Source organism: Oncorhynchus mykiss, chromosome 12 (assembly GCF_057628025.1).
Source record: "Oncorhynchus mykiss isolate SJ-2025 chromosome 12, ASM5762802v1, whole genome shotgun sequence".
Classification (NCBI taxonomy): domain Eukaryota; kingdom Metazoa; phylum Chordata; class Actinopteri; order Salmoniformes; family Salmonidae; genus Oncorhynchus; species Oncorhynchus mykiss.
In genome coordinates, this window is record NC_143033.1 from 37,481,939 (window position 1) to 37,554,027 (window position 72,089).

At 45.1% G+C, this 72,089-nt stretch overlaps 2 protein-coding genes across 4 annotated transcripts; both read right to left on the bottom strand.

Moving 5' to 3' along the window:
• Positions 1–3,238: 3,238 nt before the first annotated feature.
• On the bottom strand, positions 3,239–53,998 carry fgfr4 (fibroblast growth factor receptor 4). 3 transcript variants are annotated; one of them, XM_090192393.1, is made up of 17 exons: positions 53,688–53,998; positions 53,258–53,319; positions 19,364–19,590; positions 14,246–14,581; positions 13,976–14,029; positions 13,172–13,435; positions 12,739–12,995; positions 12,283–12,406; positions 10,796–11,125; positions 9,860–10,199; positions 9,575–9,696; positions 8,395–8,505; positions 8,035–8,225; positions 6,973–7,095; positions 5,998–6,206; positions 5,655–5,760; positions 3,239–5,320 (listed from the first exon to the last, which is right to left on the bottom strand). In XM_090192393.1, the coding sequence occupies exons 3-17, from the start codon at positions 19,455–19,457 to the stop codon at positions 5,144–5,146; spliced, it is 2,838 nt and encodes a 945-aa protein (XP_090048519.1). In that variant the 5' UTR covers positions 19,458–19,590; positions 53,258–53,319; positions 53,688–53,998; the 3' UTR covers positions 3,239–5,143. The 3 variants fall into 3 exon arrangements, with proteins under 3 accessions (XP_090048519.1, XP_090048518.1, XP_021479309.1); XM_090192392.1 differs by lacking the exons at positions 53,258–53,319; positions 53,688–53,998 and adding an exon at positions 39,270–39,414; XM_021623634.3 differs by lacking the exons at positions 53,258–53,319; positions 53,688–53,998 and adding an exon at positions 22,099–23,908.
• LOC149979161 (uncharacterized) lies at positions 31,040–38,828 on the bottom strand. The gene has a single exon (XM_090192394.1). It carries the CDS (start codon positions 32,813–32,815, stop codon positions 31,409–31,411), a length of 1,407 nt encoding a protein of 468 aa, XP_090048520.1. The 5' UTR covers positions 32,816–38,828; the 3' UTR covers positions 31,040–31,408.
• Positions 53,999–72,089: the final 18,091 nt, after the last annotated feature.

A 72,089-nucleotide genomic window follows, 5' to 3' on the forward strand; every position in this document is an offset into this window, starting at 1 on the left:
TGGTTCCCAATCAGAGGCAGCTGTCTATCGTTGTCTCTGATTGGGGATCATATTTAGGCAGCCTTTTCCCACTGGGATTTTGTGGGATCTTGTTTGTTTGTAGTTGCCTGTGAGCACTCCATGACTTCGTTTGTTCTGCATTGTTTTGGTGAGTTTCATTAATTAAACACATGGAACTCTACGCACGCTGCACCTTGGTCTGTTTATTCTACAAATGATCGTGACAGAAGATCCCACCACAACAGGACCAAGCAGCGTGCCCAAGTGGAGAAAGTATCATGGACTTGGGAAGAGATTTTGGATAGGAAGGGATCCTGGACTTCATGGCAGGACAGTATTGCCTTGCCTTCCTTGGCGGGAGACGCAAGAAGATAGGGGAGGACAGCGACGACGCCGGGGTTCGCGGCCAGGTAGAAAGCCCAAAAAGCAGCCCAAATTTTTTTTTTTTTGGGGGGGGGGGGCACACGGGGTGGTCGGCGGAGCAGAGGAATGAGCCAGAGACCGCCAGGGAGTCGAAGGAGGAACTCGACGAAAGATTCCGAAGAGAGGTGGTGGTGAGAGTGCTGCAGAGCGGGCGTGCTGAGGAGCGTGACAACAGTCCGGTGTCATCTGCACCAGTTTCACGCATCTGGCCTCCAGGGTGCCTCCCTAGTCCGGTGCGTCCTATGTCTCCTCTACGCACTCGCCCTGAAGTGTGTGCCACCGTTCCGGTAGAATTTGTGCCGGTGCTACGCACCAGGTCTCCAGTGCGCCTGTGCCAGCTCCCCGCACTCATACTGGCCTGTATGAGTGCGGGGCCTGTGCCAGCTCCCCGCACTCGCCCTGAAGGGCGTGTCACCAGTCCGGTGCCACCTGTGCCGGCCCCACGCATCAGGCCTCCAGTGCACCTCCCCAGTCCAGAGCTTCCGGCGATGGTCCCCAGTCCAGAGCCTCCTACTAGGGTTCCTAGTCCAGAGCGTCCTGCGAGGGTTCCCAGTCCAGAGCCTCCTGCGAGGGTTCCCAGTACAAGCCTCCAGCGAGGGTTCCTAGTCCAGAGCCTTCTGCGAAGGTTCCCAGTCCAGAGCCTCCAATGATGGTCCACGGTCCGGAGTCCCCAGTGATGGTCCACAGCCCGGTTCCTCCGGCGACGATCCACGGTCCGGTTCCTCCGGCGACAATCCACGTTCCAGGGTCCCCAGCGACGACCCACGGTCCGGAGCTTCGGGCGACGATCTACGGTCCGGTCCCTCCGGCAACGAACTACGGTCCAGTTCCTCCGGCAACAATCCACGTTCCGGTTCCTCCGGCGACGATCCACGGTCCAGAGCTTCTGGCGACGATCCCCGCACCAGAGCCGCCACCGAAGCTTACGGATCCGCGAGCGGAGCGGGGTCTACGTCCCGTACCGGAGCCGCCACAGAGGCTAGATGCCCACCAGGGCCCTCCCCTATGTAGTCAGGTTTTGCGGCCGGAGTCCGCACCTTTGGGAGGGGTACTGTCACGCCTTGACCTTAGAGAGCCTTTTATTCTCTAATTTGGTTAGGTCGGGGTGTGACTAGGGTGGGTACTCTAGTTTTTGTATTTCTATGTTGGCCTGTTATGGTTCCCAATCAGAGGCAACTGTCTATTGTTGTCTCTGATTGGGGATCATATTTAGGCAGCCTTTTCCCACTGGGTTTTTATGGGATCTTGTTTTTGTATTGTTGCCTTTGAGCAGCACAAAGCTGCACGTTCGTTGCTTTGCTCTTTATCGTTTTTGTGCCAGTTCTCATAATAAAAGATGATGAACCCAAACCACGCTGCATTTTGGTCCGATTCTTACAACAACGTTCGTGACAGTAGCGCACCAAACAATACGTGCACAAGCACTTACAAATAAACAATCCCACACAAACACATGGGGGGAACAGAGGGTTAAAAACACAACAAACGATTGAGGGAATTGAAACGAGGTGTGAGAAACAAGACAAAACACATGGAAAATGAAAAGAGGATCGATGATGGCTAGAAGACTGGCGACGCCGAGCGCCACCTGACCAAGGCCGCTGTGGAATGGGTAAGGGGTGTAGCTTCCCTCTGGGCAGGTATCTAGGAGTCTTACACTGGGCGCACACCGAGCAGGAGGAAACATAAACCCTCACGTCCTTGGCCAAGGTATGCCACCAGTACTTCCCAACCAAACAGCGCACCACCCGACCGATCCCAGGATGACCAGAGGAGGGTGACGTGTGGGCCCAATAGATCAACCGGTCACGGACAGCAGACGGAATGTACAGATGCCCAGTGGGACACTGGAGGGGAGCGGGCTCTGCACGTAACACTTGCTCTCAATATCCGCATCCAGCTCCCACACTACCGGCACCACCAGGCAGGATGCCGGGAGTATGGGAGTGGGATCCATGGGCCGCTCCTCTGCATCATACAGTCGTGACAGTGAGTCTGCTTTCACGTTTTGGGAACCTGGTCAGTAGGAAAGGGAAAAAACTAAACGGGTGAAAAACATGGCCCACCTTGCCTGGCGAGGGTTCAGTCCTCGCTGCCCGGATGTACTCCAGATTGCGGTGGTCAGTCCAGATGAGAAAAGGGTGTTTAGACCCCTCAAGCCAATGTCTCCACGACTTCAGAGCCTTGACAACAGCCAACAGCTCCCGGTCCCCGACATCATATTTTCGCTCCGCCGGGCTGAGCTTCTTCGAGAAGAAGGCACAGGGGCAGAGCTTCGGTGGCGTAACCGAGCGCTGGGAGAGCACGGCTCCTATCCCAGCCTCGGATGCATCCACCTCCAAAGAGGGTTCCGGATGGGCCAGCACGGGAGCCGAGGTAACAGAGCCCTCAGGTGATCCTATCAACTAAAATGGCCAATTTCGGTGCAATTAATTAGCTTAATTTCAGATCAAATTATATTTCAACAAAATAATGTTTCAGTTATGCTAATGTTATCTGGTCTAACTACACAAACAATTTCAGAACAATCTGAGATTGTGGGTGTTGAAATCCTTTTTCTTGTGCTGTTTGAGGTGGATTGACTCACATGAGAGATAAGCCAGCCAGCCAGAACTGGGTCTCTGTGATCACTAGTGCACTCTACCCCCTACCCCTTAACCCCTAACCCTCATCTTTTTCTCTTGTCTCCCTCTCTCATTTTCTCTCTTTCCCTTTCTCTGTCTTCAGCTGCTGTCTTTCTTTCTCTTTCTGTGCCTCCTGTCTCTTCATTTCTCTTGCTTTCTAAAAGAATGACATATGGCAAAGGACAAAGTGGATCTTTTAAATTATACTTTATTTCATACAAAAACAAAACAATAAACAAATAAATTACATATTTCTAAAATAATGATCTTGATGAATTTTTATTAAAGAACATTGTGATTGTTACAATTGTATTGGGCGTACATAAATGGAATGTCATGCAGTTGACCCTGACGTTCTGTAGTACGGGAATCAAAACAACAACACTGAGGATCATTGTGATACAACTCTCGATGTTGAAGGGCTAAGTTAAATTCATATAGGCTGTTCTGTAGCTCATGGTTTGGTTTTCAGTTGGAGGTCATGCTGCTTTCGAGTAGAAAAAAACGATTTTTGAGCTAAATTGCTAAATGTTTCGTTTTCCAAAAATGATGACCCACCAAATAAATGTACACAAAAAGGTAGCCAGTCCCACTGCCCTGGTACCTGAATTGCTTGTTTCTGTATGTGCATTATGCTTTGCTTTCAACCCACAACACCACCATTTTTATACAAATGCTTGTGAGTATTCTGAATGAAAAACAGTCGGGGCAGTTCGATTCTGAAGCGTTGTTGAAACAACAACATTGGAGGCTTATCTATATGATTCGAGGTGAACCATTTGCATTCCCTGGAGGACATTTAGAGTATTCTCCCCAATTGTAACAAAGCATAAGAATTAGCATATGTATATTAAAAGATGGTAGCAGAATAAAGATTGGTATCACTGGGAGCCAAGCATTATCATAATAAGGGAGTCTTCATTTGCACACAGGCCCAGGCTGAGGTGCTGACGGGCTGAAGCTACCGGATCCCCCCACCATCCCTGTCCCCACAGTCACACTCATCAGGACTGCCAAAGACCCTATTGTCCAGGCCCAGCCTCAGCCTCAGCCTGTACCTCTACAAACACACTGGGCCTGGTTAAAGGGGAAACAAAAGAGGAGGATTCAAAATCAATCACACTGGGCTTTTCACATTCAGACCTTCAGGTCCAGGCCTTTTCTTTTCATACAGCATTGACAGTGGAAGCTGGGCTGCTCCCCCTGTCCCCCCACAGTGTCCTGTGTTTAATTGTATTCTTCTCTTTCAGGGCCCAAACCCCCAGACCATACTGTTCTTATAGTTAGTTTATGTTTGCAACAATTGAAAGCATAAGGGATTGGGGGTTCTGAGGGCTTTGGCGATTGGCCTGGATGCAATACAAAGGCCAGAGCAGCGTACAAACAGAGGACTGAAGGGATTTTGATGAAATGGAAGGTGAATTGCGAGGACATTTTGGCCGTTAAAACGCTTGAATACATTATTTCTTTCTTCACCTCAGTTGAACACCTTCATTTTTGTATCATTTAGAATAATTTATAAAAGGTAATTGTATTTTTTATGATATGTACATAAAACATTTTTCTATTTTAATATATTCACAGGAAGAAAAAAAATCAGGCACTTTGCTGCCTCTACAGCAACTTTTTAACACAAGAGATCCTGAGATTTAAGACAATTTTAAATAGCAAAATGTAAAATAATCTTATATATAGAGAGATTTATATTTAACAATCAGCTTCTCTGTTTTTTTCCCATATCAAAATAAATATTTTATGTTAAAACTTCTTTTTCTGTTTTAAAAGCTCAGTTTGGATACTGTTCAGATGCTAGCTCAGATGAGTTTGAGTACAAGATGACCATTGTCCATCCTCTCTGTAGAGACCCAAACAAAAGAGAGTCCTTTTACTGTAAAAACCCAAACCTGATAAGAGGCAGCCATTTTAGATGACCAGGGTTCTGTAGTGCCAAGTGCCAAGGTTTGAGATACTGTTGTTGGGCACAGTGCCAGAGCAGACAGTCCAAGTACCACTTTTCATGCAACATGATCGTTTCCCAAAGTAAACCTCTCCATGTAATGCCCTTTGAGACAGAGGACTCGCATTGGAGCCGCTGTCTACCGCAGTGCCGGTTTCAGGTCAATCCGAGAATTCACGTCGTGGTAACCCAACAGACAGGGGTCGGTGGACAGGGCATCGTGGGTAAAGACAGAGTCATTGTCCGAGGAGCAAGAGCTGGAAGTGTCCTCGCACGATGGGGAGTACTGTTCGAAAGGTGTTGACAGGTCCAGGTACTAAGAAAAAGAAGCAGGAGAGAAACTGTTCAGTTTGGTAATGCTTTGCATTTGTGTAATTTATTACATTGTATTTTTAAGCTAGACGTTTGTGTTGTGTGATGCATAGTGAGGTTGACATTTTATCTGAGACTGTGTGCTGTGTACAAACTACAGGGTGTCTTAAAGTAATAAGCTAAACTATAGCTGGAACAGTATGTTGGAACATGACATCTGGCGAGCAGATTGTGTATGTGTGTGTGTGTGTGTGTGTGTGTGTGTGTGTGTGTGTGTGTGTGTGTGTGTGTGTGTATGCGCTCGTGTGTGTGTGTGAGCAGGGGTCCCAGACACCCACCTCGTCAGAGATAGACAGCAGCACTCTGTCCAGCTCCTCCACCAGCTGTTTGAAGGTGGGTCGTTGTGTGGGCACGGCATGCCAGCACTCCCTCATCTTCATGTAGCTGTACACAGAGACAGAGAGGGCTAGTTAGTACCAGGGTATTTACACACATCCACAGCATTTTCACATTTACAAACATGCAAATGTAGCACAGGAGAGGGACAAAAAAAAAGCTTCTGAAACACACTGTAATAAATGTCAATGTCCAACTTAAATGTTGTGAGCTTAGGTGAGAAGGCTGTGGCGTTGCTTGTGGTGTTTGATCAGTTTAGGTGTGTACTTGCGTGTGTCTACTCACAGCTCGTGTGTGCAGTTGGAGGGTTTGTCCATGCGGTGGCCTTCTTTCAGCAGCTTGAAGAGCTCCTCCACAGGGATACCGGGGTAGGGCGAGCCCCCCAAGGTAAAGATCTCCCACATCAGTACCCCAAACGACCACACGTCACTCTGGTGTGTGTAGACTCGGTCGAACAAGGCCTCTGGTGCCATCCACTTCACTGGCAGACGTCCCTGCAAAACAGAACAACAACGTTAGTGAGCGGTGGACAGTCAGTGAGTCAGTCGGTTTCCACGATGCCAGAGCCCTTCATCCAGTCGTCTATACATCATTCCCCGACTCATTCCCCGACTCCCTTCCTCGTCAGCCTTTTCAAATGATCTCCCATTAAGCTGGCTGCCAATCAGTGAGCACACATCAAACATCTGTCTATAGCCCTTTTCTGCTGTCAATGACCAAAAACACCCTCTTTGGCCTCATGGGTGGAATGTTATTCATATTTTTCAAAACCCTGAAGGAAATCCGGTGTTTCTTTGTCAACCGTTTTGTTATATTTCAGTCTTCTGTGATGTATGTAAAGAGTAATATATTGGGATGCTAACTCAAAATGTAATACATTTCAACTCTATATCTGACATGGTACAGGTGTCTTCTTTTTTTGAGCCCATAACCATGTGTGTGAGGTGTATACTTTTGCTTCAAAGCAGATTTGTTTAAGACTGTCGAGAATCACTCTGTGTGACGCTGATTTAGCCCACTGCAGTAAAAGGTTAAGAGCATTAAAGCTGAAACAGGCACAAGCCGACTGGGGGACACTAGACAGAGAGCAGACAGTCTGCTGTGTCTCCATGTACCAACAGGGGCTGTTCTGAAAGCTGGCCAACAAGATGACACACAACAGCACAGCCCTGGAACGGGCACTGGAACGGGCACTGGATTTAGGAGAGGAACAAGGTGCCACAGAGCCAGTCAGGGGTATAGCAGGATAGGATAACTCACGTTGGTGGTTTTCTTGTAGTAGTCAATCTGGTGCACTCCTCTAGCAAGGCCAAAGTCTGCGATTTTCATGACGTTGTCTTCCGTAACGAGGACGTTTCTGGCAGCAAGGTCTCTATGGATGCACTGTAGAGACAGAGAGAGGAGAAACCAGGGTTAAGTCAGGGAACACAAAGATATACGCAGTTTTGAGTTTTATGTTAAATGTTTATGAAATGTTACTCTACAATTTAGAATATTGTAATTACATGACCATGTCTACATTGTGGTTTTCTGTTTTTGCAGTCATGTAAAACCAGATAGTATTGACATAGAAATGATTCGCTGTGAGTTTCTAAAATGAAAAGACCTGGTCTTAAGTCAACACGCAGCGTCCAATTTTAACCAAACGCACCAAATTAAATCAACTTTATATAGATCTCGAGGTTTTGTTGAAAAACAACCACTGTTTGCTGGACTTGAATGGATGTCATTAAGTTTATTTTGGTTTTAATTTCAAATAGACGTGGTATTTGGGGATTCGTGGAAATGAGAAAGCCCTGGTTTTCCGGGGGCTCCATAATGGTGGGGTGGTTTCAGACTACTGCATTCTTAGCAAGCCACAGAGACAGAAACCCGATGCCGGGGCACAGACGCAGCTCTGCGCCTGTTTGCTAACAGATTTATGGCTGTGCTAAAAAAGACAAAGCCCACTGCGGCAGGCAGGCAGGACAGAGGGATGGGGGGCTGGAGGGGTAAACAGGGCTCAACCACCACTCCACTGTGGAATTCCAGGATGGTGTGTCATACAAAGGGATGTGTTGATAAGAGAGATCAGGCTAGTGAATGAGGAATGGTGTGTTGGGGGGTAGGTGGGAAGGAAGGAAGGAAGGAAGGAAGGAAGGAAGGAAGGAAGGAAGGAAGGAAGGAAGGAAGGAAGGGGGTTATCACTTGCTCTTGCTTGTTGTCTAAACCCCTTCAGGCCAAAGTCATTCTATAGAAGGCCACATACAGATTGTAAACCTAATAATCCATATTGAGATGGACATATAAGCTAACCAAACCCCTTTAAGACATAGCACTCACCCTTTTGGATGCCAGGTACTCCATGCCACGTGCCACCTGGTAGGCACAGGACAGCAGGTCTTTGAAGGTGAGCTGCTCCTCGGGCACTTTGGTCACATCAAAGGTGTAGTCCATGCCAGGTGGCCGGCGGGCCCGCAGGTACTCCCTGAGGCTACCTTTAGACGCATACTCTACCAGCACGTACAGAGGACCTGATAGGGGAGGGGAGAAAGTTACTGATCAACTCCATCCTCCCTATGGACACCTGGAGGCATGGGACCACCATTAATGACAAGGTCACTGAGCAGGGCTAGAGTCGAATGAGTGAGGAGCAACAGGTAGCTTTTGACCTTTGGTTGTGAACTTGTGTCTTGAACTCACCATCTTCTGTGCACACCCCCAGGAGGTTAATGATGTTCTTGTGCTTGTCCATCACCTTCATCAGCTCCATCTCAGATATGAGGTCTGACAGGTCTTTGTCTGTGGCATCATCTGGGGAATGAGACGGACACACATTTGAAGTCTTAGGAACATATACTATATATACAAAATGATGTGGACACCCCCTCAAATGAGTGGATTTGGCTATTTCAGCCACACCTGTTGCTGACAGGTGTATAAAATCGAGCACAGAGGCATGCAATCTCCATAGACAAAGGAGCGAAAATTGCTCAGCTGCAAAGTGGTAAGCCACACAAGCTCACAGAATGAGACCGCCAAAGTGCTCATTACCAAGTTCCAAACAGCCTCTGGAAACAATGTCAGCACAAGATTCATGAAATGGGTTTCCATGGCCGAGCAGCCACACACAAGCCTAAGATCACCATGCGCAATGCCAAGCATTGGCCGGAGTGGTATAAAGGTTGTCGCCATTGGACTCTGGAGCAGTGGAAATGCGTTCTCTGGAGTGATGAATCACGCTTCACCATCTGGCAGTCCGATGGACGAATCTGGGTTTTGCGGATGCCAGGAGAACACTACCTGCCCCAATGCATAGTGCTAACTGTAAAGTTTGGTGGAGGAGGAATAATGGTATGGGACTGTTTTTCGTGGTTTGGGCTCGGCCCCTTAGTTCCAGTGAAGGTAAATCTTAACGCTACAGCATACAATGACATTCTAGACGATTATGTACTTCCAACTTTGAGGCAACAGTTTGGGGAAGGCCCTTTCCTGTTTCAGCATGACAATGCCCCCGTGCACAAAGCGAGGTCCATACAAAAATGGTTTGTCGAGATTGGTGTGGAATAACTTGACTGGCCTGCACAGAGCCCTGACCTCAACCCCATCATACACCTTTGGGGTGAATTGGAACGCTAACTGAGAGCTAGGACTACATCAGTGGCCGACCTCTCTAATGCTTGTGGCTGAGCAAGCAATGTTCCAACATCTAGTGGAAAGCCTTCCCAGAAGAGGGGGACCAACTCCATATTAATGCCCATCGTTTTAGAATCATATGTTCGACGAGCATACTTTTGGTCATGTTGTGGATCTGGAAATAGAGTCAACAATAAATACTAGTCATTGTCCAGTCTTTCCTAAGAAGATGGTTCCTAGTTCGTACCTTTCAGCATTTTGACAGCCACAGTGGAGATGTTCTCCTGATGGTCCTTGTTGAGCCCATAGGCCTCAGCTCTGACCACTTGGCCGAAACAACCCTCACCCAGTGGCTTCCCTAACGTCAGACTGGAGAAAGAAAGGACAATGATGGTCAGTACAGGGAAGATACATGGAACTCAACAGAAACCAAAACACATATTCAAGATGGAGGAACTTAATGACTGACTCAATAACCAGTAAGTACCTAAACCAAAACCCCTAACAAACCAGAAAGTCAAACAGGACTTACTTCTCCCTGGGAAACTCCCAGTCGGGGTCGTAGGGCAGTTCAAACTCCATGACTCCGGCCAGCATAGGGGAGCAGCTGGAAGACAGGCGGGCCACTCTCATCAGAGACGCACTGGACTTTCCTGATGAGTTAGACTCCACAGAGTACTGTCTGCGGAGGGGGAACTTGGAGAGTTTCTGGACAGGGAGGACATCGAAGGGTTCTCTGCTGGGGTTTACCTGCATGCGACACAGCACCACGATAACGATGGCCATAACCAGAGCCAGGAAGCCAGACGCGTAGATGATGATGTCAGTGTACTTGGTCTCCATTAGGTCCACCTCGTCAGCCACGTCCTCCTCTATGAGAAGACAATGAAAAGGAAATAAAAGGATGGGTTTGAGACTGACTCAAGTGACCATTTCTTCTGAACTCGATACAAAAAGACTAGGGCTGTCAAACAATGTATTATTTTTTTTGTTAATTGCAGTATTGGCTGTGATTAATCACGATTAATCGTAAATTCAGAATTTTCTCTAATTGAGCTGTAATTTAAGATATTTGTTCAAAAAGCATTACAAGATTATTGACATCTTGATTTTGTCCAAAGTAACGGGTAGCAAAATCTGGTCAATAAAGCACACTTTTTAAAATCTCAACGTCAACTTGTTTTGACATCAAATAGTTGTTTTTAGCTGTATATATTATGTATTTACTATGTTTTCAGTGTATTTTGAACGCTTTCCGACAATGCAATTAATCACAATAAAAAAAAATGTGCGCTAAAATTACAAAAAGTTAACTTGAGTTAACTGATTAACTCTAACAGCCCTAAAAATACCTTTGGTAAGTTGACTATACTTGGCCCAAAGCACAAGTGACAATTTATTCTGAATTCTTCTAAACTCCTTACTTTGACCATATGTTGCCATACTGTAGTTTGAAGGATAAATATACCCAAGAGGACGGTGAGCCAGGCAGACTGGTGGGAGAAGCCAATGGAGTTTCCAGCCAGACAGGTGTACTCTCCAGCATCCTCCATGGTCACCTTAGTCAGGTAGAGAACTTCCACCTCCGACATGTTGAGGCTGCCTGTCTTCAGTATCTGAACGTAGGGAGTCCCATCGGGGCCGTAGCGGCTGCCGTTCCTCTCAATGTGTTTCAGCCACTGGATGTGGGGCTGGGCATCGCTGTAGACCTTACAGAAGAACTGGACATCAGTGCCCACCACCGCTGTAGTGTTGGCTGGCAGACCAGCCTGCAGGATAGGCCTGTGTGGGGAGCGCTCTGAAAACAGACAGAGAGGGGGGGAGAAATAGAGAGAGTGTTAGACTCCAGAGGGCCATGAGGATTCCCCTTGCCCGAGGGAAGAGTTCGAAGTTCAGCCGTGGGGGACAGCGAGAGAGAGATTCCTCTGTTCAACGGAGCACATCGCTGTCTCTAAGCTACAAGAAGTACTCTGGAATGCCTGGAATAACCTAACCATTGAAGTAAATACTCATCTAAAATAACAGTATAATTTAGATTCAGATGAAACAAGGTTATCTCCAGATCGGTCTTATGTGTTTCGCAGGCATGGAGAGAAAGGCCAGTGGTAACGACCAGTGTTCATTTGACTGACCGCAGCACAGCAGTGCCAAAAGGGAAGGGACAGATAAGCAGGCATTGTTTCTCACAACCAACACCAGCCAGACGCAGTCAGTCTCACTAATTGGTTTCATTAGCAACTTTATTTTCTAGCCAGGCCAGCTTGGAAGTCGCTGCGTTGCTTCCCTCTCTCCGTTCTGTGTGTGCAAGCTCTTTTCCCCCTTGCATGCTTCTGGAGACAGCAGTTGACCCCACACTGGACTGCCGAGCCGCAGAAACTGGCCAGTCACAGGTCAGGGGGAAAATTGGTTCGGGAGCCTGGCCGTCCGCTCTCTCTCTCTCCTCTCTCCACCGGCTGTCCTCCCTCTGTCTGAGGTGAGCTGTGGAGCCTCTGTGTTTCTCTGTCTAGTGAGACGCCACTGAGGTAGAGTGGGGAGAGCAACGGGACGGGACGGTAATCAGGCCTGACATGCTAAGTATCATGGGCCGGCAGTGGCTCCGCGGGGAGACGGCCTGTGTCTACATGTCTAGAGTCGGGTGGTGGTGTGCGTAGGACAGGGGAAACAATACCTTACAGTACTGCACACACCCTGGAGCTTTGACTAGATGTACAGACTTTATAATGAGTTCATGCCAACTTTACTTCCAGTCATTATGGAGAGAGACGGAAAGGGCTGGTGTTACAAGTTTGACGGAATGTGGTTGAATTAGAGAATGGTGGAGGGAATTACTTTTTCTCATTACCCATACTATCCCTCCCAGCTTTGGGAGTTGAATGTCAGATGAGCAAACAGCAGACTGTGTTGGGTAGGTAAAGTGAGGTTTTTGTTGCGAGGTGGATGAGTGAGTGTTCTTACCCAGCACGTCCAGAAGGTAGCTGTGTGTGATGGAGCCGTATTTGTTCTCCACCAGACAGGTGTAGTTCCCACGGTCTGAAGGCACCACACTCTCCATCACCAGGCTCCAGTGCTGGTGTCTCAACTATAAACGGACAAAACAGACACGTTAGAAATGGGTTGTCTGTACGTTGTGTGTTGGATCATTCCTACGGATACAAGTTATACTGGCTTGTGCTTTGGAAGTGCTTGTCTTTCTCTATGGTAATGTGTCTTTGATGGATCACAGTGTGTCACTTCCCTATTGAGACCAGGGTTGAGAACAAAGTATGTGGCAGTTATATGCCAGTAAACAAAATAGCAACCACTGTTTTTCTCCCCCTCTCTCCTCTTTCTCTCCCTTTCTTCCCCTCCCTCCTCATCCCCACCCTACCCACTCTCCTACTGTCTTCGCTCCCAGGATGGTCACTGTCTCACCTTGATGCCTCCGATGCGGTGCTCTCCCCTGAACTCACGTCCGTTCCTCAGCCAGCGGATGGAGGGCAGAGGGCTGCCCATGGCCGGGCAGCGGAACTTGACCGTGTTCCCTGCCGGCACTGCGTACAGCTTCTTCTCCATGCGCTGGGTGTGGGTCCAGTAGGGACCTCTTGTGAAGTAGACCTGATCATTCTCAATCTCAGCCGACGTGTCTTCTAGACCGTTGTCCTCATCATCATCACCTGAGCCCAGTAAGTCTGAGAAGCATCAAGATATGGAAAGAGTTAATAACTTGTTTTTATAACTGATCATTCAGGAGGCCATAGAGACCAAGACAATAGAGATGCATACATATAACCTAGAACTTCATTGGACATATCACCCGGTACCTCTAAGGCTGAGACTTCTTCTGTCTTCTAAATCTAGATCTCACCTAATACAGTGATGGTGAAGTTCCTCAGGGGCTCCTTGGTCCCGCGGAGGACACATACGTACACCCCAGAATCCTCGTACGTCACGTCCGTGATCTCCATAACGCCCCCGCGGATCTGGATGCGGGCGGTGTGCATCACCCGGGTCCCCTCCCTGTACCAGTACACCCCCCCCGGCCGATTGGTGTCACAGCGCAGCTTGAGGACATCACCCGGTTCCAGGAGCAGGTGCTCAGTGGTGTCCTCACTAAGGTCCTCCAGGACATCTGCAGGGATAACAAAGAGACAAAAACAAACGTGTGAGTACTCGGGACACGGACACACACACACACACACCAAACGGTGGCCACATCTTGTTCTCAAGAGAGTGGCCATCCCTTCAACTATGAACTTTCAACTCTCGCCCCCATTATCCCCTGACCCGCCAGACACACACACAAAAAAGAGGTTGTCATGGCAACTGGGAGGCCTCTCTCCACCTCTCTCTGCTCCTTGTTTTGTTTAGCATGGATCACTGTGGGAGTGAGAGCAAGCTAGCTACAAGAACAAAGAAAAGAGAAAAGAGAAAAGAGAAAAAGAATGTAGCTAATGAACATGTTGTAGCGTGACAGCGGATTGGCCTTCAGAAACAAATCGATGGGGTGGCAATGGTTCAGTGGCGGTCTGAGAGGCAGGCTCGGAGAGAGAGCCCCATTCCAGCCCACCAAACAGCCTCTCAGTAACACAGATGGCCCCTGTCATCCTCACTCATACTCCTCTCTGTTCTCTTTACTCCACTGGGATAGAGGCAGTTCAATGGCAAGTACCTGCTGGGACTTCAATGGGCGTACTCTGGTCCAGGTAACGGGAGATCAGGGTCCCTACAGGGACAAGGTATGAGATTAATATACGTTGACTTCCAGCTAGTTACTGTTGTTAGTAATCAATTACTATCAAGACATAATTGACAAAAAAAACACACGGCTGTAGCGCATGGGAAGCTATAGAGATCCTATGAAATGTTATATTCTAATTCCTAATTCTATGTGGGAAGCATCCAATAGCCTGATGAACAAAGTCTAGCAAGAAATGTTTACCTGGTAGAACCTGTAGCCAGGCAGACTGCATGGACTGTAGCTGTAGTCCAGCGTGTGTAGTGGCCTCAGCCATACAGATGTACTCTCCAGCATCCTCCAGCGACACGTTGCTCAGAGACAGAATGTTCACATTGGAGATGTTGCTCTGTAGGGCCTCCAGAGTTCTGAGATGTGGCTGGCCCTCGGCTCCCAGGCGCTCTTCGTCTCTTTTTAGCCACTGGACCTTGGTGATGGCTGGCCTGTGGACCTTACACAGCAGCTTCACCTGTCCCCCCACAACCGCCGTAGCGTTCTCAGGGTAACCAGGCAAGATGAGTGGCCGAGACACTGTCAAATCTGTACCGAGAGAAGAAGAGAGGAGAAAGGGATTGTAAAAAAGAAAATGTAGAAAATGTCAACTCCAGCCTCAGTTTACATCTAAACACGTCGGTAAAAGTATGTGTTTCTCGCATTTCTCAGCGTGCCTGTGTTTGAATGTAGACTGGTTGGTTGGTGGGTGATAAGAGTGCACTGATAAACTGGGGGCTAACGTGTCACAATAAGGGCTCCACTGGCCTCAGCCATATGCAGGGTGCCCGCTCAGTCACACCAATTTTCTGTCTGATTGCTTCCTGTAGCCACCTCAGTAAGTAAAAGGCAATCCCTGCTTGATGAGCTGCTCGCTCTAACTGCTTCATGCGAGGCAGGCAGAGTAGGAATACACAGGTGAGAGCTAGGATCAAACTCAAATTAGCTAAACATTTTATTACAGCTGTATTACACTGCAATAAGTACCTTATATGCTCCCTGTCCAATGAAAAGCTCCCATTCATTTGACTATGTGATTGACCCATCTAGCCAATAGCTTACCATCCCATCCCACATTGTGACTTTACTTTGCAGTGCAGTGCAAAAAGCTGTGGCAACTTTAAAAGTGCTGCTTTCTGTTAAGCTTGGAAAGGCAACATTCCTCACCAAGCAAACAGAACCATGCTAATGAACTTGTGAGGACTCTGAGCTGCCCGTGGCCTTCATTTGAACTCACAGCTGAGTGTGAATATTCACCCCGTGTGAAAGGGGCAAACACAACAAAAAGCAGAACACAAAACATTTCACTGGTGTGACTCGACCGGCAGGGGAGCGTTTGACCATCAGATGCACTCTTCTCTTTCATGACTAGAGTTCCTTTAGGGGTGAATCCATGGTACGCTACGGTTTGTTTCTGTTCTGGGTGACACATTTTGCAACGTAAGTCTTCTACATCAGTATCCATTTACCACAAAGGATATGCTAAGAACAAACTGCCATAACGCAATATTGTCAATAATATACTGACTGTGTAGAAGAGTGAGCGATACTATTGTAGTCACATGGCTTACAACACATTAGGATAGCCCAGTGGTTAAAGAGCCAATGCAGCCATTTTTTAAATATCAATATCAAATCATTTCTGGGTAACAGTTAAGTACCTTACTGTGATTGTTTTCAATTAAAATGGTCAAAAAGAAACAAAAATTGCTTCTTAGCTAAGGGAAATTTCTCAAGCAAGAATTTTTATTGGAGTGTCTGGGAGTGGTTTTAAGAAAACTTAAAACTAGCTGTTATTGGCAGAGAGGATTGGAACTCTCTTTCTTATTGGTCTATTAGATAATTTACCGCATGTTGATGTCACCAGACAGGCCAAAACTTCATCCCACCAAAACAGGCTGAAATTGCAAGCAATCTTTTCAAACAGCTCTTACACTAAAAGGCCATTATTATCATTTTCACAATTTTACAGTATTATTCCTACCACATAGTGGAAATATATATAAAACATTGACTACTTAAAATGCAAAGCATCCTCGATGCCAATTCATTTGATCTACTGTATGTCATATCTGGAGGGGATGAATTCCTCACTAAATCACTGTCAGCTTGAGTGTGAGCAGCGCTGTTCTGCGTTAGCACACTGACGCCTGTGCTCCAGACCTATGTGTGTGGCATACATTTCACTCCTCTGAGAAAAAAATATCACCAACTTCATCCTGCAGCCAGAGTTCATAATGGCTACCTCTGTTCTCTCACTCTCTCGCTCTCTCTTTTTTATTTTCCTGGTTGGTAACTGGAACGTTCCTGGGTGGTGTTGCCATGCTGAATTATTACCAATGAGTCTAATGTCTTCTGGCAGGGACTTAGTGCTGCATTGTGGGCCCCGAGGCGGGGACCTGGGACCTTCACCACTTCTCCACTGCGGGAGTCAGCTTGTCCACGGAGTCATGGGTAGACCCTCTTAAGAAACAGGCACATTGAAAAACTACCTGGGTTCACCTTGCTAATGAGGCTGATTTTCAACTGTAACACCAGTGTTACACTAGTGAGTACACCCCTAGGTAAATTGTGTTTCCATAGCTAGGGATGATAGTGAGGACTTGTGAAGAGCAGAATCAACAACCTTTGCATAATCAAAACAGTTGCTTTGTGAGAAAGTGTTCAAGTTCACAGTTAGCCATTGTTATGTAAATTAAGGCTGAAAAGTACCAGTGGTCTGGCTTTGGCCCCAAGTGAGAGCAGGCCCTTTGATCAGATGGGGTAAATCCTGTATAAATCCTTGGAATTTATGGTGGAGATTGCGCTTCTAAACAGCTAGGATGTGTACTCAGAGTATGCGTGGACCAACTGGCAAGTGTCTTCACTGACATTTTCAATCTCTCCCTGACCAAGTCTTTAATACCTACATGTTTCAAGCTGATCACCCTAATCCCTGTGCCCAGGAACGCTAGAGTAACCAACCTAAATGACTACCACCCATAGCACTCACATCTGTAGCCATGAAGTGCTTTGAAACGCTGGTCATGGCTCACATCAACACCATCATTCTGGAAACCCTAGACCCACTCCAATTCGAATACCGCCCCACCAGATCCACAGATGCTGCTCAGTGTTCAACACCATAGTGCCCACAAAGCTCATCACTAAGCTTAGGACCCTGGGACTAAACACCTCCCTCTGCAACTGGATCCTGGATTTCCTGATGGGACGCCCCCCAGGTGATAAGGCTAGGCAAAAACACATCTGCCACGCTGATCCTCAACACGGGGGCCCCTCAGGGGTGGGTGCTTTGTCCCCTCCTGTACTCCCTGTTCACCCACGACTGCGTGGCCAAGCACGACTCCAACACCATCAATTAGTTTGCTGACGACACAACGGTGGTAGGCCTGATCTCCGACAATGATGAGACAGCCTATAGGGAGGAGGTCAGAGACCTGGCAGTGTGGTGCCAGGACAACAGCCTCTCCATCAACATGAGCAAGACAAAGGACCTGATCGTAGACTACATGAAAAGGAGGGCCGAACACACCCCATTCACATCGACAGGGCTGTAGTGGAGCGGGTCGAGAGCTTCAAGTTCCTTGGTGTCCATATCACCAACAAACTATCATGGTCCAAACACACCAAGACAGTCATGAAGAGGGCACGGCAACGCATATTACCCCTCAGGAGACTGAAAAGACTTGGCATGGGTCCCCAGATTCTCAAAACGTTCTACAGCTGCACTGTCTAGAGCATCCTGACCAGTTGCATCACCACCTGGTATGGAAACTGCTCGGCATCTGACCATAAGGAGCTACAGAGGGTAGTGCGTAGTACATTACTGGGGCCAAGTACATTACTGGGGCCAAGCTTCCTGCCATCTAGGACCTCTATACTAAGCGGTGACAGAGGAAGGCCCAAAAAATTGTCAAAGACTCCAGTCACCCAAGTCATAGACTGGTTTTCTCTGCTACTGCACGGCAAGCGGTACCGCAGCACCAAGTCTAGGTCTAAAAGGCTCCTTAACAGTGTCTACCCCCAAACCATAAGACTGCTGAACAATTAATCAAATGGCTAGCCAAAGTATTTGCTATGATCCCACCCACTCATTTGTTTTAAACTGCTGCTACTCACAGTTTATTATATATGCATGGTCACTTTACCTCTACCTACAAGTACTTATTACCTCAATTACCTTGCCTAACTTTTACACCCGCACATTGACTCGGTACAGGTACGCCCTGTATTTAGCCTCGTTATTGTTATTGTATTCTGTTACTTTTTTTTAACTTACGTTTAAAAAATATATTTTCTTAACTTGTACTTTCTTTAAACTGTATTGTTGATTAAGGGCTTGTCAGTAAGCATTTCACAGACACCTGTTGTATTCTGTGCATGTGACAAAGACAAATTGATTTGAATAATGTGTAATAAAAACATGGACTAAAGTGTTTGAAATTATCCCTAGACTAGAGCAGGGCTTCCTCCTTCCCTGATAGTGATCAGTATAGGGTCTTAAAAGAAACCCCAGCTCCTGTAAACCTGGAGGGCTGCAATTTGCCAAGCCTGTAGCCAATCTGCACACATCATAACAATACTTAGAGATGAATGGATGGCTGTGGCAGGTAATAAACAAAGACAGGCGTGTATTTGTAAAACATCAATGGAAGCCCCCCCCTATCCTCTCCTCCCTCCCTTCCTCCTCCTCTCCTTCCTCCCCTCCACCCTCGGCTCTCTTGGCTGGCGACGGGCCAGACAGATTTACACTTCCGAGCCTCAGGGTCTCGGAGGGATCGAGTAGCACGGTTTACAGCACCAAAAGCACTGGGAGATTTTTTTTTCTCCTCACCCCCGAAAAATGATTACAACCTTCCTCCTTCCTGTCACCTTGAATTTGACTGGATCTTACCTTCCCTGTGGCTCGCTGTTCTGCCTATAGAGAGACCATCCTGATGAATCAAAGGGTTACTGTACTCTGCAGCTACGGGCATTTTTCTCCTTCCTCAATGAGATCTTTCAGTGAATTAAATGGAACCTTGAGGGAAGGGTTCATTTCTTTATTTTTAAAGCTTTTGTTGGTGGTTTATTTTATTACTTGTCTAAGCAGAACTGAGCAACCTCACTTACAATTTGAAGCTGTGTACTATAGAGATACACTTGAGAGATGTATTTTAAGAAACTGCAACGGATAAAGTTGAGAAACCTCCCTCAGGGAGAATTCAATCAGTTATCCATCAGCAAATAATTCTCAAGAGGGTTTGGAATATTCATCAGTATAGGGGAAATTACACACAAGAACATATACCTGTAAGAACAACAAATCCTAGGCAATATTGAGCAACCTACCTTCTGTTTTTCCGTCTTCTGACCCGATGGCTTTGGCCAGGAGTCCAACAGTCAGACAGTGTATGACGATGCAAGCCGTGTAAACATTCACCATCTTGCAGATGTGTGTGTGTGTGTGTGTGTGTGTGCGTGTGTGTGTGTGTGTGTGAAGAATGAAGGGGGCAACCCTGGTCTCACACACCGATTCCGGGCATTGGCAAACTCAACACACACCCCAAAAACTGGACCTGGAAAGACAATACAATAGAGAATCAGTCAGTCATTATGTAAAATTGTAGCATGTGATTCCAGTAAGTAGCACTGAAATTGTTTGTGGTATATAGCCTTGTGAATAGGTAGAGATAGAAAGAGACTCTTTTAGACTGGCGTTGTATTCTTATTAAACAGGTGTCCTGACCATTCAGTCATTAGCCTACAGCACATTGTCCACTGTCCCCTGCGTCATGAATAACTAGAAGCTGTGAATATGTGGCTTTTCTAGCCTGTTGTTTGCGAATGGAAGGTGCACAGCCTGTCTGGATAATGGGCTGTTACTATGAAAACACTTGAGACTTGCCAGGAAGCTATCGGGGAGCAACAATAGCAAATTCACAGGCGCACTCAACACAACAGACAGGCCAAAACAGGTTAAAAAAAATAAGACTAGGCTTACGTGTGTCATTTTTCCTTGAGCCCACTAAATAATCTAGTGAGGACATATTCAAATAATTTTAGAGCAGACTGCTCTTATGAGAACAACAAATAATTTGTTATTTGATAGAAAGGGGTTGTTTATTTTTATTATCGCGTGACAGGGGACCACAGTTGGCAACAGGAACAAGACTGAGCTTCGTGATTTGTCCAGATGACGACAACTGAACCGAGTCGGGCCAACTGTGCACAGGCGCCAGTCCTGGAGTGTTCCATGCAGACCATGTGCGTGCAGCCATGGTCAGTGGCGGACTTACCATTAGGCAGGAGAACATCATCAAGGGGCCTCGTGAGTTGGGCATTATTCAAAAAAGGGGAAAAGGGGATACCTAGTCAGCTGAATGCCTTCAACTGAAATGTGTCTTCTGCATTTAACCCAACCCCTCTGAATCAGAGACGGGTGGGGGGTTGCCTTAATCGACATCCACAGTGCCCAGGGAACAGTGGGTTATCTGCCTTGCTCAGGGGCAGAATTACAGATTTTTACCATGTCAGCTCAGGGATTTGATCAAGCAACCTTTTGGTTTCTAGCCCAACACTCTCTCATTTCCATACTGCTCGCGTTCTCTCTCCTCCTCAAAACCCATTGGATGACAAAGCCAGAGGTCCCTCTCCTCTGACCTTCTCCAATGGGTTTTGTGAAGGAGATTAGGAGCGAGGTCGCCAGGAGTGGATCTGATGTTGACTGGCCAAAAGGAGTATGGCATGTCATACTCGTTTTGGCCAGACAGAAACAGATACATGGGCTACATGTCGTAAGACACAGGGGTGCTGTTTCGCTCGCTCGGATGCTTTCTCCAGTGAGAGTTTCAGCCACTTGCGAATTGAAGGAAAGTTGGCAGGTGCACAGTGCACTGTTTGGTTGCTGGAATTCGTTTGGCTGAAGGTGCAGCGAAGGTAACCTACTTTTTTAATAGATTTTTTTTTTTAAACAATCAAATGAAAACATCACTACTGGTTGTGTTCATGGCACATAAAAAGGTAATAGATTTCTACAGTTAAATGTACATGTCTACTATAAAACCCATTGAAAAGCACACACAGGTGGGGTGGGGGGGGCCTCAGACTGATCCCTGCCTTCAAATCACTAAGTCCGCCACTGGCCGTGGTACACACCGTTTAATAGCTATCCCATGAACGAACTCTACTATTTCTCCATTTAGCCTAACTGGAAAAAACGAATATTATTTGTATATGTTGAGTTATTTATGACGTGTTTAACTTCAGCGAGGTAAATGATAGGCGTATCTCGATGTGGCCCCATGTAGGCTAATATTGGCGTGAAATAAACTAGTGAAAGTGGTCCAGTGTTTAGTCTGTGTTTTTGTCAAAAGCACCAAGTGAAAGAAGGATTTACACTATCCGTAAAAAAAATGGTTGCGTTAATTTATTATCTTTAGACCGTTACGATGTTGTTGTCATAAATCAAACGATGTCTTCTGCTCAGTTACCTTACAACAACCAGCTAGTTCTGTTAAATTTTAACTAGATGATCATCGTGAGAAATTCCCTATAACTTCAACCATTTTCCCATGGCGCGTTACAAGTATTGCCAGCCTATCTTTGTAAAGATAAGCTTTTCCAATATATATATTGTACGGTTGGAAAAGCTTCTCACATTAGCTATTGGACGAAAAACTCAACAACATCACGTCATGTGTGCGCAAAGTCGATCAAATCGATATGACAGTGGAGATTATGTTAAAACTATGCTGCGCAGACACTGCCACATTCAGCAATCCCTCAATGTTCACAAGCTGAAACTGGTGGGGATACATTATTGCAACCGAAGTAGGCTATATAATCATGAATTTCATTCAAACTCATGCATTAGGCTAACATAATCACATTGTCTGAATTAATGTTTGTCGAAAAACCATAACCAGCCGTGGAACTCTTTGCAAGAAGGGTTCTACATAGGCTTCAATGTGTGGAGTTGAAATAAATTAGGAAATAAAGCAATTGTTTATTGGACTTGTCGACTGTAACCACTACATAAAGTAACATAAACCTACTAGCTCGCGGATTCAAGGAAATCATCTTACCTTTAATTTCGTTCTTTGCTCGCAATGATCAATCCTTGATAAAGTTCGATTAGGCACCAGAATATCCTAGTTCCATTTGATCGAGGTCAATATTGGAATCCTCATTTGGATTTCTGTCCAATCCTCTTTTTTTTGTCTTTGGTGATTTTCTTCAGTGTGCGCCCGGGTGGAACCCTCGGAGATGCACTTATAAATCCATCAAAACAACCAAAACATGAAGGACAGCAGGTCGGTGGTGAGCAAGCTGGGAAGGAGCTAGAGCTGATCCTTCCGACTGGGGCACAGAGTCCACTTCACCCTGAGCAGATTGTGTTCTCACGTCAGAATGAGGCTCGCGCGCCCGTCTCCTTCTTTCCAGGGGCTCACGCGACAGAAAGTGCTAAATCCATAGGGAGAGACTTCGGTCAAACTTGCTGATTAATTCTCTCTCCTCTTGAGATTAGACTGAACGAGATCTGTATTGGTTGTTGCAAATAGAAACAGACAGATCTCCAATGTAGGAGGCGTAGAGTCCCTTATACCACTCTTCTCAATGTGGATAATTATTCGGCTACAGCCCGGCAACAATGGAACAGATGTTGGTCAATCTTTGCGCACCGTGGTTCGCTCTTCACTCGCGCAGAGTCTGTTCGTGAATGAGTTGGTCCCAACAGAACACAGTACATTTAATAACTAGCTAAATCTCATTTAGGCTAGCTAGCCACTCTGTTAATGTTGTGGGTATAGGCTACTGCTGCGTCTCGTTGCTAACCCGATCCGCTGCACTCTGAGCGCAAGTCACAACAATGGACTAAAACGAGCGAGAAGGGGGAGTAGGGGGTAAGAGTCTGTAACCCCCACCCCCAAATAAAATCCCCTCAGGTTACCCCCTCGGTGACAAACATAAACCAAGATCTCTGCCGCCTCCACACCATTCACACATAAATCCAAGATCTGGATTGTTTCTCTATTAACAGGTCTTCTTGCTCTATTAAATCTTGACACCTATCCCTTTCAGGCAGATTTAGAACTTGACTATTGATAGGAAAAATACATATAGGCTTTTAGACTTAGGTTTAAAAATAAATAATATTTTGATAAATAAGTCAATAACATAACCAGAATATAAGTTAAATGTATATGCCTACAAATTATTTACCCATATTTGGCCAAAGTTAATTCTCCTCATTAATAATTTCATAAAACGTCAAACTCATTATGCAAATTAAGTTGTTTTTGCGACATCGCTTTATGATGTTCCTTCATTTATTACATGTTAAATTGCTACGTAAAAGAATAGGGTATAAAAGGATATGTGCAACGCATGTAATTATAAGGTACTTCCGTGGCCTATTCAATAAGTGAGAATTGCCCCCGTTTATTTGCATAATTGTATTAGAGAGCGAGGCAAAGTAATCTCTTTAGTTGCGGTTAGTCAGAACACAATACGGCTTAATTAATTTATGAATTAAACAAATCACACAATGTAAAACATGTGTAGTGTAGGATTTTATCAGCTAATAAAATGTAGTTTAGTTCGTCATAATCTTTATGCCTACATATGGTTGAGAACGTCGTATTTTGTTATAAATATGAAATTGTATTATGATTTTTTTTCGCATTTTGCAGGTGCAGGAAGAAACTAGAGAGGAGCTAGAGAGCGAGCGAGAGATAATGAATGCCAGTGCAAACTATCGGGAGAGACAGATCTAAGAGGTGAATTTAGTTTGAAATGAACGCCGTTTCTCTCATTCATCACAAGCTGCAGCGTAGCACACACAACCCGCGCGCCAGCCTCGGCCCGGCTACTCTCGCGGGCAATAGCTCTAACGTTCTGCCAACAATTTCCTGCTTGAGAGGAGAGGGAACACAGCACATCTTTCGTGTCAGACACAACGGTGTGAGAACGTGGCCCCCATCCAACGCATGCACGTACCCCCCCCCCCCCCCCCCCCCCCCCCCACACACACACACACACACACACACACGCGCGCACGCACACACAAATACAAATCCCTCAAGTTCATGCCATGCCAATAGAGAATGCTAAAGACGGAAACTATCCTGTTTAATCAAAGGCTGTTTTTCACTCCACTGTGTGCTCTGTGTGCTCTGTGTGCGCAGTGAGGCCCATGCAGGCTTCTGCCAAGCTACTGACTGAGGACTGGATATTGCCCCTCAATGTGGCACAGTGAGCAACCCCTGCTGCCGGACATCATGCTAGAAAGCATTGCAGAGAGAGAGAGAGAGTTTGCCCCTGGAGGTCCTTAAATAAAGCTGCATGCTACAAACCCCTCTCCCCATTTCACCTCTGTCCCTCCCTTTCTCTCTGCATCTCTTCTCTGTCTTCTGAGTGTTTCTGTCTCCCCGTCACCCTCTCGCTCTCCTCTCCCTCCTGCTCTCTCTTTACACTTCTCTCTTCCTGTCCTCTCTGACCTCCTTCAAAACTGCTGGCATTCCACTCAACAATGAGTCCTTCCCCACAATCAGCCAGAGCTTGGTTCTCCTTAAGCACACCAGCCCAACAATCAGCCCAACTCCCAAATCCCAATGCCACTCTTTTGTGCCGGCCAGCTGAATGTGAATGCCCCATTAAAGCCTATTATCTGCAGCTCCTCTGTTTCCCTCTCTGTTTCTTCCATCCCTCTCTGACTGTCTCTATCTCGTTTTCGCTCCCTCATTCTCGTTTCCTTCCCCTCTCTCCCTCCTCTCTCTCCTAGCAAGCAGGTCTTATCAGGTATATATTTGTCTGCACAAATTTGTGCTAAAAAACTACAACATACATTACAACTGCAACATAAAACCAGTCTCAGGTTATGATAAGCAGTCTGTGAATGTTATCAAAATTTATCTGAAGATTACAGGCAGACTGAGTCCCTGTAGGAACACCAGAAAATATAACATTATCATCATATGCATAATTAGAAGTTTGAACAAATCAGTCAATATAATTTACATAAATATTAAACATCATAGTACCCAAAACAGAACCTCATGGAACCCCTTTGGTGACGTCATGGTTATTGGACTGACAAGAGATTTACGTATTGTATTTGATCTTTGTCATATCAATTTGCATGTTGAATGTCGTATTCTTTAAGATTAGATTTCCAGATTAGATGTGTGGGCTTGCACCATGCATATCGCTCATCTCTCTCTCTGTTAGCTCACTTTTCTGTCCCGTTTTCTGAGATCTAGTTTTAACACGGGTCAGGTCAAGGCCATGGAATAGACACCCCAAGCCTCCGCAATTAATAATTTGACATCACCCTATACTATACCAGGAATCTATGGTCAATAAACAAGGACTTTAACAAGCGGAGATCGAGTTTCCCTCCCTTGTGAAAACGTAGCCAGCCACCAGTGCCTCTCTGGCAACAGGGAATCAGTGAGGAGGCTGTGTTGATGTTTATACAATGTTATTGTACCTGGTTGTTGTGTTACAGACGCAGATGGGGTCACACACACACACACACACACACACACACACAGATCTTCTCTTGTAGTGCTTGGACACTACAAGGGCAGGCTAAGCACAAGTGTGTGTTTGTGTGATGAGAGGAAGGCCTCGGGTTACAGTATTGAATTTACAAACCTTAGGAGAGGCTTAACCTTTTAAGTCGTTTCTTATTACACCTCCTCCTGATAGCTGGGAGTGAGACCCATGCCTAGGGATCCATTGTGTCCAGTGTAAGAGGATGTGTACATAGTAGCACCAGCTTAAAACACCAGCTAATGAAGAATTTAAGCTTAAATTCGTTGTCCCCCATTGAGTCTATTCTTTCCAGGTATTGAAAGCTTAAGTAGGCCTATGTGTGGAGGAAAGTTAATGAGTACTTTTATTCATTGTGAGGAACTTTGAAGATGTACAGTAAATGTTATATAACATTTAATGATTAAGTAGGCTTGCCTTTTCAGGTAGATTAATTAGGGACAAATAAGCTCTATATTTTGTTTTGAGAGACTGCCTTGCCATAGAAAACAAATGATAGTTTTTTTAAAGATACAGCAGTGGGCCTTATCTTTGTCTTTGTCATTTGTTAGGATCGAACTTTGAACTATTGCTCAATTTTACTAAGCCAACACATTCAATACAGACAACAGCAGATATCGATTATGACGCATTCCAGCGCATAAGATCAATCAAATCGAATAGCTCTTCTGATTTCTTTCTCTTTCTTTCAAATGGTAGCATGTGATTATTTTGCAAGGTGGTTCACAGCTAACCCCATTTAGCCTCATTCATCTGTCTTGTGGCCTGTCCCCCTAGCTCTCTTTTTCTGATTACATTAGTGATATGTTGGATGCCTCCCACACCTTCACCAGTCCTCAGAACCCTGGGGCCTTTTAAAGTTTCTGATAGTAGTGATAGTATGCATATTATGCTAACAAGACTAGCTCAGCTGATGCCCATGAACTGATAGTGGTATGGAGGGCCGATGAGGATGTTGGAGTGAATGATAATCACCAGGGTTAGTGCGAGTAGGAGGTGTGGGAGGTGGGGGAGGGGGAGGGGGAGAGTGTGACTGTGTGGTGGGGCTTGGTCGCTCATTAACTCCATGCTTGTTAGTGCTGGGCTATTGTTCTGTGGAAATCATTAACTGGTCTGGACCAAAGACAATAGACTGACTGAGAGTCCCCTACTTTGTAATGCAAGGAGGCTACTGATGCCACAACATGGTCAGAAAGAAAGGGAGAGAGAGAAAGAGTGGGAGGGGGTCCCCTTAGCCTCTCCCACACGCAGCTGTTTTCATAAAGATGGATATCATGACAGCCACTGTTTTTACTCGCTTCTCCCTTTCTTCTTTGATTTTCTTTCTCTCCACTCTCTCTTTCCATCCAGTACGGGAGTCCCCTGTCCCCCAGCTAGCAGCAGGCTGAACCTTCCCTGAACCCTTCTAATTAATCTCACTGACTTTGTTAATTATTTGTTTGGCTGAGGCCCTCCTTTTGCAGTCGGGAACACATGATCGCCTGATATATCTCGGCTGGTATTTGTTATCTCTAGTTACTGTTGTGATACAGACTTACAGTAAATCGTCCAGTTATAGTACTTCCTTCTAAACATAATATTTTATGTTTTCCCTCATCATTCTTCTTTCAGCTTTTTTTCCTCACTACAAAGGCCATTCTTAAGAAGTTTAAGTGACAATATTTAAAGCTTTACGATTGTATCTAATTTCTTGTGTTTTGATAACTCTGAACCTCCTTATTTTGTGTATGTGTGTGTGTCGGGGGGTGGGGAGTCCTCAGCTAATGATTCAGTGAGGTTTCAGCACGCTGGGAGGGAATTAGGTGAATGAAACATCTCATTAAGCCAACAACATACTGTCCCGGTGTTAGAACTCTTGTTATATGCCGTTTATCACCCATGGTAATGGCATGCAGGGGCATCATTCAACCATTATTTTAAAGGGGCATGAAGTACATGAGGATGGAGGGGGGATGGTCCGGAAAGGGGCAGTCCCCCATCGGGAATTCAGAGAATTTTGCACCTGAAACGGCTTTTTCCTGCAATCTAGAGCCATAATCATTATACCTAATTCTATGTAAAAAATGTGTCTATTTATACCACTTTACCTGTTCAATTGTATAAATATATATATATATATATATATATACACAGTATCAGTCAGAAGTTTGGACACACCTACTCATTCAAGGGTTTTGCTTTATTTGGACTATTTTCCACATTGTAGAATAATACTGAAAACATCAAAATTATGAAATAACACATATGGAATCATGTAGTAACCAAGAAAGTGTCAAACAAATCCAAATATATTTTATATGTACAGCTGATCTCATCCCACCCCTCCCATGAGGCGGTCATTCTCTAACCCCAGGTGGGAACAATGCCTTTAAATCCCTCTGATGTTACAAGTTCTTACTTTGTAAACATAGACTTTCAATGGTTCATTAAATCTAACTTCAACTACAAATATTGAACATTAGCTGGGAAACCGGCTGTCTGTCAGCCACAAAATCCCACTTAAACTGAGAATTTAACATGGACATACTCATGTGAGAATAAACTACTTTATATTTTACTGTACTTTATGATGATTTAAAGAGTAACCTTGTTTGATAAAATGCAATAACAGAAATCAGAATTATTCTGGATTAGTGATGAACTGGAACGCAATTCAGTTAATAAGGGTTCCTGGTTGCAGGTTTTATTTCCAAATCTTGGAAGATGTGTTAAGAGAAGTTGTTTTTTATATCACTAGGAATGCAAATGTACTGTTTATGTACGTATGTACAGTACCAGTCAAGAGTTTGGACGCAGCCACTCATTCAAGGGTTTTTCTTTATTTTTACTACTTTCGAAGTTGTAGAATAATAGTGAAAACAAGAAAGTGTCAAACAAATCAAAATATATTTTACATTTGAGATTCTTCAAAGTAGCCCCCCTTTGCCTTGTTGACAGCGTTGCACACTCATGGCATTCTCTCAATCAGCTTCACCTGGAATGCTTTTCCAACAGTCTTGAAGGAGTTCCCACATATACTGAGCACTTGTTGGCTGCTTTTCCTTCACTCTGCAGTCCAACTCATCCCAACTCATCTCAATTGGGTTGAGGTCGGGTGATTGTGGAGGCCAGGTTATCTGATGCAGCGCTCCATCACTCTCCTTCTTGGTCATATAGCCCTTACACAGCCTGGAGGTGTGCTGGGTCATTGTCCTGTTGAAAAACAAATGATAGTCCCACTAAGCGCAAACCAGATTGGATGACATATCGCTGCAGAATGCTGTGGTAGCCATGCTGGTTAAGTGTGCCTTGAATTCTAAATAACTCACTGACATTGTCACCAGAAAAGCACCTCCACACCATCACACCTCCTACTCCATGCTCCACGGTGGGAACCACACATGCGGAGATCATCCTTTCAGCTACTCTGCATCTCACAAAGACTCAAAAAGCACAAGGAATCAGAAAGCTCACATTTGGACTCATCAGACCAAAGAACAGATTTCCAGACTGACCTTTGGTCTGATGAGTCCAAATTTGAGCTTCTTGATTCCAACCGCCATGTAATGATGGATTGTTGTTTCTCTTTGCTTATTTGAGCTGTTCTTGCCATAATATGGACTTGGTCTTTTACCAAATTGGGCTATCTTCTGTATACCAACCCTACCTTGTCACAACACAACTGATTGGCTCAAAAGCATTAAGAAGGAAAGAAATTCCATAAATTAACTTTTAACAAGGCACACCTGTTAATTGAAATGCATTCCAGGTGACTACCTCATGAAGCTGGTTGAGAGAATGCCAAGAGTGTGCAAAGCTGTCATCAACGCAAAGGATGGCTACTTTGAAGAATCTCAAATATAAAATATATTTTGATTTGTTTAACACTTTTTTGGTTACTACATGATTCCATATGTGTAATTTCACCATTTTGATGTCTTCACTATTATACTACAATGTAGAAAATAGTAAAAATAAAATGTGGCAATCTTGCCAGCAGGCATTCCAGCTAAGCAGTGGTGGAAAAAGTATCCAATTGTAAAAGTAAACATACCTTAATAGAAAATGACTCAAGTAAAAGTGAAAGCCACCCAGTAAAATACTATTTGAGTAAAAGTCTAAAAATATTTGGTTTTAAATATACTTAAGTATCAAAAGTAAAAGTAAAAGCATAAATCATTTCAAATTGCTTATATTAAGCGAACCAGGTGGCACAATTTTCTTGCTTTTTATATATTTAACAATAGTCTGGGGCACACTAAAACACGCAGACATCATTTACAAATGAAGCATTTGTGTTTAGTGAGTCCGCCAGATCAGAGGCAGTAGGGACGAATTCTTGATAAGTGTGTGAATTTTCACAATTTTCCTGCTACTGTACTGTACTTTTGGATGTCAGGGAAAATGTATGGAGTAAAAAGTACATTATTTTATTTAGGAATGTAGTGAAGTAAAAGTTGTCAAAAATATAAATAGTAAAGTACAGATACACAAAAAACTAATTAAGTAGTACTTTAAAGTATTTTTACCTAAGTACTTTACACCACTGCAGCTAAGATATTTCGACAACCTCTCTAACTTGATTGATAGCCTGAAATGGCTTTGTAGCTAGTTATGAAGTTGGGAGATTGGGACCTATTTAACTGGCTAGCTAAAAGCCAACTTATAAAAATTGCTAGGTGGCTAGTGTGAATACTTTCTGAAGGCCCTGAATATGAATTGATCAGAGCTTGAAGCGTTAGTTCAAATCTTTGCAGCATTATTAATGTCTAATTATATGACAGTACCTGACAATGTTTCCACCGTCTCCTCACCATGCTACCCCACCAGGCCCTCCAGGCCGTCCAATGAAGACATCAAAGCCCTGGGTGAAGAACGTCACAGTAGCCTTTGTTAACGGAACCTATAACTAACTACTTCTGGAGTTGGGGAGGGAGTGTCAAAAGAAGCGTGATGCCCCCTGTTTTAAATTAAGGACTCCTCACTGGACCCTAACCCCCCCCCCCCCCCGTTAGCTCCCAACCCTCCCCTCTTAACCCCCCCCCCCCGGCATCTCCACCGGGGTGGATCTCCGGCAGTAATCCCCCAGATCAGGCCCAAGTCCCCCTGCTTATTAGATCAGGCCCCTGTGAAAGAGCAGGAATCCAGGGCCACATTGTTTGACCCCTGATTAAGAGCTTCTCACAGGAGTATCATGGCTTTAGGGAGAGAAAGAGAGAGGGAATTGAGCCTGTAGGCCTGTCCTTTCTTTCTTTTCTTATTTTTCAGGGGGGCATATCGGCTACATTGTTGCAGGACCTCAAAGAGCTTCTTTTAAAAGTGGTTGAGGTGAAAACAATAAGATGTGGTCAGGGTTTATCAACTGTCACAACAGAGAATTAAGAAACATCTCAATATACTCTAAATGAGTTTGAATCAAAACTCCTTGGCAAGCAGAAGTGTAACGCTCGTCGTCGGTGGAAGGAAGAGTGGACCAAAGCACAGTGTGGAAAGTGTTCATGATATTTATTTACAAGAAACACTCAAACAAAAAGAACAAATCCAAAAATGAAAGTGAACAGTTCAGTCAGGCACAGACACTAAATAGAAAATAACACCCCACAAAACCCAAACGGAAAATCACAACTTATGTATGATCCCCAATCAGAGACAACGATAGACAGCTAGCTGCCTCTGATTGGGAACCACACTCAAAAAAAAACAACAAAGAAATAGAAAACATAGATTTTCCCACCCGAATCACACCCTGACCTAACCAAACATAGAGAATAAATCAGGATCTCTAAGGTCAGGGCATGACAGTCCCCCCCCCCCCCCCCCCCTCCCCCTTAGGTGCGGACTCCGGCCGCAAACCTGAACCTAAAGGGAGGGGTCCGGGTGGGCATCTACTCTCGGTGGGGGCTCCGGTGCGGGACGCAGACCCTGCTCCGCTTTAGGCTCCCCCCACTTCGGTGGCGCCTCCGGTGCAGGGATCGTTGCCGGGACCTCCGGACCGTAGATCGTTGCTGCAAGCACTTGACTGGGGACCGTCGCTGCAGGCTCCGGACTGGGGACCGTCGCTGGAGGCCCTGGACTGGGGGCAGTCGTTGGAGGCTCCGGATAGGGAACCGTCGCTGCAGGCTCAATGCCATGGATCATCACTGGAGGCTTCGTGCCATGGATCATCACTGTAGGCTCCGTGCCATGGATCATCACTGCAGGTTCCGGGCCATGGATCATCACTGGAGGCTTCGTGCCATGGATCATCAATGGAGGCTTCGTGCCATGGATCATCACTGGAGGCTTCGTGCTATGGATCATCACTGGAGGCTTCGGGCCGTGGATCATCACTGGAGGCTTCGTGCCATGGATCATCACTGGAGGCTTCGGGCCATGGATCATCACTGGAGGCTTCGTGCCATGGATCATCACTGGAGGCTTCGGGCCATGGATCATCACTGGAGGCTTCGTGCCATGGATCATCACTGGAGGCTTCGTATGTGGAGCTGGAACAGTTCTCACCGGACTGAAGAGACGTACTGGAAGCCTGGTGCATGGAGCTGCCACAACACATCCTGGCTGGATATCCACTTTAGCTCGGTGAGTGTGGAGAGCTGGCACAGGAAGCACTGGGCTATGAAGGCACACTGAAGGCATAGTGCGTAGAGCCAGCGAAGGATATACTGGGCCGTGGAGGCGCACTGGAGGTTTGGAGCGTAGAGCTGGCACAACGCGTCCTGGCTGAATACCCCCTGTAGCACGGCAAGTGGGGGGAGCTGGCACAGGCCGCACTAGGTTGTGCTGCCGAACTGGGGATACCGTGCGTAGAGCTGGCGCAGGATATCCTGGGCCGAGGAGACGCACTGGAGACCAGGACGGCTGATCCGGCACAATCCGTCCTGGCTGGATGCCCACTCTAGCGCGGCAAATGCGGGGAGCTCGGACAGAGCGCACCGTGCGCATTACCTCATAACATGGTGCATGACCAGTCACACGCTCCCCACGGAAGCACGGGGAGTTGGCTGAGGTCAAAACCCTACCTCCGCCAATCTCCCCGTGTGCCCATTTTTTTGGGGCTGCCTCTCGTGCTTCCGTTGTTGAGCTAACTCTTCGTATAGACGTTGTTCTGCTCTCGCTGCCTCCATCTGGTCCTTCTCCCTCCAGGATTTCCGCCCATGTCCAGTCCTCCTGGCCATGCTGCTCTTTCCTTCTTTGGTGGGGTGTTCTGTAACGCTCGTCGTCGGTGGAAGTAAGAGTGGACCAAAGCGCAGTGTGGAAAGTGTTCATGATATTTATTTACAAGAAACACTCAAACAAAAATAACAAATCCAAAAACGAAAGCGAATAGTTCCGTCAGGCACAGACACTAAATAGAAAATAACACCCCACAAAACCCAAACAGAAAATCACAATTTATATATGATCCCCAATCAGAGACGCCTCTGATTGAGAACCACACTCGAAAAAAACTACAAAGAAATAGAAAACATAGATTTTCCCACCCGAGTCACACCCTGACCTAACCAAACATAGAGAATAAATAAGGATCGCTAAGGTCAGGGCGTGACAAGAAGTTTAATATGGCATTTACAAAAAGACAGACAGGCCTGATAGACTGATGGGGGGTTTCAGACGAACGGGATCATGTGTGTGCTGTGTCAGTGCAGTTAAAACAGAAATTAAAAATCACCAACAGTCAATATGGAATGTAGGTGGCTTGGAAAAAGACCCAATCTTAGAGGAACAATACTTTTCCACGAGAAAGACATTGAACTGAATTGACAGTCAGAGCATTCCGGAGGATTCCAAAGCATGTGGGAAAAGCAAACGGTCCAGTTAATCCAAGCGGGGTAATTCCCATTCCTTCATGTCCCATCATCGACTCAGGGGATAATCCTTATCCTAGTCTTTCTAGTATTAAACTAATTCACCTCTGTGATCTCTATCTCAGCCACACTCTCAGCCCTTTCTAGCATCTTTTCAAGTCAAGACCAATACAAATGCTTAATTAAGTTGTTCACGCTGAAATTATTGGAGGTCTTTGGAGATGTTGTGTTTTATATTTGGGTATGCAAAGCAGCTATACATTCCGAATACGGTTCAGTTGAAAAGGGAGAGATGTTGTATTCACATTCTCTCAAATTAACAGTGAGCCCTGTCAGCAGGTGTGCCTGGTGTCTGAGGGCACGGATCAGAGACATTCAATCGCACAATGTATAATAGCATCTGAAGCTGGCTAACCACCTGGCCCAGAGCAAGAGGGGGACGGGTGAGGATAGGACCCTCTTTCTGCCAGGAGGTGTTGAGCCTCTCCAGAGTCCCATGCCTCACCTCCACCACCGTGTCGTAAACACAGCATTGTGGCACACACACACACACACACACACACACACACACACACACACACACACACACACACACACACACACACACACACACACACACACACACACACACACACACCTCTATCTTTCCACTCCCTGAGAGAGAGGGTAATATGGCCGGAAATGCGCCTTCTTATGCACGTGGGGGTGAAAAAGACAAACAAAGCTGGTGATAAAAATTGGGTCCATTGTTTCTAGGGGATGTTTAGGTTCTGGAACTCAGTCACGGGTAGAAAAACAACAGGGCCACACTCCATGCAAGACGGAGATCAGAGGACACCTGGCTGGGCTGACCTGGGCCTCTATAGAGGGTCTTCGGGCCTCTGTTCATTGGGACTGGGCTTTTCACCTAGCACTATGGTTCCTAGCTTAGCAGCTAGTTATAAAGTGGTTATACTTGTAATGATATGGGGTTTTACTTATTGTAAATAGATAATTACAGTATACAGTGCTTACAATATATTTGTCCTTGTAATGGGGTGCGTAACTGGTGGCAGTGAAGTCAGACACAGGAGAGCAGAACTAGGAGAGCAGTTTAATTCCAAAACCAACGGCATAAACAATTAACCAACATGGGTACAAAACCCGACGTGCACCAGTAAACATGTGCACAAGCACTTACAACAAACAATTCCACACAAAGACATGGGGGGAACAGAGGGTTAAATACACAACACTTAATGAGGGAAATGAGAACCAGGTGTGTAGGGAAACAAGACAAAACAAATAGAAAATTAATCGACGATGGCTAGAAGACCGGTGATGCTGACCGCCGCCCAAACAAGGAGAGGAACCGACTTCGGTGGAAGTCGTGACAGTCCTATTTCACACACGTGTATTATACATGTGTGAATTGGAAATGTGTGTTTTGCCTATCCAAACTCCCCCTGAGACCCTGGAGCAATTAGGGTTAATTGCCTAGCTCTAAGGCACATCAACAGATTTTACACCTTGTCGGCTCTGGGATTTGAACTAGTGACCTTTTGGTTACTGACCCAACACTTTAACTTCTAGGCTACCTGCCACCCCGCATTTTGACATGAGAATCAGCTAAATTACTAAAATGTAAATAACCAAACCTAATAATCCCTGCCGGGAAAACACCTGTCTTCCGCATACAAAAAAATATATATAATAGATTCTCATGCTAATATAATCACTATCTTTCTGCATAGGATAAGAATATCCACAGTGTTGACAGGCAGAAGCTCAATCCAATTTCCACACATCCATATTTTGATAGGAATCCCGTCAAAAACAATTACAACGACTCCCTCAGGATTACTCCAGTCCACCATCAAGCTGCTCCGGGATGATTTTACAGAGTTGTGGTGTCCACATCTGTGCCTGATTAGCACAACAATGGACCCCAGCGCCTTCCGCCTTAATGAGACCTACTCCAAACCGGGCTCGAGAACCCCAGCAACAAAGCAACCCCACAATTCCCCGCAGTCTCCTGGGTAAAGTGTATACACTCGCATGTCAGCTCTGACACTCAGTTTACCAAACTCTCCTGGCTAAAAACAGTTTTACTATTCCCATCTGTTTTACTATTTACCCATTTAATTTAGGCCTATACCTATGGCTCTTATAATTCTTGCTAAACATAGGATGGAGCTGTGCTGGATAGTGCAGTTCTCTGTCGGGGTATGACCATGATGACAGGGCTATTGTTGAGTGTGTGGACTCAGCTGGACAGGGATGAAAAAACATGGTGGCCATTTTAGTTGAGCTGGTATGGGCAAACAGAGCAGGGAGAAACACAGGGGAGCCCGTCTATCTAAACTAAACTGCGTGTCTCTTTTTTATTTGAGTTCAAGATTACAGACTTGAGCAGAGTGAAGTCTAAAGCTCCATGTTATCCTATGATGAAGTACACAACAAGATGTAATTTTAAGGGAGCAAAACTGTACTGTACATTTCTTACACTTTGGCAAATGTATAAGTTGAAAGTAAATGTCATTATTATCAAAACTGGATTTTCAACCCGAGTTACATTTCTACAATATAACAACCATTCGATGTCACTCAAGATAGCTGTTGAAACTAACCCCAGGAGGAAACTCAATATTTAAAAAACAACCTCTAGCACACCGGTTTTATTTCATTCTCCACAATGTATTTTAATTTACCAAGATGGCTACCAACATACAACAAACCTGAAAGAGTACTTCTAGCCTGACATCCCTGGTCCAGCGCTAGCACAGTAGTGCATGTTCTTCATCAGAGAAAGGTGCCAAAGTTTACCCGGTGCTGATTCGTCACCCTAATGTAAATGGTTAATCAACGCAAACGCTGAGTGTTTATTGGTCTCCTTAGCTAAATGAGTGGAGACTTCTCCACCCCCTGCCTTGTAAAATGAAAACGGTGTAAAACGGGCTACAGTCTGTCTGCTGATTGGCACAGGCGCTCTGTGTGGTCGTCTCTCTCAGGGGGGAAATTTTATGAGCTCTTGTAATCGCTAGGCGTTAAACTCAACAATTAGGCGTCGCTATATTGTCGCTGGTTTATGGCAGCAGCTCCACTGGCTGGCCTTGACTGACTAACACAATATGCCTTCATTTAGAACACCCCCCTCCCTCCGGCTTTGACAAACACACACACACTTATGTGAGTGCACACATACACATACACAAACTCTTACAACCACATAAGACCTAGACCAATAGCCAGACCCAGGATTAGAGACAGACACCAAAAAAGGGCAAGTGAATGTGTGTGTAATGACAGGTGTATGTATGTTGAGGCCACAGTGGAGGTAAAGTGGTGTAATTAGATGTATGGTTGTCCAGGGAGACGAGGAGACAAGGTCATGTAACGACTGACCTCTGTAATCCTACCTGCCCTGTGGTGACACAGCTCACTCACCTGTCAGGCCGGACAGTGTGTGTGTGTGTGTGTGTGTGTGTGTGTGTGTGTGCATTGTCGTCTGTTTCATCTTTGTGTGTGTTTGTTTTGTGCATTGTGTTTGTCTCTTCGTGCCTCTGTGTGTCTGTGAGTTTGTGTGTGTTTTATCAGAGTGCTGTGGACAGGCCATAATGACGGACAGGTGGTCAGGGCATCCAGGTGAGCTCTTCTGGAAAACCCTAAAGGTCAAGGGTCAGGAGTCAGAATGGGCTGGGCCGGGGGGGCATTCCTCCTTTTGTGTGTACCAGTGTGTTACTGTCCTCTGCTCCTTGTGGCCTGACTGACTCACTGTAAGAAGGTGAAAGTGTGTGTGATGCATGTGTGACGTGCTGTCGACAGGCTGGACAGGCCCACAGCTGCAGGCTGGACAGGCCCACAGCTGCAGGCTGGACAACAGGCCCTCTGGGAGTATGCAGGGTGCCGGATGCAGGACCTTTCACTCATGTTAAAAAGGATGACCCCCTCTCTCTACCACTCCACCTCACACAAACACACACACACACACACACAATCTCCACCCTCTGTCTAAACTGCCTATTTTGTGGAATAAATACATGCTGTGTTTTGAAGGCTCCTAGTCAACACCCTGTTTACAAGGGAAACTGACGCACAGGCAGTACTGTTAAATACACACACCAATGATAAATTCTAATAATTAATGAAAGGGATAGTTTTAATATTCGCCCTCTATCTAGCTACTTGTGGGTTTGGAAATAGTCCACTCTGAGTAGCACATTGTATGGAAATAGTTTTCAGTCTTGCCTGAGCTGCGAACCATGTAGTTCTGGGTGCCACACGTCTTCCTGTGTTGGTTTACGGATGCGTGTCGACATAAGTGGTTCCAGACTTCTCTCTGTGCTGTGACGCAGTTCCAGTCAGTCGCGGTAACCCTGAGATAGCCAGGGGGAGTCAGAGAGTCTGCGTCTGTGTGCATGCCTGCATGTGTGCGTAACGTGCCTGACTGTGTGTGTGGGCCTATGAGTGTGTGTATATGTGGGCCTATGAGTGTGTGTATTTGGGCCTATGAGTGTGTGTATGTGGGCCTGTGTGTACGTGGGCCTGTGCCTGTGTGTATGTGGGCCTTTGCCTGTGTATATGTGGGCCTGTGCCTGTGTGTATGTGGGCCTGTGCCTGTGTGTATGTGGGCCTGTGCCTGTGTACATGTGGGCCTGTGCCTGTGTGTATGTGGGCCTGTGCCTATGTGTATGTGGGCCTGTGCCTGTGTATATGTGGGCCTGTGCCTGTGTGTATGTGGGCCTGTGCCTGTGTTTATGTGGGCCTGTGTCTGTGTATATGTGGGCCTGTGCCTGTGTGTATGTGGGCCTGTGCCTGTGTGTATGCGGGCCTGTGCCTGTGTGTATGCCGGCCTGTGCCTGTGTCCCCAATGTGCGAATATGTGTGTTTATGTGCATGCCCAATGCACCCTTTTTCCTCAAATTAAGAGTCATTATGTACATTAATTATCTGTGAAATGACTACTGGTTCTGGTCGAGAGGAGGAAGCTGGGCTGGTATGTTGAGGCAGCCAACAGTGTGTTTAGTTTGGAGCCACTCACTCAGGGCACATATCCGGGGTAAACACATGTGTCTGGGAGTAAACCTGTCCAGGGTTTGTGGTTGGGGTGATGGCAGAGGAGAGGCCTCCCTGTTTTAAATGGCAAATCAGATTGCTCCAGTCAATCCACCCGGATCATGTGACAAGGGCTAGGTGACAGATCTGAAACAAATGAAGTGTGGTGAGAGGAGGGAGAGACAGGACAGGGACTGTGGGTTGTAGAGGAGAGAGAGGAGAGAGACTGGGGGTTAGTGAGACAGCTTGCTAGGTTGGTTTGAGCTGGTAATGGATGTGAAGTGATGTTTATTTGTGATCCCCCAGAGTGGCCTGGCTGAAATATTGACTGAAAGGTGTGAATGAATATGCTGAAAAGTGTTTGAGTGTATGGGGCCATGGATGTAAGGGGATGAGCGGGTGTAAGTGAACGTGGTTGATACGTGTGAGTGTTTGGGGAGGGGGGGGGGGGGGGGGGGGTGTATGTGTGGGTTGGGTTTATAAGTGAGGGATAGAATGCGGGGAGTGAGGGGTCTATGTAGGGGGGTTAGGGGTGTGAGTGAATGAGGGGGAGAGGTGTGGGAGTGAGTGTGAATTAGGAGTGAGATTTTATGGGGGCTGTAAACAGTAGATAAGACAGATGAAAACGTATCGGGATGGAGGTTTAAATGAATGAATGGATCTGATATGTGTGAGTGTATAGAAGTCATCTATAAGCAGGGGATTGGTCTTTGAATGAATGAGAGGGTGGGCTGGGATTGTTTTGGGGATAGTAAACACAAGGCCTTCGCAAGTCTGCACCTGAATGAGTCCAGCCCTTCCTAGTATGCTCTCTGTGGGTTAGCATGCCTCCACTGCTAGGAGAAAGGACCAGGTGGAAGCTCCTTTCAACTCAAACTGACCTTGAAATCGCTTGATTGAATTCCACTTCCTCTTGGCACTTCCCTCCCAGTGGCTGCAACGGCAGGAGTTATCCGTCTCTTCCTCCGTTCCATTCCGCTCTGCTGGCGCTCCCATCAATGTGCTTTTTGTTCCTCTTCTCGCTCTCTGCTCTCCACATGGAAGAGAGAGGCACAGAGACAGGTGATGATAACACTTCACTGCTGCCTAATGCTCTGATCAGCAGTGAGTCTAGAAGTTGACCCTGGGTGTTTCTCAATAGGCATATTACAGTGCTCAGAGCACACAAATTGGAGAATGCATCAGTCAGAGTATGAGTCCAGATCAAAGTATGCGAAACAGAAAACGAAGGACACTTCTCGGTTGCATACTCCGCTTATACACATTTCGAAGCATGCATCGATGCAAGCTACAACGAAAAGTATGGACAGAAATATGACACAACCACTTAAAGATGCACTTTGCAGAAATTGCTCCGCCATTTCCTGGTTGCTAAAATTCTAATAGTTTGCCTAATTCCAGTTTATGTGACAAAACAAGCAAGTATCGTGTAGAGCAGGCCTGGGCAACTCTAGTCCTCGAGGGCCTGATTGGTGTCACACTTTTGCCCCAGCCCCAGCTAACACACCTGACTCCAATAATCAACTTAACATGAGCTTCAGTTAAAGATGCAATTAGTTTAAATCAGGTGTGTTTGCTAGGGATGGGGGAAAAGTGTAACAACAATCAGGCCTCCGAGGACTGAAATTCCCCAATATACTATGACTTCGGAATTAAATGTTGCTCATTCACATCTCATATGTTATCTGACTACATTATTTTATCTTGATACGTTCATAGATACATTCTGTTTTAATTTTGACATGTTTACTTGACTGCAATACCCACTGTAGTGTGCGTAGATCACAAACCCATAGTAAGTCAATAGGGCTAACTGGCTAGCTAACTAGCCACAAAGAATTGGTAGAGTCTCGTCTACCCACTCCCGCCCTCTCACTTCAAAAAATAAAATCTGATGGATAGGATGGCGACCAATGATGACTACGTGATAATATCAGCAAAACACAACTGATCATCTGTAGTCATTGGGAAGAGCCACAAGAGATACCTACACGACAGTGCCATGACAGCAGCTCTCAGTGCTTCCTCCAGATGAATATCCTCCTAGCTGTTGGGTCCACAGGGTTGGGTTGGTTACTATCTAAATGTAATCCGTTACAGATACTTGTTACCTGATCAAAATTGTAATTTGATTACCCAACCTCAGTAATGTAATCTGATTACTTTCAGTTACTTTTAGATTACTTCCCCCTTAAGAGATATTAGAAGAAGACAAAAAATAATATTACAAATAGAACGACATCAATTGGAGGAAAAATCAATGCTCTAGTTTACATGCTGTCCATAAATGGATGTTGCATTTTACTTTATGGGTTGGTTATGTAAGCTTCTTACCCATTGCATTCTACTACATAATAACACAATTAGGCTATATCTTTACATTAAAAACCAAGGTCTGTCAGATTTCCAGTCATTCCATTTAATTGAATACCCCTTGATCTTCAAGAATAGGACTTGGAAATATGGATAGATTCGCCAAATAGTTTACCTGAACATAATCCAAAAACTAAGCCTAGGTTGTTGTTTATGATTTTGTTGTCATGGAGGACTAATTGAGCTCATTGCTTGAGTTGAATAATAAATGCTGCTCTCTGAATGGCATGCTTTGAGCACTACGAAAAAGTGCTATTTACACGTGAAAAAGTAATGCCATAGGCTGCCTTTGCTATAGGCCTATTGTTTAAATTTCTGTTGGTGACACTTTGATGATTTGGACACACTCTCGATAATTTGCAGCTTTTTAAAGGCGCTTATGCCCCATGTACACTAGCACACGCGGTGAAACCCTGCTTCCCATTCATTTTCAATAGAAGGAAAGCGGTGAGAAGTGGGGATGGCGGGGGACCGTTTGGAAGCGCGAACATGGCGTGGGAGGTGGAGAAAAAGTTAAACATTTCACAACTTTATGCAAATCCTCAGTGGCGACTGCTGGGCGATGACCAATCATATCAAGTGGTTCCCATTATGAATTTGATGCTATGCGACCCAAGACTGAGACTTTCTTCAGCAAAGATGGCTGACAAAAATACTAGGATGGAAGTGAATGTGATTATAGCGTCATAACAAATCATGCAAAAAATGTACAGTTGAGAGGAATATGTTAGGCTAGCTTTATGGGCATTGTGACATGAGTATGAAATTGTGATTCTGGTTGTTTAATGTTTTAGGGAGTCCTGAAACAACCAGCAAACTAGTCTGTTGTCTTGTGAAAGGGTGGATGTAAAGAATCTAGCTAGCTGAAGCATTTACTGCAAATTTAATGTACAATTTTGTACGCTTGCCTTGCTGATATTTGCCATACAAGGCAGCTGAAGTAACGTAGCTAACTATTTTCTTGCTTATTGTGCAGTGGAGGATAAAAATATCTGTACGCCCGTGGATGTGTAGCTAGCGATGTAGCCGATCTGTGTATGGACCCTAAAAGGTTTTGTATGAATATTAGTTCAGAACCTAGCTATGAACCTCAGCTATCAACTTCAAAACAGTCTAAATGCCATTAATGAAGCCTACGGATTGAGTAGAATATAATATAACTTTGTGCCAATGCTGCAAGTCGTATATACATGAAGTTATTACCAAGCATAAGATCCCCACATTGTAGCCTGTACATTGAAAATATTCACTGACCATGTACTCTACCTTGGCAAATAAAGGTGCGGTTCAGGTATGAATGTCTATGAGACATTCTTTTTCCGTCATATCCAATACCAGGAGTATCAAACTCCTGTCTTTGAATGATGCTGTGTCCACATGTGCGTATTACAATCATTCACTTCAAAAGTGTTTACCAATCCTGGTCCTGGGACATCAACGATTACCCAATGTAACTATACAATAGACTAGAAACATGATTTAACTAGTTAAATGCTGATTTGCAATTCATATATACACAAACAGAGTGTGATTCACATCAACTTTAGCCACCTAACCGCCTAGATAACGCTAACTACAACAAACGGGAATTCATAAAATTTCATACATTTTGAAAATTCATAACATATTGTACAAATTGCAAATTCTTAACATATCTTACGAATTGTAATTCATAACATATCATACTAAATGGATAATGGACATCCACAAATGAATACATACCATACAAAACATAACATATCATACTAGCTGCAGTTTCTATATTCTATGTTCTACATTTACCCAGCATCAGACTCACTCAGGCAGAACATACAGTGCCTTAGGAAAGTATTCAGACCCCTTTACTTTTTCCACGTTTTGTTACGTTTTAGCCTTATTGTAAAATGTATTATTTCTACACACAATACCCCATAATAACAAAGTGAAAACAGTTTTTTAGGATTTTTTGCAAATGTATTAAAAAGAAAAAACAGAAATTCCTTATTTACATAAGTATTCAGACCCTTTTCTATGAGTCACAATTGAGCTCAGGTGCATCCTGTTTTCATTGATCATCCTTGAGATGTTTCTACAACTTGATTGGAGTCCACCTGTGGTAAATTCAATTGATTGGACATGATTTGGAAAGGCACACACCTGTCTATATAAAGTCTCACAGTTGACAGTGCATGTCAGAGCAAAAACCAAGCCATGAGGTCAAACGAATTGTCCGTAGAGCTCCGAGACAGGATTGTGTCGAGGCACAGATCTGGGGAAGGGTACCAAAAAATTTCAGCAGCATTGAATGTCCCTAAGAACACATCATTCTTAAATGGAAGAAGTTTGGAAACACCAAGACTCTTCACAAGAGCTGGCCGCCTGGCCAAATTGAGCAGACAGGGGAGAAAGGCCTTGGTCAGGGAGGTGACCAAGGACCCGATGGTCAAAAAGCTCCAGAGTTCCCTTGTGGAGATGGGAGAACCTTCCAGAAGGATAACCATCTCTGAGGCTCTCCACCAATTAGGCCTTTATGGTAGAGTGGCCAGATGGAAGCCACTCCTCAGTAAAAGGCACATGACAGCCCACTTGGAGTTTGCCAAAAGGCTCTCAGGCCATGAGAAACAAGATTCTCTGGGCGGTATGCCAAGCGTCATGTCTGGAGGAAAACTGGCCCCATCCCTACGGTGAAGCATGGTGGTGGCAGCATCATGCTGTGTGGATTTTTTTCAGTGGCAGGGACTCGGAGACTAGTCAGGATCGAGGCAAAGATGAACGGAGCAAAGTACAGAAAGATCCTTGATGAAAACCTGCTCCAGAGTGCTCAGGACCTCGGACTGGGGCGAAGTTTTACCTTCCAACAGGACAACGACCCTAAGCACACAACCAAGACAACGCAGGAGTGGCTTCGGGACAAGTCTCTGAATGTCCTCGAGTGGCCCAGTCAGAGCCCGGACTTGATTCCGATCTAACATTTCTGGAGAGACCTGCAAATAGCTGTGCAGCAACACTCCCCATCCAGCCCGACAGAGCTTGAAAGGATCTGCAGAGAAGAATGGGAGAAACTCCCCAAATACAGGTGTGACAGCTTAGCTAGCTAACGTTAGCTACTTTCGTTAACCAAATTTCTATGTAGCTAAATAATACTAAACATAAACGGATTATCAGTCTCAATTGCTTTACTGACAAAAATGCAATATTAAACAAAATCAGATGCTTAGATCTACAAAGGTTTGACATGTAGCTAACATTAGTTACAGAGGGTAGTCGTGATCCTGGAAAGTCCAGCATAAATGAAAAGCCAGTATGTTGGTGACGCAGTTTAGTGTAAAAGGTCAAAGGTAATGCAGTAGCACAGAAGTGCACACTGAGCAGTGCTTCTCAAATGTAAAATGTATGCGTTCTCCACACTCTTGTCCTATTAAGAACATACTCAAGAGAATGCCCTCTAATGTACTCAGAGCATGGGAGTGTGGAGCACAGTAGTATGCATATTAAGAAACCCCCTTTGCTACTTCATATCTGTTGACGAAGCCCTATTTTCCTGTATAGGGTGAATGTTATTATTTTTTTTACATTTGTGATTGTTAGTGTTACCTACATTTATCTGTCTGAATTCAGGCCGTATCGGCTGACTGGAATACTGAAGAAGAGTTATGATACAGAATAATTGGAGATACCTCTGCTATGTCATTTTGGGATCTCTGCTGAATCACATTCTTCGTAGATTGTGCATTATCAGTACTTACAAATGTCAACAACAAGTCATGGTTGGGAAAGCATAGAGGTCGCCTTAGACCTAGATGCTCTTTACCTCTTTCCCCACAGACATTCACTTCCTGTTGTTGTGTGACAGACAGACCAAGGAAGTGCAGTAGCATTCTGTAGTCTGTAGTCTGTTTTTATCTTCCCTCCCAGCCCAGTCCAATTCCCAATAACATGGTTATGGTCTGCTCCAGAGAGAGAGAGCAGTAGAGGAAAGTGGTCTTGGCCGCCATGGTTGGGTAGTGGATAGCACAGACTGAGAGGCACCACATTGTCCACTTAGATTTACAAGGCATACTTAAAGCCACAGACTCTGGGGTCACTGGGAGTCTCTCTAGGCTCGCTGGCTGGCTGGTCTGGCTGATCTGGCTGGCTGGTCTCAGGACCGATCGGTCGGTCTGATGGTCGGTGTGTCCATTAGTGCCGTACGAGCCAGAGGTGCTTCTCCTAACAGTCCCTGAGGGAGGGAGCCAAGGGGAAAGGCTGGCTATATATTTAGGGTAATGGAGTTAGGGTGGGGGGTATGTGTGGGGGGCTAGAGTGTAGGGCAGTGTAGAGAGAGGGGAGTAGTTGAGCGAGGGCTGGAGAGGGGAACAATTATAGGGGTGAGGGTGTAAAGAAAGGGTATGGACCAATGATGTTTAGAGGGGGACAAAAGAGTGAGTGTTGGGTAGATAGAGACAGAGTATAGAGCAATAGGGGTACGAGGGGCAGAAGAGTGATGGTGTCTGTGAGTGGAAACACTCATTCCCCTGACCTCTGGTGATGGATCCCCATACTGCCCGTCTGATAAGAGAGGAGAGAGGAGAAGAGAAGAGAGGGAAGAACCGATAGGAAAGTAAAATAAAAAAGCATAGGAAAGGAGAAAGGGGAGAGGAAAGAGAGAATCATGGCCTGAAACGCTTTGACCTCTCACCGTTCATTAGAGAGAGGCATGAAGCTATTTAATAATGACACTTGCTTTCCAGGCATAACACATGAGCCGAGGCAACCCAACTCTCCATCCAGCGGCCCCCCGTCCCCCTGTAGGTGCCCCCCAGAGAGACGGTGGCAACCCATGGGGAGCGGATACCCAGACGCAGCAGCTGGCACGAGAAGAAATAACCTTAAGCTAAGTGGCTGACAGAGAGGTATGACCATGATGGAGTGACTGGCTGCTTCTCTTCCAAACACACAGGCCTCAGTCCCTGCACCACATGTCCTGCTTATATAACAGCACACCATGCAATGGTAGTCCTGTCCATGTTCTGTTAAAGCAAGTGCAAAGACAATCAAGTGCATTAGTGTTATTACTCTGGAATTTATTTAGTACAATGCTTGGAAGTGACCTGGGTTATTTTTGTTATTTTATTAGGATCCCCATTAGCTGTTGCAAAAGCAGCAGCCACTCTTTCTGAGGTGAGGTGCAGTTGAGTCAATTACAGTTAATTACAGTGACACCAGATACTCATTATTACATATTCCAAGAATGGATGGAGGGATGGATGGAGGATGGGATGGATGGAGGGATGGATGGATGGAGGGTGGGATGGAGGGATGGGATGGAGGGTGGGATGGAGGGATGGATGGATCGAGGGTGGGATAGATGGATGGAGGGATGGACGGAAGGTTGGATGGAGGGCCGGATGGAGGGATGGGATGGAGGGATGGATGGATGGATTGATGGAGGGATGGGATGGAGGGATGGATGGATGGATTGATGGAGGGATGGAGGGATGAAGGAAGGGGTGATCATATTGTTCTTTCTTTCCATGTGCTCAGCAGAGACCAGTCTGTGGCAACACCCTCCTTGTCTTCTCGCTCTCTCTTTTTAAGGCTTGTATTCATGTTGTAAAGTGAACCCATCAAAATATTCTCATTTATTTACACAATGTCATAAAAGCCTGAAACAGTTCTCTCTTTGAACATGTTGTTATTCTGTACTTCAGTGGAACGAAAAACACAGAGATGGGCCTCACTCTAAACCGCAACCCTCACACAATCCCCAAGCTCTCAAAATGTGCACTACAGTCAATTCAAAAGCACTTTTCTAAGTTTAGAAGAATCTCAATTAGTTTTGCTTTCCCGTAAACTCTCACAGTATGTTGGAGGGGAATTCAAATTAGTCTGTCATTTTACTCTTTCAGTTCTATGCCACAATTGTTGTTAAACTTGGTGTATTTTTAGACAAGTGGCACACAAAGTATCTTAGTCACACCAGTTACATGACAAAAATCGGGAGACACTACTGTACACAGAGGCCCTTGTGCCTTCGGCAAACACACACGTACACATGCACTCATTTAGATATTAGGACTTGTGTTTGTTTATCTGTAGGATGCAGGATGTGGAGTTCTAATCCCAAGGGACAAACGCATAGAAACCATCATAATGGATTGCATTAATACACCATAGTGCTTTCACTAGGTCTCATGGTATTACAGGTCTTTACATTATATAGAGTAACTTAGTAGTATAGTGTCTTACTATCATATGAAGAAGACTTTTACAGAACTGACTGTGCAAGACAGACAGAAGCCATGTTTTGCCTCTCATCATGCAAATGTTACAACATTCAGGGCTGGTTGTCTGGAATAACCTGTGGTCAGTGCAGTCGGAGTAGGATCCAACTCTGGGTATCTAATTAATCTCCACTGTGCCAAGATCTGGAGGGCAGATGAGAGAGAGAGAGAGAGGGAGAGAGAGAGGAGAGACTGCGAGAGGGAGAGAAGGGGGGCATGCATTACAGCCATGTTTGACAGTAATAAGCAGATAGGTTTTCACATAAATGCTAGCTGACTGTGGTGAACGATGGCATCTGGCACAAGAATCTGAGTGGAGACTGAAGGGGTAGAGAAGTATAGGGGTGAGGGAAGGTGAGCCAGGGTGAGCCAGGGGACTGTTAGTTAGTTAAAGGAGTTAAAATGTCCAGACTCCTTTTCCTCAGACTCTTGTGACGTACTGAATACCACTCTATTCAGTGTTCAAAGCTGGGCCAGGGTGATGTACTGGTTGTTTCCCTGGCTCTGAATTCTACCCACTTGGCACAAACTGTTTGAATCAACGTTGTTTCAACGTAATTTGTCAACGTTTTGTGACATGGAATCTACGTGGAAAATACATTGGATTTGAAAAAAGTAATCAACTGTTGTTTTGAAGGTGAAATTTCAACCACAGGGTTATGCTGTCATGGTAACCACATGTCAACATAGACAAATCAGGTATAAAATATGTTGAGATTGTAACTTTTTTGGGGTTCCCGAGTGGCGCGGTGATCTAATGCACTGCATCTCAATGCAAGAGGCGTCAGTACAGTCCCTGGTTTGAGAAACATAGCTGTTAATGTACCTCTTTGGGCTAGATGTGCCGCTAGCAACCCACCTCGACAACATCCGGTGAAATTGCAGAGCACGAAATTCAAAATACATAAATCGTAATATTAAACATTCATGAAAATACAAGTGGCATACATCATTTAAAAGCTTAACTTCTTGTTAATCCAGCCGCTTTGTCAGATTTCAAAAAGGCTTTACGGCGAAAGCATACCATGCGGTTATCTGAGGACAGCACCCCGCCTACAAAAGCATTAAAAACATTTTCCAAACCAGCAGAGGCGTCACAAAAGTCAGAAATAGCGATAAAATAAATCACTTACCTTTGAAGATCTTCCTCTGTTTGCAATCCTAAGGGTCCCAGCTACATAAAAAATGGTTGTTTCGTTCGATAAAGTCTTTATGTAAAGACTTTCATTCAATCAAGTCTTTATATGCCCAAAAAAGTCTGTTTAGTTGCTGCGCTTGATTAAGTAATCCACCTGTTCCATTCGTTCAAAATGCATACAAAGGAATCCCAAAAGTTACCAATAAACTTCGTCCAAACAAGTCAAACAACGTTTCTAATCAATCCTCACGTACCCTAATATGTAAATAAACAATAAAATTTAAGGCGGAGAGGGTTCAATCCACGCGGGCCACAACACTACAGTCAAAATGATAGCTGTTGATGTAGGCCCTGCCACTGAAATAGACCTGGAGGATACACAGAGAAACATAGCTGTTAATGTAGACCCTGGCACTGAAACAGACCTGGAGGATACACAGAGAAACATAGCTGTTAATGTAGACCCTGGCACTGAAACAGACCTGGAGGATACACAGAGAAACATAGCTGTTGATGTAGACCCTGGCACTGAAACAGACCTGGAGGATACACAGAGAAACATAGCTGTTAATGTAGACCCTGGCACTGAAACAGACCTGGAGGATACACAGAGAAACATAGCTGTTAATGTAGACCCTGGCACTGAAACAGACCTGGAGGATACACAGAGAAACATAGCTGTTAATTTGGCCCTGCCATTGAAACAGACCTGGAGGACACACAGAGGAACATAGCTGTTAATGTAGGCCCTTAATGTAGGCCCTGCCACTGAAACAGACCTGGAGGATACACAGAGAAACATAGCTGTTAATTTGGCCCTACCACTGAAACAGACCTGGAGGATACACAGAGAAACATAGCTGTTAATTTGGCCCTGCCACTGAAACAGACCTGGAGGACACACAGAGGAACATAGCTGTTAATGTAGGCCCTGCCACTGAAACAGACCTGGAGGATACACAGAGAAACATAGCTGTTAATTTGGTCCTGCCACTGAAACAGACCTGGAGGATACACAGAGAAACATAGCTGTTAATTTGGCCCTGCCACTGAAACAGACCTGGAGGACACACAGAGGAACATAGCTGTTAATTTGGCCCTGCCACTGAAACAGACCTGGAGGACACACAGAGGAACATAGCTGTTAATGTAGGCCCTTAATGTAGGCCCTGCCACTGAAATAGACCTGGAGGATACACAGAGAAACATAGCTGTTAATTTGGTCCTGCCACTGAAACAGACCTGGAGGATACACAGAGAAACATAGCTGTTAATTTGGCCCTGCCACTGAAACAGACCTGGAGGACACACAGAGGAACATAGCTGTTAATGTAGGCCCTTAATGTAGGCCCTGCCACTGAAACAGACCTGGAGGATACACAGAGAAACATAGCTGTTCATTTATATTAGATCCAAGATGGCGTAGCAGTCAGATGTATTTTGTCCTCGTCTTGTCTTATACATTGTGTATATATCTTTTTATATCTCTTCGCATATATTTTCTTCAACATACTCTCCTGCAATCCACCTCACCCAATGTGACATGGATCTGCTATTTTCTTACATTTTTGAACCAGAACCCCCAACAGAAGCTAGCCAGCTAACTAGCTACTACCTCAAGCTCGGACAACTCTCGCCAGTCTGCACAGTGCGACTTAAACCAGAGCAAATCGGACTTATTTTTCTCCATATCTCCGGATTTCTATCGCAAGCTCTGAACCTTTTCACCTGGATCATCGCAGCTAGCTAGCTGCTATCCGAGTGGCCACTCCTGGCTAACGTCTCTGTCCCAAAGCAAGAACAAATTAGCCTGGAGCTAGCCTTTGCTAGGCCCATCTCCCGGCTAGTATTGTAGCCCACTCCTTGGGCTACAATATCTATTTTGCCAATTGGCCTAGAACCCCCACCGACTAATCACGACTGGACTACCGACGTAATTCGCCCGAAGGGGTTTTTCAACTGGCTCCTCCGTCGCATCGTCCCCTGAATGCCCATTTGCTAGCCTGTTAGCTGCGGCCCGGTAGCTGTCTAGAGAATATCGGACTGTTAGCTTAAGAGGCCCATGGGACAAATTCTTTGGCCACTATACCTATTTTGCCAATTGGCCTGGACCCTTTTACCACATGGAGCGCTGCTGATCCACGACGACTGGTCATTCGACGCAACAGCACGAGGTGGCTACAACTGACTTCTTCCGTCGCGACGTCCCTCTAAGGCCCTTCTGCTGGCTTGCTAGCTCCGGCCCGCTAGCTGCCTGAATTGCCGTGTCCCCGGCCCGCCGAGCCACTCACTGGACCCCTATGATCACTCACGCATGCCTCTCCCTAATGTCAATATGCCTTGTCCATTGCTGTTTTGGTTAGTAATTATTTCCTTATTTCACTGTTGAGCCTCTAGCCCTGCTCAATACGCCTTAGCTAACCCTTTAGTTCCACCTCCCACTCATGCGGTGACCTCACCTGGTTTAAATTATGTTTCTAGAGACAATATCTCTCTCATCGCCACTCAATGCATAGGTTTACCTCAACTGTATTCACATCCTACCATACCTTTGTCTGTACATTATGCATTGAATCTATTCTACCGTGCCCAGAAACTTGCTCCTTTTACTCTCTGTTCCGAATGTACTAGACGACCAGTTCTTATAGCCTTTAGCCGTACCCTTATCCTACTCCTCCACGGTTCCTCTGGTGATGTAGAGGTTAACCCAGGCCCTGCAGTGCCTAGCTCCACTCCCATTCCCCAGGCACTCTCATTTGTTGACTTCTGTAACCGTAAAAGCCTTGGTTTCATGCATGTTAAGATTAGAAGCCTCCTCCCTAAGTTTGTCATTTTCACTGCCTTAGCACACTCTGCCAACCGGATGTCCTAGCCATGTCTGAATCCTGGCTTAGGAAGACCACCAAAAACCCTGAAATGTCCATCCCAAACTATAACATTTTCCGACAAGATAGAACTGGCAAAGGGGCCGGAGTTGCAATCTACTGCAGAGATAGCCTGCAGAGTCTTATTATCCAGGTCTGTGCCCAAACAATTTGAACTTCTACTTTTAAAAATCCACCTTTCCAGAAACAAGTCTCTCACCGTTGCCGCTTGCTATAGACCACCTTCTGCCCCCAGCTGTGCCCTGGACACCATATGTGAACTGATTGCCCCCTATCCATCTTCAGAGCTTGTGCTGTTAGGTGACCTAAACTGGGACATGCTTAACACCCCGGCCATCGTACAATCTAAGCTAGATGCCCTCAATCTCACACAAATTATCAAGGAACCTACCAGGTACAACCCCAAATCCGTAAAAATGGGCACCCTCATAGATATCATCCTAACCAACCTGCCCTCCAAATACACCTCTGCTGTCTTCAACCAGGATCTTAGCGATCAATGCCTTATTGCCTGCGTCCGTAATGTGTCTGCGGTCAAACGACCACCCCTTATCACTGTCAAACGCTCCCTAAAACACTTCAGCGAGCAGGCCTTTCTAATTGACCTGGCCCGGGTATCCTGGAAGAATATTGACCTCATTCCGTCAGTAGAGGATGCCTGGTTATTCTTTAAAAGTGCCTTCCTCACAATCTTAAATAAGCATGCCCCGTTCAAAAAATGTAGAACCAAGAACAGATATAGCCCTTGGTTCACTCCAGACCTGACTTCCCTTGACGAGCATAAAAACATCCTGTGGCGTACTGCATTAGCATTGAATAGCCCCCGCGATATGTAACTTTTCAGGACAGTTAGGAACCAATATACACAGGTAGTTAGGAAAGCAAATGCTAGCTTATTCAAATACACATTTGCATCCTGTTGCACAAACTCCAAAAGGTTCTGAGACACTGTAAAGTCCATGGAGAATAAGAGCACCTCCTCCCAGCTGCCCACTGCACTGAGGCCAGGAAACACAGTCACCAACGATAAATCTGTGATAATTACGTTTTTCAATAATCATTTTTCTACGGCTGGCCATGCTTTCCACCTGGAGACCCCTAACCCGGTCAACAGCCCTGCCCCCCCCCCCCCCCCACAGCAACTTGCCCAAGCCTCCCCATTTCTACTTCACCCAAATCCAGATAGCTGATGTTCTAAAAGAGCTGCAAAATCTGGACCCCTACAAATCAGCTGGGCTAGACAATCTGGGCCCTCTCTTTTTGAAATGATCTGCCGAAATAGTTGCAACCCCTATTACTAGCCTTTTCAACCTCTCTTCTCTTATTGGCTGAGATCCCCAAAGATTGGAAAGCTACCGTGGTCATCCCCCTCTTCAAAAGGGGAAACACTCTAGACCTAAACTGCTACAGACCTATATCTATCCTACCCTGCCTTTCTAAGGTCTTCAAAAGTCAAGTTAACAAACAGATCACCGACCATTTCGAATCCCACCATACCTTCTCCACTATGCAATCTGGTTGCCAAGCTGGTCATGAGTGCACCTCAGCCACGCTCAAGGTCCTAAAAGATTTCATAACCACCATTGATAAGAGACATTACTGTGCAGCTGTATTCATTGACCTGGTCAAGGCTTTCGACTCTGTCAATCACCACATTCTTATTGGCAGACTCAACAGCCTTGGTTTCTCAAATGACTGCCTCGACTGGTTCACCAACTACTTCCCAGACAGAGTTCAGTGTGTCAAATCGGAGGGCCTGTTGTCTGGACCTCTGGCAGTCTCTATAGGGGTGCCACAAGGTTCAATCCTCGGGCCGATTCTTTTCTCTGTATACATCAATGATTTCGCATTGGCTGCTGGTGATTCTCTGATACACCTCTACACAGATAACACCATTCTGTATACTTCTGGACCATCTTTGGACACTGTGTTAACCTTTCTGATCTCCCCATCCCGGATCCGGGTTCGTGAATACAGACTCAAGCTCATTACCATAACGCAACGTTAACTATTCATGAAAATCGCAAATGAAATGAAATAAATATGCTAGCTCTCAAGCTTAGCCTTTTGTTAACAACACTGTCATCTCAGATTTTCAAAATATGCTTCTCAACCATTGCAAAACAAGCATTTGTGTAACAGTATTGATGGCTAACGTAGCATTTAGCATTAGCATTCAGCTGGCAACATTTACACAAAAAAACAGAAAAGCATTCAAAAAAATCATTTACCTTTGAAGAACTTCAGATGTTTTCAATGAGGAGACTCTCAGATAGCAAATGTTCAGTTTTTCCTGAAAGATTATTTGTTTAGGACAAATCGCTCCGTTTTCTGCGTCACGTTTAGCTATGAAAAAACCCCTGTATCCAGGATTGTGTAAATCTATCAGCAAGCTCATTAGCATAACACAACGTTAACTATTTATGAAAATCGCAAATGAAATGAAATAAATATGCCATCTCTCAAGCTTAGCCTTTTGTAAACAACACTGTCATCTCAGATTTTCAAAATATGCTTCTCAACCATAGGAAAACAATAATTTGTGTAAAAGTAGCTAGCTAGAGTTAGCATTTCGCGTTAGCATTTAGCGTTAGCATTAGCGTTAGCATCCAGCACGCAACATTAACAAAAACATAAAAGCCTTCAAATAAAATAATTTACCTTTGAAGAACTTCTGATGTTTTCAATGAGGATACTCTCAGTTAGATAGCAGATGCTCAGTTTTTCCAAAAAGATTCCTTGTGTATTAGAAATAGCTCCGTTTTATACATCACATTTGGCTACCAAAAAAAATCCATAAATTCAGTCCTCAAAACGCAAACTTTTTTCCAAATTAACTCCATAATATCGACTGAAAACATGGCAAACGTTGTTTAGAATCAATCATCAAGGTGTTTTTCACATATCTCTTCATTGATACATCGTTCTTGGACACATGCTTTCTCCCCTGAATCAAATGGTAAAGTAGAAGCAGCTGGCAATTGCGCATCGAATTCGACGCAGGACACCAGGCGGACACTTGGAAAATGTAGTCTCTTATGGTCAATCTTCCAATGATATGCCTACAAATACGTCACAATGCTGCTAAGACCTTGGGCGAACGACAGAAAGTGTAGGCTCATTCGTTGCGCAATCACAGCCATATAAGGAGAGAATGGAAAACAGAGCTTCAGAAATTCTGCTAATTCCTGGGTGATGCATCATCTTGGTTTTCGCTGTAGAATGAGTTCTGGGGCACTTACAGACAAAATCTTTGCAGATTCTGAAACTTCAGAGTGTTTTCTTTCCAAAACTGTCAAGAATATGCATAGTCGAGCATCTTTTCGTGACAAAATATCGCGCTTAAAACGGGAACGTTTTTTATCCAAAAATGAAATAGCGCCCCTAGAGCTCTAACAGGTTAACTAACCTCCAGACAAGCTTCAATGCCATACAACTCTCCTTAGGTGGCCTCCAACTGCTCTTAAATGCAAGTAAAATTAAATGCATGCTCTTCAACCGATCGCTGCCCACACCTGCCCGCCCATCCAGCATCACTACTCTGGACGGTTCTGACTTAGAAAACGTGGACAACTACAAATACCTAGGTGTCTGGTGAGACTGTAAACTCTCCTTCCAGACTCACATTAAACATCTACAATCCAAAATTAAATCTAGAATTGGCTTCCTATTTTGCAACAAAGCATCCTTCACTCATGCTGTCAAACATACCCTCGTAAAACTGACTATCCTACCGATCCTTAACTTCGGCGATGTCATTAACAAAATAGCCTCCAAAACTCTATTCAGCAAATTGGATGCAGTCTATCACAGTGCCATCAGTTTTGTCACCAAAGCCCCATAAACTACCCACCACTGCGACCTGTATACTCTCGTTTGATGGCCCTCGCTTCATATTCGTAGCCAAACCCACTGGCTCCAGGTCATCTATAAGTCTATGCTAGGTAAAGCCCCGCCTTATCTCAGCTCACTGGTCACCATAGCAACACCCACCCATAGCACGCGCTCCAGCAAGTATATTTCACTGGTCACCCCCAAAGCCAATTCCTCCTTCGGCTGCCTTTCCTTACAATTCCCTTCTGCCAATGACTGCAACGAACTGCAAAAATCACTCATATCTCCCTCACTTGCTTTAAGCACCAGCTGTCAGAGCAGCTCACAGATCACTGAACCTGTACATAGCCCCTCTGTAAATAGCCCATCCAACTACCTCATCCCCATATTGTTATTTGATTTATTTTGCTCCTTTGCACCCCAGTAATTCTACTTCCACACTCATCTTCTGCACAGCTATCACTCCAGTGTGTAATTGCTATATTGTAATTATTTCGCTACTATGCCCTTTTTAATTCCTTACCTCCCTTATACATCCTCATTTGCACATATTGTTTATAGACTTTTTTATTGTATTATTGACTCTGTGTTTGTTTATTCCATGTGTAACTCTGTGTTGTTGTTTGTGTCGCACTGGTTTGCTTTGTCTTGGCCAGGTCGCAGTTGTAAATGAGAACTTGTTCTCAACTAGCCTACCTGGTTAAATAAAGGTGAAATATGTATATTTTTTAAAAATCCAGGCTGTATCACATCCGGCCGTGATTGGGAGTCCCATAGGGCGGCACACAATTGGCCCAGCATCGTCCGGGTTTGGCTGGGGTAGGCCGTCATTGTAAATAAGAATTTGTACAATCTGGTTTCCCATCCAGGATTTTAACCAAGTCCAGCCTTGCTTAGCTATGATTTTTGACAATGACTACCAATGTGCCATTGTGAGAATGATTGCTGAGTGATCTCCTCTTAAAAACAAGATAGATTCACTGTTGCAATTGAAGTCATTACAAAGTGGGATTAAAAATAAATCTATGGCAAGACTTGGAAATTGCTGTCTAGTCATTCCTCAACACCTTGACAACGCTTGAAGAATTTTGAAATGAATAATGGGCAAATATTGCACAATCCAGGTGTGCAAAGCTCTTATAGACTTACCCAAGAAGACTTACAGTTGTAATCTATGCCAAAGGTGTTTCTGTATTGACTCAGGGAGTTCAATACTTATGCAATGACCATGTTTTAGTTTTTTAATTTGTATGAATCTTTTTTTTATTACACATTTTTCTTCCACTTTAACATTACATAGTATTTTGTGTAGATTGTTGACAAAAAATTACAATTAAATACATTTTTATTCCACTTTGTAACGCAATCAAATTTGAAGAAATCCTAGGGGTCGGAAAACTTTTGCAAGACATTGTATGTTGAATTCACGTCTCCAACTCAACCAAAAATAAAAGGTAAAGAATGGGATTGAGCCAGAGCTCATACGGAACTATCCAAGCAGTAGATACACCTCCTTTAAATGTTGATATTTGGTTGCATTGTCAACCAAACACAATATTGTAATAAAGTAAATAACCTAAAGTTTAGGCGTTCTTACAAGTTAACGTAACCTTAAAATGAGTAACACATCCATGCCCACATTCTGAGGTTATTTCTTCTTATGTAATCATATAAAGTGTGCATGTTTAACGATAGCAGGCATAGGTAGTCACATTATGCTGTAATTATCTGTACAGAATCTCGGCCGGAATTGATCACTTCCACCATGTACTTTTAATGTAATCTTAACAGAAATCCATGTCATTTGGTTCTGCTATTAGATGAAGCACAGTGATCTGTTTTAATAAACGTTGCTGTTCTTGTAAATGGTTGAAAGTGCAGTGGTAGACATTTGGGTGACAACCAAACCAAAAATCAGACAATGTTTCTCCATTGGAATTTGGTTGTGCTTTAAAATGGTTGAAAGCATAGCGAAAACACATGGGAAATTCTACTAACTCTTGGCTGTCTTTTTGAGTCTGTGAATATGGGTTGTAATCTCATTGATCAACGTCTCAACCAAATATTACCAAATTATCCACGTTGAAATGACGAGGTGTGCCCAGTGGGTAGGCTCTTAATATTCTCTCTTCTTCCTGACCTAATCTTCAGTCAGTTTGTGGGTTAGGGATCATTTCATTCATCCTCCTCTCCTCGCCAGTAAGACTAGGACACAGAGAGAGGGGAGGGGGAAACAGAGAGAGAGAATCGGGGGGAAGGAGACTGAGAGAGTATTAGAACAAGGGAATGAGAGAGAGCATGAAAGAGAGAGGGAAAGAGAGAGAGAGTGAGAGGGAAGGAGCGAGAAAAGAGAGAGGGAGCATGAATTAGCAAGAGGGTTGTTATTCGGCTGATCTTCTGGCGGCTACGGTGGTAGAGTCAGTTTCATGGTGGGGAGGTATCTGACTTGAAAAAGCCTCATGTGAAGGGTCGCAGTCAGGCTGTCTCCCCAAGAGAACACCCCGACCACAGGCCCTAATACAGCCCTCTCCCGGCCCAACATCAACCCCCATGGGGCCTCATGCGGTCTCCAGATGCAGAGCAGAGGCACACAGTCTCACAAAGTCGCACACACAGATGTAGGCCTACAGATGTCCTGCATAGGCCTTAGCTGCACACATCCACAGGGCTTGAAGACAGCTCCTATATGATATCGATGTTGACATTGTGAATGCAAAAATGACAGGTGAGGGAAGATGCATAGTCCAAAAATGCCCCTCTCATCCTCTCCCTTCCTCTCTCTTTCCCTCTCTGCCCTACTCTTCCTCTCTCTCTCTCGCTCAATCTCTCTCACTCTCTCTGTCTCTCCCCATCTCTGTGTCTTTCCCTTTTCCTTGCATTCTCTCTGTAAAGTATAGGTTCTGCAGAACATTATGTTGTGACCGCATCTCAGAAATGAGAGGATGATTAGAGAAGTGTAAAGTTCATCCAAACCACCACGTCCTGTAAGACTACAGTACATCTTTGGTAAACCTCCTAGATGCCTTTCAAGCCAATCCATGCGCTCTGTAATTGCAATGGAGAGGATAAAGATACATTTTCCGTAAATCATAGGACTAAGCTCATGTTTTCTAAACCATCTCCAGGACTTGGATGGCCAATCGTGCTCTGTGAACATGTTTTACTGTACATTCAGTCAATGGTATGTGTGCCAAACTCTTGCTTAAACATTTCGGTCTCTTAGGATGGTCAAATCCACAGGCATGACCACACACTCGAAAAAAGGAGAAACAAATCACTTTTTTTACTGGGAGAAGGCCGAGCCCCAGTGTCTAGCAGTAGTCCTACTTATGTAATAGCAGTAGTAGTAGTGGGTAGAAGTTTAAATCAGTTGAATGGTGGTATCAGACTGATAGTATAGCATGTTAGGACAGCCATGGGAGGAGATAGGATATGGGGGGAACAAGGCCCCGTCAGAGAGCTCCCCAGCGTTCCCCTATCAGAGCTAACGTGACTGGATGATGTGCTGCCGTGAGACACAGACACACATGTAGACTGTGGGCCTAGATTTGAATGTGTAAGTAGTTTGAGTTAGTAGTGGTGCGGGAAGGCTGGGAGTTTGAATAAGAGTGGAGCTTATAGAGCTCATAGATTACAGTAGGAAACATTTAAACATCAGAGGTTCCAACTGCACCCTGGACTAGGGTCATTTAGGAAAGACTGAAGGAAAGTGTAGGGTTGGAACGAACAAGTGCTCCTTTAACACTCTCTATACGGCCCTTTGACGCACTTTAGACTTAATGGCGTCTAACTAGAGTAAATTCCCTGGGCCCTCCTTCCAAAAATACTTACAGGCATTACAGGCCACATAGAGATTCTAAATGTACATGTTAGATGAAAATCAGAATGTCAAGTTTAAGTAATCACTTTTTTTGCGCCCACACTGTAAATTGCACTCTCTGGCTTGTTTGGAAAGTTGTGGTTGTCTTGAAATGTTGTTGTGAATAGGGTTGTGAATGTTGGTCCTCTAATGATTTATGTCCCCTGGTTCATCTTTTGTCTTTGCAGCTGGAGTTAGAGTTTCCCCATGACTGACTGTCTCCTAGTAACCAACCACACTGTAACTGCCCTGGCCTGCTCCATTCTCCATTACTGGCCTTCGTCTTGTGGGTTTTGTCCTTTATTGTTCAGGACACAGACCCAGTGTCCCGCAAGCTTCAAATGTGACACAAAGTGATGCATCTTATTCTTGTACAACCACCTGGTGCATCTTCTGTTGGAGGCTTCTAAAAGAAAATCGAGTGCACCCTAACCCTAACCCTAACCCTAACCCTAGGACAAACGGAAAGAGAAAGAAAGAGAAAGAGAGCAAGGGTGAGAGAGATTTTGAGATTTTCCCCATTACTTCCATTCCCCATTAATTTTTTTCATAGTGGGAGAGGTATAAATCTTCTCTGGCGGTCAGGATGACTCCCGTCCCTGAGTTTCATCAGAGTCAGTAGAGATGTGCAGCACTCCACAGCCCTCCTAAACAAGCGTTTCCTTTATGACTTCCCTCTGGAGCTACAATGGCTCAGATCATAATTTAAACCTTTCCTCTCCACTTAACAGCTCTCAGATAAAGAACCAAGGAGGTGGAAAGAGGCTGGAATAGGGGGGAAGTGAGGGGGAACAGGGTTGGCGCAGAGCGGCTACCTGAGGAGAGGCGCCCTAGAGTCCCACGGGGTCACCCTGTGGGTCACCTGCAAAAACAATCTGCTGGTGGGTGGAATGAAAACATTCCTTCAACTGATGGGTTGGTTCGTGGTTCAAAACAATTATATTGCAGGTCGGAAATGTTATAAATCAAGATAATTGCAAAATGAAGGCATGCTTTTTTTCTCCTCTGTGCTGCTGCAGCTGTAGCAGTAGGCAGCCACTCACCTATGCATCGGGTTGCCTAGCAACCGGAGTGAACAACCATGCAGTATTCATGCCTCTGTCCCATGCACACATACTTGAAGTTTGCTATTTTGATTTCAAGGTGGGTTTAACTATAACCAGCTTTCCATCCAACCTGTTTATGCTAGTAAAGTACAAGTTAATATAACATTCAGATAAAAAAAACAGGCCTGATGGAAATAGCTAATTTGCCGGTAAACTTTCCAAATGTGGACAAAACAAAATATACTAGACAAGGTGGGATCTTTTTGTGTCTGTAAAATTAATTATGCGAGATTATGGCGGTGGACACGCCTTTATCGGCAAATATTGATATAACAACCATCATATCAGAGTAAACTTGGGAGTCCCACGTTGATATGTTAACATTTTACAATTATTATGTTAACAAGTTTACAATTGTGTGGTCCTGACGTTATGTGGCCCGAGTCTGGGCCGCCTTCGGCAGTGTTACTTATGGCTAGGATGCGGGGATTGAGCTCGGCTGATTCCCGGTGTGAGTTATCTGGCCCAAATGTATTGCTTAGTGCTCGGGGCGATTCCTGTGTGAGTTATCTGGCCAAAATGCATTACTTGGGGCTCGGTGTGATTCCGGTGTTAGTTATCTGTCCCAAATGTATTACTTGGGGATCGGGCCGATTGTGGCAACTCTCTGGCAGATGTTTACACGGGCTGCATTATATAATTAACATTTATTTATTTATTTTCCTATATTTTCTCATTGTTTCTGTGATCAAACAATTACATTTAAATTATATTCTTTAAGAGTCCTGTTTAAGTAGTAATTTTTTAATGAAAATATGTCAATCATGAAAATATGTCAATCATTATTTGAATATGTTGGTAACCCGTTATATAAAAGTGACAATGCCCTCGAAGACAGTGTTTGGAGGATATATTGGCACTGGTTGACGTAACAACACAGTGCCAGTATATCCTCCAAACACCGGCTTCGAGGGCATTGTCACGCCCTGAGAGGCTTTTATTCTCTATTTTGGTTAGGCCAGGGTGTGACTAGGGTGGGCATTCTATGTTAATTTTCTATGTTTTTGATTTCTGTGTTGTTTGGCCGGGTGTGGTTCTCAATCAGAGGTAGCTGTCTATCGTTGTCTCTGATTGAGAACCATACTTAGGTAGCCTTTTCCCAGCTGTGTGGTGTGGGACAGAACTGTTTAGGTTGTTCTCGTTGTTGTTTTGCATTTTAGTGTTCAGTTTAGAATAAATAATATGAACACGTACCACACTGCACCTTGGTCCTCACCTTCTTCCACCAACGGCCGTTACAGAACTACCCACCACCAAAGGACCAAGCAGCGTGGTAAAAAGGAAATATGGACATGGGAGGACATCCTGAATGGCAAGGGATCCTACACATGGGAGGAGATCCTGGCTGGAAGGGATCGCCTCCCATAGGAACAGGTGGAGGCAGCCAGGAGAGCGGAGGCAGCAGGAGAAGGGAACCAGCGTTACGAGGGAACACGGCTGGCGAGGAAGCCCGAGAGGCAGCCCTAAAACATTATTTTGGGGGGGCACACGGGAGTGTGGCAGAGTCAGGTTGGAGACCTGAGCCCACTCCCCGTGCTTACCGGGGCGAGCATGTGACTGATCAGGCCCCGTGCTATGGGGTGATGCGCACTGTGTCTCGGCCGAGCATTCACAGGCCGGTGTGCTCGGTGCCAGCGTCCCGCATTTGCCGGGTGGAAGCTGGCATCCAGCCAGAATGGTGGGGCCAGCTATGCGGTCGAGACCGCCATTCCGCCTCCACGGCCCTGTGTATCCGGTGCCTCGGCCAAGGAAGAGGCCGCCTGTATGTCTCCCCAGCCTGGTGAGTCCTGTGCCTGTTCCCAGAACCAGGTCTCCTGTGTCGCCCGCCTGTCCGGCGCTGCCAGAGTCGCCCGCCTGTCCGGGGCCCGCTGCGAGGGTCCCCACTCCAGAGGCGCCACCTAAGTGGGCCAAGCCTAAGGTGGAGCGGGGTCCACGTCCCGCACCAGAGCCGCAGCCGTAATGGCCAACCCGGACCCTCCCCTTTAGTCAGGTTTTGCTGCTGGAGTCCGCACCTTTAGGGGGGGGTACTGTCATGCCCTGGACATAGAGAGGCTTTTATTCTCTATATTGGTTAGGCCAGGGTGTGACTAGGATGGGCATTCTATGTTCATTTTATGTTTTGGATTTCTGTGTTTGGCCAGGTGTGGTTCTCAATCAGAGGCAGCTGTCTATCATTGTCTCTGATTGAGAGCCATACTTAGGTAGCCTTTTCCCACCTGTGTGGTGTGGGTAGTTGCTTTCTGTTTTTGTGTCTGCACCAGACAGAACTGTTTCGGTTGTGCTCTTTGTTGTTTTGCATTTTTTGCATTTTTATTGGTCCTCACCTTCTTCCACCAATGGCCGTTACAGGCATTATCACTTAAATGGACTTCACAGGGTGGTGAAAGTGCACAGTGATGAGCTTGATGCTGTTTTCCAATAAATATTGAGGGTCTTATTCTGGTGACATGATGATCGATACTGTTCGACAATTAAAAATAATGTTGCTCTTTTGTCCATAATAATCTCATCATGTAGGCTATACCGGCACTGTATCTGCGAGCTGTTGGCTAGAGCATCCGTGACAAGACCTATACCGTATAACGCAACATTTTTTGCGACAAAACCATTGAAAATGGAGACCCATTTAACTTGTCATTTTTATCTAGCTATTGATGATTCCCTTTTTTGATTCCCACACTTACCAATAATTACTTTTGGTAGCTATTTTCAGCAGACAGTGTCACACCCTGATCTGTTTCACCTGTCTTGTGCTTGTCTCCACCCCAATCTAGGTTTTGCCCATTTTCCCCATCATCCCCTGTGCGTTTATACCAGTGTTTTCTGTTTGTCTGCTGCCAGTGCTTCTTGTTTCGTCAAGCCTACCAACTTGTTTTTTCGCGTACCCCTGTTTTCTTTCATCCCTGTTTTCTAGTTCTTCCAGTTTTGACGTTTCTGCCTGCCATGACCGTTCAGTAATTGATTGACTCTGCCCTGGATTACTGACCTCTGCATGCCCTTGACCTGTCGTTTTGTTAATAAACAATTGTCTGCATCTGGGTCTTATCCATCTGGGTCTTATCCATCTGGGTCTTATCCATCTGGGTCTTAACAGAGAGAGAGAGGGGGGGGGGGGGTCATGAGCAGATGAGCTCCCACATTTTTCAGCATGCTTAAAAAAAAGATAGATTTAGAGTTAGACAAACTTATTTTTTGGCAGGGACATATACAGGATGATACCCTAAACAACATAACCTTCACTCAAATCACAAATCCAAACCTACAACCTGATTTTGGAAGGAATTACCTGGAATGCTTCCTATACCCAAGGATTATTATTCCCAAGATATACAGCAAATGCTCTGAAAACACCATCCAACCTGGAACTGAGACTGAATGCTAAGGCTACCAAGATTGCTAGGACAAAGAGATACATCTTCAATTAGCACTGACATGTGAAGCGAGAGGTGTCAAAGCCTTTGAGCCCAACAAATGTCAGGCTACCCCACCCAAACCCAGAGGCCTTGAAGCCCCCTCCTGCTGTTTAGAGACTGGCATTTACTACAAGAAATCTGCCTCCAGAAATAAAAGCTTCTCCCAAGTGGGTGTGACACCTGCTCCCATTGCCTGCTGCACTGCTGCCTGGATTCCACCTGGTGATCTGTTCATTGTCTGCCCTTGTTCGACCCCCCCCCCCCCCCCTCCTTCTCTCCCGAGCTTTCAATCACCTCCAGCACACAGGCACTGTTGGTGCCAATGACTCTGAACTTACAATGGCTAGCCCCAAGTTGTTATATATTGCATTTTTTTATTGTGCATTTTGCTATTTGCCTCATGACTCCTGCATGCTTTGTTGACTACGAACTTTCTTTACCCGACAGTGGCCTCTGACTCTCTATTGGTTACACAGACTTTTGGCCTCCCATCCCATTCTAACCACCTCTCCCCGGCTTGGTATTCATGTTACCTGATGAAATTGCTGTACAATATGATCTTGTTGCCACCTGATGCACATTCAGATATCATAAATCAGCACTGCAGAGCTCTCCCTGTCCTCTGCCGGGCCTTGATTGTATTACTGTTGATGATATCTGGAAATGTGCATGTACACCCTGACCCATCTACAGTTGCTAGCCCCAATTCTTACTTGTGCTCTGATATCTGCTTCACTGATTTCTGCTCTCATAAAATCCTGGGTTTTCTGCACTTTGACACTAGAAGCTGATTACCTAAAATGGATCAATTGAAAGTGTGGGTTCACCGCTCCAATCCAGATGTTTTGGTCATTACTGAGACGTGGTTAAGGAAGAGTGTTTTTAATACTGACGTTAACCTTTCTGGTTATAACCTTTTTCGGCAAGACAGATCTTCCAAAGGTGGATGAGTGGCAATCTTTACCAAGGATCACATTCAGTGCTCGGGTGGCTCTGCCAAGTCTGTCCCCAAACAATTTGATTTGCTGGTTTTAAGTATTAAACTTTCAAATAGCTATTTTTTGACTGTTGCTGGGTGCTATCGTCCTCCATCAGCACCGGCCTGTACCCTACCTGCCCTAAGCTCTCTCCTGGCTCCTTACACTAAGTCTGAATTTGTCCTGCTTGGTGACCTAAATTGGGACATGCTTAAACCACCTGACCAAGTCCTAAAGCAATGGGACTCCCTAAATCTTTCTCAGATTATCACCAATATCACAAGGTATGACTCCAAACACCCAGAAAAGGCTACTCTTCTTGATGTTATCCTCACAAATAATCCTGATAGGTATCAGTCTGGTGTTTTCTGTAATGACCTTAGTGATCACTGTTTTACAGCCTGTTTTAACAATGGCTGCTCAGTGAAATGGCATGTCCTGATTTCATTCATGAACTGGCCTCTGTAAAATGGTAAAGAATCAGCTTGATCCCCTGTGTCGGAGACGCTTGGACCTTCTTTTTTTGATATTTTCAGTGGTATTGTTAACAAACACGCCCCATAAAGAAAATGAAAATGAAAAACAGGTTCAGCCCCTGGATCGACTGTGATCTTGCAGAGTTACTCCATCTCAAGAATTGCATTTGGCGAAAGGCTTGGCACACGCATACTCAGGCTGACTGGCTCTCGTTCAGTCAAATGAGAAATAAGTGCACTCCTTCCAGGCTACCTGGAAGGCCAAAGTTAGTTACTTTAAGGAGCAGTTCTCTCTCTGTGGGTCTAACCCCAAGAAGTTCTGGAAAACGGTTCAAGACCTGGAGAATAAACCCTCCTCCTCACAGCTGCCCATGTCCCTAAAAGTTGATGATGTGGTTGTTACTGACAAGAAGCACATGGTTGAGCTCTTTAATCACCAAGTTAGGATTCCTATTTGACTCAGCCATGCCTCATTGCCCGTCCAACATTTCCTCATCTCCCACCCCTTCTAATGCGACTATCCCCGATGCTTCTCCCTCTTTTCCCCCTGCCCCGCAACAAAGTTTCTCCCTGCAGGCAGTCACTGAGTTCGAGTTGCTAAAGGAGCTCCTGAAACTTGACCCCAAAAAACATCTGGGTCAGATGGTTTAGACCCTTTCTTCTTTAAGGTTGCTGCCCCTATCATCACCAAGCCTATCTCCAACCTTTTTAACCTGTCTCTCCTTTCTGGGGAGGTTCCCATTGCTTGGAAGGCAGCCACGGTTCATCCTTTATTTAAAGGGGGAGATAAAGCTGATCCTAACTGTTATAGGCCTATTTCTATTTTGCCCTGTTTATCAAAAGTGTTAGAAAAACTTGTCAATAGTCAACTGACTGGCTTTCTTGATGTCTATAGTGTTCTCTCTGGTATGCAATCTGGTTTCCGCACAGGTTATGGATGTGTCACTGCAACCTTAAAGGTTCTCAATGTTGTGGTGCCATTTTTATTGACTTGACCCAAGATTTTGATACGGTAGATCATTCTATTCTTGTGGGCCGGCTAAGGAGTATTTGTGTCTCTGAGGGGCCTTTGACCTGGTTTGCTAACTACCTCTCTCAAAGAGTTCAGTGTATAAAGTCAAAAAATATGCTGTCTCAGCCACTGCTTGCCACCAAGGGAGTACCCCAAGGCTTAATCCTAGGCCCCACAGTCTTCTCAATTTACGTCAACAACATAACTCATGCAGTAGGAAGCTCTCTCATCCATTTATATGCAGATGATACAGCCTTATACTCAGTTGGGCCCTCCCCAGATTTAGTGTTAAATGCTCTACAACAAAGCTTAGTGTCAAACAAGCTTTCTCTACCTGTCACGTGTGCTCCCTCTCCGGCCACTAGGTCACCAGGCTGCTCGTTATGGCGCACACCTGTCACCATCGTTACGCACATCAGCGTATAATGACACTCACCTTGACTCCATCACCTCATTCGTTACCTGCCCTTTATATGTCACTCCCTTTGGTTTCTTCCCCAGATGTCATTGTTTCTGTATGTGTCTTGTTGGTGTGCTGTTCGTGTTTCTTGTTGTGTTCGTTTATTTATTAAATGTATTTACTTACTTAACTTGTTTCCCGACTCTCAGCGTACATCGTTGCACTACCCTTAACCTTGTTCTGAGCACCTCCAAAACAAAGGTTATGTGGTTTGGTAAGAAGAATGCCCCTCTCCTCACAGGTGTGAATACTACCTCTGAAGGTTTAGAGCTTGAGGTAGTCACCTCATACAAGTACATGGGAGTATGGCTAGACGGTACACTGTCTTTCTCTCAGCACATACTGTATCAAAGCTGCAGGCTAAAGTTAAATTTAGACTTGGTTTCCTCTATCGTAATCGCTCCTCTTTCACCCCAGCTGCCAAACTAACCCTGATTCAGATGACCATACTACCCATGCTAGATTACGGAGAAATAATTTATAGAACGGCAGGTAAGTGTGCTCTCGAGCGGATAGATGTTCTTTACCATTTGGCCAAAGCACACACATCCCTGGGTCGCTCGTCTTTTCAGTTTGCTGCAGCTAGCAACTGGAACGAGCTGCAACAAACATTCAAACTGGACAGTTTTATCTCAATCTCTTCATTTAAAGACTCAATCATGGACACTCTTACTGACAGTTTTGGTTGCTTTGCGTGATGTATTGTTGTCTCTACCTTCTTGCCCTTTGTGCTGTTTTCTGTGCCCAATAATGTTTGTAGCATGTTTTGTGCTGCTACCATGTTGTGTTGCTACCATGTTGTTGTCATGTTGTGTTGCTACCATGCTGTGTTGTCATGTGTTGCTGCCTTGCTATGTTGTTGTCTTACGTCTCTCTTTATGTAGTGTTGTGTTGGCTCTCTTGTCGTGATGTGTGATTTTTCCTATGTTTATATATATATATATATATATACATACATGTGACAAATACAATTTGATTTGATTTGCAGGAGCTGGAGCTGGGAGCTCAGTCTGGAGTGGGCCTTGGGTTCTGGATTTAGCGTCTATCTTGGGGCTCTAGGATTGGTGCTTTGGAGTGTGGCTGGGCCTCTGTGTCAGGGCCTTTGGGTTTAGGGACTCCTGAGTAAAGCCTATGGGGCTATACCCGGTTCTGGAGAGTTTCCTGGGCTTCCGTGTCTATGGGTTCCACAGGTTTAGATTTAGGGGCTTGTGGTGGGCTAGTGGTGGCCCTGGGCCCTGGGCCCTGGGAGGAAGGCAGGCTGGCTGTGCTGTGCAGGCCAGGCGGGTGATAATGAGAAAGCCGTTTGCTTTTACAGTGGAGTAATATGGCCATGGCACTCCCATCCTGCCCCTGTCACGGCGCTGCGAGGGCGGCTGCCAACAGGCCGGCTGGGAAGTGATTAAGTTTTTAGGGAGCTGGCTCGTAGATATAGGGGTTAGAGGGTAAGGACAGGGGATTTATAGGCCTATAAATTACACTCAGACGTCTTCCTCCTCTGGCGCCCCCTACTAAAACCCCTCTCCTTATCAGGGCGTCCCTGATAATATAGCCTACCTCGCTACTTTCTTAAGAGAGAAGGAAGAAGGGAAGGGGGAGGTTTTAGAAGAGAGAGAGCTGAGGAAGCGGAGGCCCCCGGTCTGAAAGCATGCTTTGTGCAGTATGGCACCGTTTTTCTCCAACAGTAGCCCGTCTCACACACACACACACAACACACACCGACATACACACACAGCGGAGGGCCTGTGTGAGAGGAAGAGAGAGCACTGCAATCATTCACCCTGACAGATTATTGTGACCTTAGTGCATGTCACTGACACATGATTCTAACAGCCACGGCTTGTATAGGGCTTAGCTACTTCCTGCCTGTACCCCCCCCCCCCCCCCCCCCCCCCACACACACACACACACACACAGCCCCTGGTGGGGATGAATGTGGAGTACTTAAACGCACACTGCACTGTGCGTGTGCGCGTGCGCGTGTGCGTGTGCGTGTGTGTGTGCCTATGCATGCGTGATGCGACTTTTAGCACTGTGTTTGTGCATATTCACTTCCTTAAAAAAAAATATATATATACATTTTTATTTGATCAACAATACAAAACATACAAACACCAACTACATCACACCTGCCCAGACCCACAAGCCCTCACCCCTATCTCCAGCGCCCGTATCACTTTGGCCACATGGCCTCAAACAGCACGGTTTTGTTTCTCTCCATTACCCACGCAAATTTGTAGATAATAAAGCTCTTTGTGTTGGGTGAAAGGTGATTATTCTGAGGTAGAGAAAGCATCGTTCTGCCTTGATAGTTAACAGCATAACTATCCACATAGATGGACAGTGTGAGTTTCAGTACGAAAACCAGCTCTCCTGATGCTTTGAGTTGTGACATACCTACAAAAGACCATTTAATGATGGCGACGTTGAACCACAACCTCAAACATCTCAGTCAGAGCAGTCAACTGTATTAACCTAACTGAACCTCAGTTCTACACACACTGAGGCCACTTTACACTCAGTGGCAGGCAGCGCAGGGCTATTTTCATCATTAAAGCCTGGGGGTTGGAGCGCCCACCGTGGGTGTGTGATACCCCACAGATTAAAGGGAGAGCATTGAGGCCAGTGTATTTGTGGGCAGGGCACACGACGCACAGGAACTCGCAGGGGCTTTGACGCAGGGGCACCACACAGAGATCTGAGCGCTTGTGGTTGGTCCTCACCAGGGGAAGCAGCTTTGCCAAGCACACCGAGTCCTGCAGGACCTCAGCCCAGAGCCCTCATCCCCACATCATCACGCCAGCCAGCCTCAGCCACCTCCATCTACTCCCCCTCTCTATCTTTACCCCTCTCTGTCACTCTTTTTACCTCACTAGGCCCTGTTCCTCTCTCCCTCCCAGCCTCTCTCTCTAACTAAGAGTGCTCTATTGACTTACTAAGGGCTCCTTTCAGCAAAGCTGCATGTCTGTGGGCCTCTTTAAGCACTCTGCGTCTCCAGTGAGGCGTCTTTGAGTGTGAGGCCACCGAAAACGTTTTTGGATCCCTGTAGGGTTGGTGAAAGGCCTACTGAATCGTATGGCTGTTGGTATAAATAGTTCAGGCATACCGTCAGTGTGGACTACTTCTGTGTGGGAGATCGGTCAGATACTCATGTTACGGTGGGGGACACAGAAGCACAAAAAGCATCTATGCAGTGTACACTCCATAGGCCTAGTATATAAAGGTCACTACTGTAGCTATGATATTGAGATATTTGATGTGTATCATTGAGAGCAGTATGTTTACTTGTGTTAATTCATGCTGTTGGGCTATACAGTCTTACACACAGATTCTCTCAACTTGCTCCAACAAGAAACTGTAGGACGTTTATAAATGGAAGAAAAAAGACACGCACCGGTCATATCACAGACCCAACAAAACTATTTACTGTATTAATTTGTATAATCTTAAAGAGGCACTCTCAAACTTTCGTATAATTTCAGACAGTAGTTTTGAAAGTGGTGCTCACGAGCCATTTTGTGTACTATATCATCCATTTCATTTGATATGGTACGAATTTTGCAATTCATATGACATCATGCAAATGTTGCAATTTGTGTGATATGTTACGAAACCATTGTGCAACTTAAAAACCCAGAGTGCATCTTTAATTGGGGTACTTCCCTTTCTCTCTTCAGGTATCACCCTCTGAGGTCCCAGGTGTTGTGAGAGAAAGAGGCCTGTTCACCAGATTATCTGCGACCCTTGACCTCCAGTTAGTGTGCAACAGGGCTTGTTGAAATTCTCCTGGACTGAGAGGGAGAGTGGGATATTTCTCTCATTACAGAGCAAACAGAACAGGCCCTAAAACATTACCTAAAACATAGAGCACAGGGAACTACAGATCACATGGTTGTAAGTCCTCCTCACAGTCTTCTTGGTATTTTTTACATTTAATTAAAATATATATATATATATTTCACCTTTATTTAACCAGGTAGGCCAGTTGAGAACAAGTTCTCATTTACAACTGCGTCCTAGCCAAGATAAAGCAAAGCAGTGCGACAAAAACAACAACACAGAGTTACACAAAAACAAACGTTCAATCAATAACACAATAGAAAAATAAATGTACAGTGTGTGTAAATGTAGAAGATTAGGGAGGTAAGGCAATAAATAGGCCATAGAGGCGAAATAATGACAATTTAGCATTAACAGTGGAGTGATAGATGTGCAGATGATGATTTGCAAGGAGAGATACTGGCGTGCAAAAGAGCAAGAAGATAAATAACAATAAAGGGATGAGGTAGTTGGGTGTGCTATTTACAGATTGGCTGTGTACAGGTACAGTGATCGATAAGCTGTTCTGACAGCTGATGCTTAAACATAGAGAGGGAGATATAAGTCTCCAGCTTCAGTGATTTTTGCAATTCGTTCCAGTCATTGGCAGCAGAGAATTGGAAGGAAAGGCAACCAAATAAAGTGTTGGCTTTGGGGATGACCAGTGAAATATACCTGCTGGAGCGTGTGCTATGGGTGGGTGTTGCTATGGTGACCAGTGAGCTGAGATAAGGCGGGGCTTTACCTAGAATAGACTTATAGATGACCTGGAGCCAGTGGGTTTTCGCGACGAATATGAAGCGAGGGCCAGCCAACGAGAGCATACAGGTCGCAGTGGTGGGTAGTTTATGGGGCTTTGGTGACAAAACGGATGGCACTGTGATAGACTACATCCAGTTTGCTGAGTAGAAAGTTGGAGGCTATTTTGTTAATGACATCGCCGAAGTCAAGGATCGGTAGGATAGTCGAGGGTATGTTTGGCAGCATGAGTGAAGGAGGCTTTGTTTGCAAAATAGGAAGCCGATTCTAGATTTAATTTTGGATTGGAGATGCTCAATGTGAGTCTGGAAGGAGAGTTTACAGTCTCACCAGACACCTAGGTATTTGTAGTTGTCCACATATTCTAAGACAGAACCGTCCAGAGTAGTGATATTTTTTATATTAGACAATAAATAATAATAAAAAAAACAGTACACCCTTTGGAAGTCCTCTACACAATGTTTTGCTGCCTGTGCAATGTCCCATAGCAGTCTCTTTCTGATGTAAAGCAGAGGCAAACTGAACAAGTGGTGCAGGTCATGCGACACAGAACACAACGACGCCTCCATGCTGTGCCCTTTTGACCCTGAGACACAGTCATGCCTGCAGTAATGAACTGTGGCATATGAACACCACTGGGTGCAGAGGTAGAGCGGGCAGCTTGGCACCGGGGGCTCCCAGTCGGAGTCGCTATCACTGTGAAAGAAAACATAAAAAAATATATTTGTATTGTATGAGCCTTTTATCATCACATAAAATAAACAGATATGTATTGTATAGAGCAGAGGGAACAGTCACTAAGGTGAAGTGCTGTTCCATTCAACTTCGGCCTGCTCTCCCCCGAAAAGCACCCAATGGCTATTTCATATGGAAATGGAGAGGAGTAGCAGGCGCAGTGGCCATGTGTGTGTTTGCTGTTCTACTCCATTTCATTTGAATAAAAAATTGAAAATATATATACAGTGCCTTGCGAAAGTATTCGGCCCCCTTGAACTTTGCGACCTTTTGCCACATTTCAGGCTTCAAACATAAAGATATAAAACTGTATTTTTTTGTGAAGAATCAACAACAAGTGGGACACAATCATGAAGTGGAACAACATTTATTGGATATTTCAAACTTTTTTAACAAATCAAAAACTGAAAAATTGGGCGTGCAAAATTATTCAGCCCCCTTAAGTTAATACTTTGTAGCGCCACCTTTTGCTGCAATTACAGCTGTAAGTCGCTTGGGGTATGTCTCTATCAGTTTTGCACATCGAGAGACTGAATTTTTTTCCCATTCCTCCTTGCAAAACAGCTCGAGCTCAGTGAGGTTGGATGGAGAGCATTTGTGAACAGCAGTTTTCAGT

What these genes read in the sequence shown, in the direction of transcription:
- LOC149979161 (XM_090192394.1), bottom strand. Translation starts at nt 32,815, where the DNA reads ATGAACACTTTCCACACTGCGCTTTGGTCCACTCTTACTTCCACCGAC.
- fgfr4 (XM_090192393.1), bottom strand. Translation starts at nt 19,457, where the DNA reads ATGGTGAATGTTTACACGGCTTGCATCGTCATACACTGTCTGACTGTT. An exon ending in ACTACAAGAAAACCACCAAC is followed by an intron (nt 6,207 to 6,972) that starts GTGAGTTATCCT and finishes TCTGTTTTGCAG; the next exon opens with GGACGTCTGCCAGTGAAGTG. An exon ending in TCCAACTGCACACACGAGCT is followed by an intron (nt 5,761 to 5,997) that starts GTGAGTAGACAC and finishes CTCTGTGTACAG; the next exon opens with CTACATGAAGATGAGGGAGT.